The 70202-nt window shown below is 47.4% G+C and overlaps 2 protein-coding genes, 2 long non-coding RNA genes and 1 pseudogene across 6 annotated transcripts; all 5 read left to right on the top strand.

Moving 5' to 3' along the window:
* The first annotated feature begins 31726 nt into the window (after nucleotides 1-31726).
* Nucleotides 31727-36070, top strand: LOC111945628 (uncharacterized). The gene is made up of 10 exons (XM_086874241.1): nucleotides 31727-32103; nucleotides 32454-32522; nucleotides 32890-32961; nucleotides 33158-33235; nucleotides 33315-33416; nucleotides 33866-33976; nucleotides 35282-35353; nucleotides 35550-35627; nucleotides 35718-35795; nucleotides 35976-36070. Exons 1-10 carry the CDS (start codon nucleotides 32007-32009, stop codon nucleotides 36068-36070), a joined length of 852 nt encoding a protein of 283 aa, XP_086730367.1. The 5' UTR covers nucleotides 31727-32006.
* A 61-nt stretch (nucleotides 36071-36131) lies between these two features.
* Nucleotides 36132-38185, top strand: LOC147645785 (uncharacterized). 3 transcript variants are annotated; one of them, XR_015282156.1, is made up of 6 exons: nucleotides 36132-36186; nucleotides 36300-36359; nucleotides 36438-36539; nucleotides 36989-37096; nucleotides 37383-37454; nucleotides 38047-38185. It is a non-coding gene; the product is annotated as an uncharacterized LOC147645785 (long non-coding RNA). The 3 variants fall into 3 exon arrangements; XR_015282157.1 differs by having other exon boundaries at nucleotides 36288-36359; nucleotides 36450-36539; XR_015282155.1 differs by having other exon boundaries at nucleotides 36288-36359.
* A 780-nt stretch (nucleotides 38186-38965) lies between these two features.
* LOC147645784 (uncharacterized) lies at nucleotides 38966-40085 on the top strand. Its single transcript, XM_086874224.1, has 4 exons — nucleotides 38966-39031; nucleotides 39120-39191; nucleotides 39278-39376; nucleotides 39822-40085. The coding sequence occupies exons 1-4, from the start codon at nucleotides 38995-38997 to the stop codon at nucleotides 39959-39961; spliced, it is 348 nt and encodes a 115-aa protein (XP_086730350.1). The 5' UTR covers nucleotides 38966-38994; the 3' UTR covers nucleotides 39962-40085.
* Nucleotides 40086-40391: 306 nt separating this feature from the next.
* LOC147645783 (uncharacterized) lies at nucleotides 40392-41610 on the top strand. Its single transcript, XR_015282158.1, has 2 exons — nucleotides 40392-40548; nucleotides 41077-41610. It is a non-coding gene; the product is annotated as an uncharacterized LOC147645783 (long non-coding RNA).
* Nucleotides 41611-63147: 21537 nt separating this feature from the next.
* LOC147645782 (uncharacterized) lies at nucleotides 63148-65168 on the top strand (annotated as a pseudogene).
* Nucleotides 65169-70202: the final 5034 nt, after the last annotated feature.

Here is a 70202-nt window from a genome sequence, read left to right as displayed (position 1 = left end):
GCTCGTTTTATGGGCTACAGATAATAGGCGCGGGTGCCCGGAAGAATCGAAAGATATAGGAGATTTGTTGTGACAGAGAATAATTACAGGGAAAAGCAAGGACACTCTGTCTCTCGGTCCCACTTGGCAGATTGTAATTAATACCTTAAAAAACAGAAAAGTGAGATATGCTGAGGCTGTGAGCCCTGTAATTCTACCTGTGTCACAGCAGCCGTCTCTACCTCCCATTGCTGGGTGAGCATTCCTGTCTATGCCGTCCTTGGAGAGAGGGAGGGAGAGTCAGAGAGAAGAAAATAATGAGAAAGAAATTCCACAGCAAATGCTGAAACAACAAACAGAATCTGTTCAGCTACGGCAGGATGTGATACGTCCTGAACTATTTGCTTCACTTTTGGAGACACTTTTAACACTACAGTCTTATTTAAGCTCCAACTTTACTACCCTGGAAGAAGAGAAGCCAAATTTAGCTTGGTTTCTACCCAGACCAGGGGAACATGGGGGAAAGGACTGAGGTGTGTGCAGAGAACAAAGGCACCCCCAGGGCAGAGGCAGAGCAGAAAAAAAATCTCCAAGGCCATGCTGGACAATTACAGAAGCAGTTGAGCAGAAACAGGTGTCTCAGACAGGTGGCTTCAAAGAGAGACAAAACAGCCAAAAAATTGCTAACTTCGAAATTTATCACTGTAATTAAAAGTTGATAAGCTGCAATGGTCACCATTGTTACCACCTGGCCCTGAGAGGCTTTTCGTGTAACATTGCCTGTTTTTGTAAAATCATGCCCTTTTTCCTCTATCTGTGAACAACGAGAGAAATATTGAGAGAAAGAACTGCATTTGTTAAAGTTACCTTTGTGAGGTTTTTCTTTCCGTTTTTCTCTCTGCGAGAGTGTGTGGGGGATGACGGAGACTTTGCTCAAACCTTCTAGAGATAACAGCAGCAGAGAGCAGCAGCAGAGCGGGCAGTCCATGTACTTTTTTATTTTTTTTCTTTAAAAAATGGGGGGAATTGATGCCTTAGAAGCATTTGATTAATGTAATTCATTAACTTCAAGGGGAGAAATGCCTGTGTTTTTTGTTAACAGATTGAAAAAAGGTCACCTGTTCATCTGACCAGACTGTCTGCCTTTGAAAACATGAGATCCAGTAAACACAGACGTCACCACACAGCCTTAATACTCCAAACAAGATCAGAAGTGGAGCTGTCAGGACACACTTGTGTCTGAGCTCTACACAGACAGTTTGCCAACAGAAATTTCATGTTGTTATTATGATGTTGTGTCTCTACCGATTTTTTTCAGTTATTCTCTGTTTTAAGATTTAGAAGATGTGAAGAACAAGCTGAACATCGATGCCCTCAGTCAGTCACCGATCAGCTGCCAGTTGACATCACAGGAGCAGCGGATATTCCAAGACTGAATCACGTTAAATCATTGTTTGTGAGAAGAGTTTTATAGAAGATCTAGAAGAGTATAGAGACTCCATCTAACTGTATATAAAAGCAAATTGTAATTGTATTTTACCCTTTAAGCAAATTGCTTTCACGCTTAGATTGCATGAATACCAGAGCACATGTGTTAAAAGTAGTTAGATAATAGTTTAAGATAAAGAGTGTAGCTTGTGTGATAATTGTTATTTGTAGGTTATTGATAAGTTTAGAAAAGATATTAGTATAAAGTGTAAGTATTCCCCCTTCAAGAGTTAATGTGATCATAGTTAAAAGTTCATTTAACTTTAAAGCCTTAGCTGTGATTCTGCAGGCATGCTGTCATTTGCATGGAACAAACTGCTTATGGTAATTGTGCTGTGTATAGTCCTGACCAACTGTCTGCTAACTAACATCCACCCCAGCACTGGCAGTTGGGGTGCAGGAGGAGTTGTGCTTCTGTGCCAGTCACTTCTGAGGCAGCTTGAACTCCTTCATAGGCAGCCAAGATTTCCTTCTCTGTGGGAATGTAGTTGGCTTCGGACCCTCTGTAGCTTCGCCTCCAGAATCCCAGTGGTCGGCCTCGAGTCTCTTCAGGCACTTTCTGCCAAAGGCTCCAGGATTAGCCATTGTTCCTGGCTGCAGAGTAGAGCACGTTCTTCACGTCTGGTCCTGTCCTGACTGGGCCAAGGGCTACTGCATGAGTGATCTCCTGCTTGGTCTGAGCAAAGGCTTGCTGCTGTTCAGGGCCCCACTGGAAAGTGTTCTTTTTTCGGGTAACCATGTAGAGAGGGCTCACGATCTGGCTGTACTCAGGAATGTGCATCCTCCAAAAACCTATGGCACGTAGGAAAGCTTGTGTTTCCTTCTTGCTGGTGGGTGGAGACATTGCAGCGATCTTATTGACGACCTCAGTGGGAATCTGACACCATCCATCTTGCCACTTTACTCCCAGGAACTGGATCTCTCGAGCAGGTCTTTTGACTTTGTTCTTCTTGATGGCAAAGCCAGCTTGTAGCAGAATCTGGATGATCTTTTCTCCTTTCTCAAATACTTCCACTGCTGTGTTCCCCCACACAATGATGTCATCAATGTACTGCAGATGTTCTGGAGCCTCACCCTTTTCCAGGGCAGCCTGGATCAGTCCATGGCAGATAGTGGGGCTGTGCTTCCACCCCTGAGGCAGTCGGTTCCAAGTGTACTGCACTCCCCTCCACGTGAAGGCAAACTGAGGCCTGCATTCTGCTGCCAGGGGAATGGAGAAAAATGCATTGGCAATGTCAATAGTGGCGTACCACTTCACTGCTTTGGACTCCAGCTCCAGCATGTCCGGCACGGCAGCGCTCAGCGGTGGAGTCACTTCATTCAGTGCACAATAGTCCACAGTCAATCTCCATTCTCTGTCAGACTTGTGCACAGGCCAGATGGGGCTGTTGAAGGGGGAGTGGGTTTTGCTGACCACCCCTTGGCTCTCCAGCTCTCGGATCATCTTGTGGATGGGGATCACAGCATCTCGATTTGTCCTATACTGCCGGCGGTGCACGGTCGAGGTGGCAATTGGTACTCGCTGTTCTTCCACCTTCAGGAGTCCTACTGTAGATGGGTTCTCTGATAGTCCAGGCAAGGTGTTCAATTGCTTAATGTCCTCTGCCTCCACAGCAGCTATTCCAAAAGCCCACCTGAGTCCCTTTGGGTCTTTGTAATAGCCTAGACAAAGGAAGTCTATGCCCAGAATACACGGGGCCTCTGGGCCAGTCACAATGGGATGTTTCTGCCACTCTTCCCCAGTCAGGCTCACCTTGGCTTCCAACAGAGTCAACTGCTGCAATCCCCCCGTCACCCCAGCAATGGAAACAGGTTCTGTCCCCACATGTCCTGATGGCATTAGGGTACACTGTGTACCAGTATCAACTAAAGCTTCGTATTTTTGTGGCTCTGATATGCCAGGCCATCGGATCCACACCGTCCAAAAGACCCGGTTTTCCCGTGCCTCTTCCTGGCTAGAGGCAGGGCCCCTCCAGCACTGGTCATCCTCTCCTCCCTGGGCATACATGCTAGAGGTTCCTTCAAGGGGATCATCCTCTTTTATGTAATATCTGGCAGTTTGGTCACGGGACGTTGAGGCTACCTTCACTTTAGTGGAACCTTTCTGGTTAATGGTTCCCTCCCTGAGTTGACGCACTCGTGCTGCCAGGGCAGAAGTGGGTTTCCCATCTGTAAGAGACGGTCCGAAGATTCCCTCATCTGTCTCACAACCGTCTCAAGGACAGAGACTGAGACCCTGAATATCACAAGGGACTTGGTTTGGGGGTTTGGGCCTAGCTGAAATGGATGTTTGCTCAGTGATTGTTTGCAGGAGGTTGCACAGTACACTGCTCTCGTTCCTGCTGGTGAACAGAGGCTTGGTAACCTGCGCAACGGGTTTTCCACGACTCATGGCTCTCATTCCTGCTGGTGAGCAGAGGCTTGTGCCTGGTACCCTGTGCAATGGGTTTTCCACAACACCTTGTCCTTGTTCCTGCTGGTGAGCAAAGACTTGCAAGACATGGATCGCTCTGTACCCTACACCTGCTCCCTGCGCAATGGAATTCATCACAATGATCATCAATCTCATCTGGTTTTGGCCCTGCACCCCTCGCTTTGCAAAAGACTATAAAATTATACCCCAAACTTACCTTCCTTTGAGATCTCCCCAACGGACAGAACACTCTGCGTCGTTGGATGGCTGAGTGGACTTCGACGTTGGTAGCTATAATCCCCTTACTCTCTTTTCCTTATGCTTTGCTTTCTCTTTTCTTTCCCTCTATCGCATATTAGTGCTGATGAGCACTCAATAAACTGTGTTTTCTTGTTTAAGTTCTTGGTTTGCTGATAATCTTTTGTACTCTAAGACCGGCTAAAAGAACCACATCACGAATCCCACCTTGCGGATCGTGACATAAATTGGCGTCACGGACAGGATTCTGAGAGACAGAAGGGGTTGCAGGTTGTTGTGCAGTCTGTATCAGGGGAAGGACGTTTCGCTTCATCCGCACCTAGCCTGCCACGCTGGTGAGCAGTGTCTAGAAAGCAAGGGAGGCGACTCGAATTTCTCGCAAACTGCACACGCCCAGGTGAAAAGCACCCCTACACTCATTTGAGGGCTCTGTCTTCAGAATTTTACGCGGGATCTTTGAGTACAAAAGGTGGGACTTACTGGTTTTTTATATGCTGACTGCTTGGTGTAGCGGAGAGACAACCTGAATTTTAACATAAAGGGGTGCCTCCCAAGCAGATTTGGTCTCTCCACCCACAGCAGGGGGGAACACAGCATTGGCTGCGTCTGATGTAGTGTGACTGAGTTTTACCTCCCTGTAGTGGTTCTGTGTACTGTTCTGTGTTTTTGATGAATTTTGACTGCTTGGTGTAGTAAAGAGACAACTTGAATTTTAACATAAAGGGGTGCCTCCCAAGCAGATTTGGTCTCTTCATCCATACAGGGACGCGAAGGGTGATGTGGCAAAGGCCGCGTCTGTGTGTAACTTAAGTCTTACCTCCCTGTAGTGGTACTGAACCCTTCACACACACAAACATGAGTGAGCACTCTGAAAACTCTAGTATAAAAGATAAAGCTGCATTCATTGCTTTGTTAGCAAAACACAATGCTAAGCCCTCCCCAGATGGGGAAGAATGGGCTCAAAATAATTGGTTCAACCTGGAAAATGTCACTGATAGAATTTGCTCCCTGCAACATGAGGCAAAGTTCAAATTTGGCCGTAATAAAACCATAATTTGTTCTGTCTTGGGAGCTTGTCTTACGTCGGCTGTAGAGGCTCACACGAGACGAAGGCAGGAAGAGAATGTAATTATACAATCCCTACAAAATTTAGTTGAAAGTTTGCAAAATGAAATTAATTTCTTACGAACTGCTCTGAGTGAGGAGTGTGCCAAAAATTCACAGTCTGCTGATTCCTTTAAGGAGTCGTTGGAAAAAGAAACTCCTCAGATAAATCACATATATCCTCAAGCAGAATTACATTTGGAAAAAATTGTGGTGAAAACTGTTGCTCCCAAATAAGACCTTTGATTAAAACAGAATATAACTATATCAATGATGAAGATCTTGATCCACATATAACCACTAAAGAAATCCCGTACACTGCTACTGAATTGGCTAAGTTAAAAAAGGAGTACGGGCGTCTCCCTCACGAGTCAGAGACAGAATACGTATTTCGAGTGTCTCTCACAGGGGGAGATCAAATTCGATTATCTGAACAAGAAGCAAGCGGTTACTGGGGACATGGTGTTTTCTTAACAACAGGAGATAACCGCAACCCATGGTCCCTAACACAGCGAGCTGCATATTGGGCAGGGGGACTTAACCCCCTGGAAAGGGGAGATCCTGTAGTTCTAACCAGCTCCCCAGACCAAATTCTCAAAAACATTCATAAGGCAGCTTGTCTACAACTGATTCATGAAAGAAAATTAATTGTTGGTTATGAATCACCAATTTTGTTACCTGTGGAAGCTGAAATTATGACCCCTTTAATTTGTGGTCTTCCAGAATCACTGAAACCTACAGCAATTCTCCTCCAAACAACCGTAGATGATATCCTTGTGGGAGGAGATGAAAAGGAAGTAATAAAAAATAAAGATACTGAAAAGAGGTACACTACCTGGGAAAAGGGATTGTTGGTAGTTAATCCAGCTCTCATAAAAGTAGAAAAAATTACACAACAACAACCAATTGCATTAAAAGGCCCTTTTGAAATTACTAAGACAATCACTACTGGGACTCTCCACCCTGACGGGGTGGCCCAGAGGGCCTCAGTGAGAAAGTGGTATGCCCAGATTGAACATGACTCTAACATCTTCTCAATAACAGAAGGAGCTGTAAAAAATCAGGTGATACAAAAAACTGAGAGCTTAAGTAGCAGCCATGACAAACCTGACTTGATAATTAAAGAAACCCCTCCCAACATAAAAACAGAAAAGGGTAGGCTGATTTCTAGCCTACAATATTGGTGGAACTTGGGGGTGAAGAAAGGGGTACCGAAGGGTTTAATGGTTAACCTGCCGCTTGAAAAATTAAGTAAATTGGTCTCTCAGTGGCAGGACTCCAGCCCCATTGTACCAAGCGCTCCACATTGCCCTCAACTGATTCTGGGCAGTGGGCCAAAGCAACACCACTCACAGGTTCTGGACAGTGAGCAAAAACAATCAGCAAACTCTTGGTTCACTGATACCTCTGCCAAACCAGAGGGAGAGGTGTGGAGGTGCGGGGCAGTAGCCTTCCACCTTTCCTCTGCTGAACAAATCATTACTGAGGGAGAAAGCAGCACTCAGGCTGCAGAGCTGAGAGCTGTTTGGAGTGTTTTCCAGCGTGAGGCACAGAATACCTCTCCTGTCTGTATCTACACTAACTCCTATGCTGTGTTCAAGGGATATACTAAGTGGCTTCCTTTTTGGCAACAAAAGGACTGGGAAGTAAACAGAATTCCAGTATGGCAAAAGGAAAAGTGGCAAGAAATTCTACGCTTTCTGCTGGTAAGAGTGGGGATTATATCTTGGTTAGTCCAAACTGAAACTTTTAAAAGAACTACAGGAGAATATGCATGGGTAGCCTCCAATGCCCTGGGGATAGAGCATTGGATAAACACCCACTGGATAATTCCATCATTTTAATCTCCTGCCCCTATGTGGCAGACTCTGTTTTGTTTATTTTCTACAGAAGAACACCGAGGGACATGAAGATCAGATAAACCATGAACTTATAGATTTAAAATAAATGCTGTAACAAAGCCTATATTTAGTGTAATAATCACATACCATGGTGTGAATACCCCTTTTTGTGCTAAATGACAAAGCTAATGTTTTTTTTTCTGTTAACTCAAGGTGATGATGTTTCAATACGCTGCAGACTGAGTACCAGATCCCACACTGAGCCTGTACACAGTCAAGTTGCCGGATCTCGTGGCCAGGTTATATCTTGTGAAACTCGGAATCAAGATTGTTGGCTGAATTTAACGGCTGTACAATTGTCCTCCAAAGTCGTGTGTGGTAAAAACAATACCAAATATTGGGGAGAGCTTAATGTTCAGGTTGTACTACCTACCACACAGCCACCAATTAGATTGACTCCAAAAATTTCTGAAATTGGACCCTATGTAATCAGGAAAACTGGCCAACAACAAATGCTATTTAATCCAGCATGGTCTATCAAACAAGTCAAATTACTAATGCAAAACAATGTCTCAGAGATTCAGCCAGCTTGTTCACCTTTTTTGCAAACTTCCTTTGAGGGGTGGACAACCTGGTTGCGAAAGCGAAATTCTTTTCACAAACGGATGACAAGAGATATAACCGGTGTCGTGGGATCAGGACTAGGAATTTTGAATAGTATTGATTCAGAAGTACTGATGAATAAATTGGCTGTTGCAACTAAAGATTTGACCAAAATACAACAACCACTGAGGTCATCTTTAACTGCTTTGGGAACCCAACAGTGGTTGCTATCAAACATATTACCAAATTGGGAAAGGGTAAACGTAGATGATCACAAATTAATAATTGATGCACTCAGTGCTACCCAAAACAATGTTTCTCTGGCTCTTAGCTGTATTCAGGCCCAGTTGTGGATGCAGTCATTTGCTGCATCAATTATCAGAGAGGGTGAAGAAGGCACCTTTCCCACTGAGATTCGGGAAATAGTCTGGGACAATGCCAATGATTTTGAAAAGGAATTTCAATCTTGGTGGAATTTGGTGAATTTTACCTACGATCCCACCGCAAACACAGCCACAGCTTTTGTGTTGACAATACGTAATGCTTCAGTACATTCAATCTTTCCTATCATTGCATTGGGGCTGAATCATGATGGAGCTGTTCTCTATCCTTTAGAGCAGAGGGAATGGGCCCGTCAGATTGGTGGGAAATGGCAAACTGTTGGTTTAGAAAATTGTATTGTCCGGGAACAACAAGGGTTTATCTGTGAAAGTAATGCAATCAAAGCTCAAGACATTTGTTTAGACACGGAACAGAATATCTGTCATTTTGAAATCCATCCTAATGACACTTCTGAAAGAGTGCTTGTGTATGTAGGCAATGGATGTGTATGCTTGAGAACTGCTTGTGATAGTATGCTTGTAGAAAACATAGTAGTGGATACTAAGAATCATTCAAATTTTTGTGTATGCAATTTTACTGAGATTATAGGTTGTGACTTTTCTTATTTAGCTCCAGTTACTTCATATTATCTTTTGCAGTATAATTACACTTTGATTCATCGTTTAGTGCCTGCTCCAATTGGAATGAACTTTACTCTGGTAAGGCAATTGTTGTTTCACCAGGATTTAATCGAAATTTTGGAAAAGATCAAAAAGGATGGACAAAAGACCTTAGTTACGGTTCACCACAATGTGAAAGGAATACATCGTGTTCTGGAAAGAGTAAGGAAAGATGCTGAACACAAGTGGTGGGACACTCTTTTTGGGTGGTCACCAACTGCTACAGGTGTTTTGAACAAATTGTGTCATCCCATCATCGTCCTCTTGGTTTTAGTTTTACTTGGTTTTGTTCTATCAGCAATTTTGTACATCCTGAATTGGAGAATGATGAAGCGGTTGACACAATTGACTTCCATAATGGATGCACACAATATGATTGGTACTTTACATGTTGCTGATACCCCTAAGGTTATCAATACTCGATGAATTACGCAGGCACTACAATAAATAATTTGATATTGTGACTATGAGGTTAATCATTTTATCATGGTGTATTTTAGAATATAATTTAAGATAAGAAACCAATATGTAAGTCTTAGTTGAAATTATATATAATAGTTTTTCTTTGAAATCAATATATTGATTTTCTTATTGTTTTTGTTTTCTCTTTTTCCTTTTTCTGTCCCTTATCTTTTCCCTACTACCTGTCTCTGTTTTTTCTGGGATATACTACCAACTGTAACGAGTCCTGAAGACTTCAGAGAAGAATTCTGCAGCAGCACTACAACATCGTGCAGAAAGACCTCGACGATTGTGAGCCACGGGGTGGTGTAAGAGACGGTCCGAAGATTCCCTCATCTGTCTCACAACCGTCTCAAGGACAGAGACTGAGACCCTGAATATCACAAGGGACTTGGTTTGGGGGTTTGGGCCTAGCTGAAATGGATGTTTGCTCAATGATTGTTTGCAGGAGGTTGCACGGTGCACTGCTCTCGTTCCTGTTGGTGAGCAGAGGCTTGGTAACCTGCGCAACGGGTTTTCCACGACTCATGGCTCTCATTCCTGCTGGTGAGCAGAGGCTTGTGCCTGGTACCCTGTGCAATGGGTTTTCCACAACACCTTGTCCTTGTTCCTGCTGGTGAGCAAAGACTTGCAAGACATGGATCGCTCTGTACCCTACACCTGCTCCCTGCGCAATGGAATTCATCACAATGATCATCAATCTCATCTGGTTTTGGCCCTGCACCCCTCGCTTTGCAAAAGACTATAAAATTATACCCCAAACTTACCTTCCTTTGAGATCTCCCCAACGGACAGAACACTCTGCGTCGTTGGATGGCTGAGTGGACTTCGACGTTGGTAGCTATAATCCCCTTACTCTCTTTTCCTTATGCTTTGCTTTCTCTTTTCTTTCCCTCTATCGCATATTAGTGCTGATGAGCACTCAATAAACTGCGTTTTCTTGTTTAAGTTCTTGGTTTGCTGATAATCTTTTGTACTCTAAGACCAGCTAAAAGAACCACATCACGAATCCCACCTTGCGGATCGTGACACCATCCCACTTCCCATGTCTTCTCCAAGGTCATGTAGAAAGAACCACAGTTCAGTTCATGAGGTGTACCCTCCCTCTCTAGCTGGGGGACGCTGGGCTTGGAGTTTTGGGCTTGTGACCCGCACTGGTGCCATATGGGAACTGCTCTTCCTCATCTCTTCCCTCATTTCCCTCATCTCCTCTTTGAGTTCCTTAATCACAGCGGAAATCTTAGCCTGCTGCGGGCCATGGACCATACTGGCAAAATGTCTAAGCCTGGTCCCACCGTCTCTCGGCTGTTACCGGCATTAATCATTGCAATATAGGTGGTGTAGTCACGTGGCCCTAGATTTGCCAGACTCCACAACATCTGCACCTGACCTTGTCGGGGTCATTATCATGCAGTCCACCCCTCCCAAAGAGGACCTCTAATATCGCCACTTCTCTCAGCTGTTGGATCCCTTCCTCAATGGTTTTCCAGTCCCTTCTGTGATAGTGCTCTTCCATTCTCTCTCTGTGGACAAACCTCTCTCTTACACTCATCAAAAGCCACTCCCAGAGGGAAAGGGGCCCTTGCTCCCTGACGAATACCTGATTCACACCTGAGTCCTGGGTCAAGGGTCCCACATTCCTTGCCTCACCACCATCCAGCTGCACGCCTGTACCCATAAGGTCCCAGACCTGAAGTAACCAGGCTGTATAAGGCTCAAGCCCCCGCCTCAAAATGTCTTTTTGTAACTTACGGAGACTGTCATATGTCAGAGACTCAGTGATGATTTCAACTTCTGGCTCCCCTGTGGGTTGTGAGGGCCCTCCTTTCTTATCCTTATCAACAGGGTGCTGTGATTTCATCTTAGACTTCCTCGTTTCCACAGGGGCAACAGCTGCTGGCTGTGACTGCCCTTGTGGTTCAGCTGGAACCTGGACGGTTGTAACGTCTGTGGGTTCCACTGCTGCACCATCAGACTGTCCCTCTTCGAGGCAGGGGGAGGGTTTCCCAGCAGCTGAGGAAATGCACTCCTTTAGCATCTGGCCCATCTCATGCATCTGCTTCACCAGAACCCCCACCCACTCTGGGTGGTTCATTTCTGAGGTGGGCTGTGGGGCTGTGCCAGGCTCTGGAGCAGCACCCCCTGTCTCTGGGGCTGTGCCAGGCTCTGGGGCAGCACTCCCTGTCTCTGGGGCTGTGCCAGGCTCTGGAGCAACACTCCCTGTCTCTTTCCCTTTGTCTCTGAAGGCTAAGTAGAACAGGCCTATCAGTACCACCAGCCACTGTATGATGTCATTAGCATTCAGAGAAGATTTTAACCCTTTGAAAACTGGCGGGGTAGGCCCAAGGAACTGGGTGAAAGGTTGGGAGAAAATTTCCTCAGCTATCTTTTCCTCCCAGTAGGTACCATTATTAAAGTAACCCAAAAACCATCCAGTTAGTGTGTGACAGCTCTGAATCCATGAGCCCGCTGTCCAGAGGACGTTAAACATCCATGAATTCCTCACCTTATCAATCCACAAAACAAACTGGATAATAGCCATAGCCTTAGTTATAGGACCCATATTTAGGTAAGGTGCAGCAAATGGGAGAAGTATAGCTGTGACCACATGCCCCCCCAAACCTGGGTAAGCTAAACAACATGGTTCTACCTAACAAGGTTTCTAAATCCAGCATACAAAGGCGTTATAAATTTGTATTGTGATATTGGCTTTCGCAGATGAATATTATATATTAAATACTTTTTAGCTATGCTAACAAGTCTTAAGTTTAAAAGAATTTCCTAGGTACAAGGCAAGGAAACCCCAGAGGGCAAGGACAGTGGGGCCCAAGCTGTTATCAGAACAATAGAACCCAAACTGTTATCAGCGGAAGATATGAAGACCAGCTGCCCTCAGGGGAAGGATGAGGGGCCCAGGCTGTTATCAACAAGTGACCATCTGCAGCAAAAAGGAAACCAAACTCCAAAGTAATTCTGACCAGCTAGAATAACGATAACCAGCAAAAATCATGCTGACCAGCAGAAAATAACATGATCCAAGAAGGTGGAACCAGGGAGGGGACATGCTTGAATATGCATTAACCTCTCACAGCAAAGATGGGATAAAAAGGACACTCCTGAGATACCAGGTATAATAAATTAATCTATGAGTAAAAATTCGTAAAGGTATAATTAAAATATATATGTGATTGCGATGTCATAAAAATATAACATATAATGAGAATAAGTCCTCCGGATCTGGTCGTGATTCTCCTCCGAGAGGCAACAGATTGCAGCCAAGTACCCAGATAACAATCACAAGCAGGCACATCAGCCCCGAAAGAATGGGCAGGACACGGGCCATCGAACAAACAAAGGAACGGGCCCGGACGAGATATCGCCGAGCCCGAGCATCTCCGCCCTGCCCACCTGTGTTGGAGAAATGGAAAAATGGAAAAACTAGACAAAGGAAGAGGAGACAGCCAAGATAGCCATCGGCTCCAGGATGAGTCCCACCACTCCACCCTAATGGCCCGGACCAAAATGATATCAAAAAGACATCCTGGACCTCTTTACATATGAGGGGCCTCTGCCCAACGTCTATTGACCCTATTCTCCAGTGCCAGGAAATCCATTCTTCGAACAATCAAGAACCTCTTAACAAAGAGTGCCTGCTTGGAATTTGGCCTCAGGACACAAACTGCCTATAAAAACCCAGGCCAAGGGACTCTCAGGCGTGGATTTGGGAGCACCTATACCTTGCGTATAGACCCTGTCCACCCAGTGCTGCGCTGCTTATTTTATTGTGGTTTTTTCTCGTTGTTCGAATTTATTATTGTTTGATAATAAATTTTCTCTTTTATATAACCCGAAATTGCCTTTGCATTTATAACAGTTTGGTGCCGTGACTCGGATAGGAGAAATTGCAGGAGAATCTCGCTACCCAGGACGGGTACCCCCGCTGATTTTAGCGGCCTGGTGAGCCGAGAACCTCCGCAGCACATTCCTATATCCGAACCAAATTTAGGCTAAGGTAAAACCACAATAAAAAAGGATAAAGGATCCAGAGAGCTCGGGAAGGCGCACAGCCTTCGAGAAAGCCGCGGCTTGGTAGCTCGTAAAAAGTCATCTGTGCACGAAGACGCCCTTGCAAGAAAATAGCTGTAAGTATTGTGAGGTTGAGCTAGTGATTGGGCGATTGTGTGAGACGTGATCTGATCACGAAGCGAGTGCGGACTTCAAGGTCGCGGTTCCATCCTCCCGCGAGGGAATTGGCCGGCCGAGAAGGAAGCGATTTGGTGTGAGAAAGGTCTCTCTTTACACGGTTGTAAAAACCTAGGACGAAGGAGGTCCTGGGGGACTGATCACAGGAGGCTGAAAGGGGAAGAGGATGTCCTGTCGAGCTTGGGAATAAGTAAACCCTTTCAGTCAACGGGCCTAGGTAGAGGTCCAGCAGGAAAATCGAGTGCGGAATACAAGAGTCCCCAGTACAGCTAACTGAGTGGTGAGTATTGGCAAGAAACTTTGATTTTTCTGGCAAAAGGAAAAGAAGGAACACAACGCAGGAAAGGTAAGGAAATTTTTTTAATAATGGGACAAAGGAAAAGTAAAATACAGAAGAAAGAGAGCGAAAAGGGTCCCTCCGAACAAGTGAAGGGATCGTTGGACATCCCACCAGAAAGTCCCTTGGGGTGGATGTTAAAATACTGGGAAAATTGCCCTGAAAGGAAAAAGAGATCAAAAGCAAAAATGATCAAGTATTGTTCTGAGATCTGGGGAGGACAAGAACTAAGAAACCACCTCATTTGGCCCGTGTTGGGCACATTTGAGAGGTGGACTTGTAATGAGTTGCTCTCTCATATAGAGAGCAAAGTTCCCTCGGATCCCGAGGAGAAGGAATATGCCAGGCTCTGGCTAACCGCCAGAGTAGGGCTATTCCCGGTTAAACAAAAGCAGGGATCAAGGGCCGAAAACTGGGAACCCCTTGATCATTTGCCCCCTCCGTACCACGGACCGGCAGGGCCCCCTGCAGCGGACCAAGTGGTGCCATCGGCACCCGCAGGCTCCGCAGAACAACCAGCTGAGGTACTCACATCTCGAGCAAAGGAGTCTGTACCGGCAGTGATACCGGCAACACTCCCTTTGCCCCTGCCTGGGAAAAATCAAGCTGCTGCAATCTCCTCGGAGACACTGCAGGCACAAGGTTGGGGGACACGCTACCCACAGTTACCAGACTGGCTGTCCCAGTCGGGGCACTCATCTCTAAATGAGAGAGTCCCTCCGGGTAATCACGTAGCAGCAGAATACCCGCAGACAAGAGACCGAGCCCACACGAACCACAGTTCCCCTCCTGCGAGTAGAACCAGGTTAAAAGTAAAAACGGGAGGTGAAGAAAGGGGACAGATTGGGAATGGACACCATATGTTCCCTCTCAGAGGGGTACCAACAGCCCCAGGAGTTATCGGATTTGTAAATGTTCCCCTCAATTCAGGGGATGTGCGGGCGTTTAAAAAGGAAATGGGGCGATTGTTAGATGATCCATTTGGGGTGGCTGAGAGGTTGGATGAATTCTTGGGAAGTAGCATATATACCTACGAAAATCTCATGGCCATCCTGAGATCACTGTTTAGCCAAGAAGAAAGAGAAATGATGAAACAGGCAGGTATCAGAGACTGGGAACGGCGTAACCCACAGGGGACACCAGGTGACCAGAAGTGGCCCAGTATGAGCCCGAGTTGGAATGCCCAGACGGAGGAAGGTAGGAGGAGCATGATTGATCTGAGAAATCTAATCGTGCAAGGAATAAGAGAGGCAGTACCCCGCGGGCAGAATATTAGTAAAGCATTTAGGGAATGCCAGGGAAAGGAGGAGACACCTACCGAATGGTTAGAGAGATTGCGGTTGAGTTTGCAGATCTACTCTGGAACTGACCCTAGCTCTCTGGTGGGGGAAGTCCTGCTTAAAACCCAATTTGTGGCAAAATCATGGGAAGATATCAGGCGGAAATTGGAAAAGATAGATGGGTGGCAGGAGAAAAGTCTCCAAGAGCTTTTAAGAGAAGCTCAAAAGATTTACATGAGGAGAGAGGATGAAAAGCAGAAACACCAGGCTAAAATATTGGTGGCTGCAGTAAAGGAAGTACAAAAGAAAGATCAGATAAGCGGTAAGTTTAAAACTGTACCGAAAAGGCAAAAGAGGTTTTATCAAGGCGGTCCCACTCCCCGGAAGGATCTTCCGGAGTGCTACTACTGCAAAAAGGTAGGGCATATCCAGAGGGACTGCAGGCAGAAATTAAAAGATGAAAAGGTATTTCAAGAGGATTAGGGATGTCTTGGGCTTTTTCACATGGGGACAGAAACAGCAAAGGAGCCCTTGATAAAGTTGAAAGTGGGTCCCCACCGCCAGGAAATAAACTTCCTGGTTGATACGGGTGCTGAAAGAAGCACCTTGCAAAAGTTACCAAAGGGATGTGTGGCAAGCAAAGAAAAAGTTGTCGTAATTGGTGCTAAGGGAGATCCCTTCAAAGTCTCGGTAATAAAAGATGTAGAAATTGAATCACACAATAAGGTATGTTTGGGAAACTTGCTACTAGTAGAAGAAGCTGATTATAATTTATTAGGGAGAGATATGATTATTGCACTAGGTATAAATATTGCTGTAAGAAATTCCGAATTGGTAATAAAGATATTCAAGTTAACCCCAAAAGATGAAAGGGAAATTGACCCCAAAGTGTGGCACTCTAAAGGGGAGGTGGGAAAGCTGAATATTACCCCCATTAAAATTGAAATAGAGAATCCCGAAGAACCGATAAGGGTCAAACAATACCCAATCCCGATAGAAGGGAGAAGGGGTCTGAAAGTAGTAATTGATGACCTTCTCAAAGGAGGTACTCTCGAACCCTGTATGTCCCAACACAACACCCCCATCCTGTCAGTAAAGAAAGCGGATGGGAGCTTCCGATTGGTCCAGGATCTTAGAGCAGTAAATGCTAGGACCCGAACCAGATTCCCGGTAGTGGCGAATCCTTATACTTTGCTAAACAGACTCTCACCTGAGGATGTATGGTATAGTGTAATTGATTTAAAAGACGCCTTCTGGACCTGTCCTCTGGAGGAAAGGAGTAGAAATTTCTTCGCCTTTCAGTGGGAGGACCCGGACACAAACCGAAAGCAACAGCTGAGGTGGACGGTCCTCCCCCAGGGGTTTGTAGAATCCCCAAATCTGTTCAGACAGGCTCTGGAACAACTACTCACCCAATTCATTCCAGAGGAGGGGACAAAATTGTTACAATATGTAGATGACTTGTTAATTGCCGGAACGACGGAAGAAAAGGTGAAGAAAAGCACGATTTCTTTACTGAATTTCTTGGGACAGAAGGGGCTAAAAGTATCAAAATCCAAATTGCAATTCACAGAGCCCGAAGTAAAATACCTTGGTCATTGGATATCTCAAGGGAAAAAGAAATTAGACCCTGAGAGAGTGGCAGGGATTCTTGCACTCCCTGCCCCAAAAACAAAAAGACAGATAAGACAATTTTTGGGGCTCCTGAGATATTGCAGACAATGGATTGAAGGATTTAGTGAAAAGGTAAAATTTCTGTATGAAAGGTTAAACACTGATAGATTGAAATGGACGGTGCAGGATGAAGTTAAATTTCAAGAATTAAAGAATGCTCTCATAACTACCCCAGTATTAACTTTGCCAGACACTAATAAAGAGTTCCAGTTGTTTGTGGACGTGAGTGGACAAACAGCACAAGGAGTTTTGACCCAGGAATGGGCAGAAAGAAAAAGCCCATAGGATTTTTGTCAAAAATCCTAGATCCAGTTAGTCGGGGCTGGCCTACTTGCCTGCAAGCAATTGTGGCAGTAGCTCTGTTGGTTGGGGAAGCTAAAAAGATAACTTTTGGAGCCCCCTTGGTAGTTTACACCCCACACGATGTAAGAAATATCTTACAACAGAAAGCGGAGAAATGGTTAACCGATTCAAGGCTTCTGAAATATGAAGCCATGTTAATCAGTTCACCGGGTCTGGAACTAAAAACAACTACTGCACAGAATCCCACGCAGTTTTTGTTTGGAGAACCAACAGGAAAGCTAATTCATAATTGTATTGAGACAGTAGAACTGCAAACCAAGGTAAGACCGGACTTGCAGGATCAGGAACTGGAAGGAGGGGAGAAATGGTTCATTGACGGTTCCTCAAGGGTAGTTGAAGGAAAGCGAAAATCAGGATACGCCATCATAAACGGCATGACAGGGCAAACTATAGAATCGGGCCCACTGCAGGCAAGCTGGTCTGCACAGGCTTGTGAGCTGTATGCTCTCCTAAGAGCTCTTCAGGGTTTAAAAGGAAAAAGGGGGACCATTTACACGGATTCAAGGTATGCATTTGGAGTGGTTCATACTTTTGGAAAAATATGGGAAGAAAGGGGTTTGATTAACACGAAAGGGAAGGGATTAATACACGGAGAAATAATCAGGCAAATTTTGGAAGCAGTCAGAGAGCCACAAGAGATATCGGTTGTTCACGTGAAAGGACACCAAACTGGGTGGCAATTTCACACAAGAGGGAACAATTGGGCAGACAAAGAAGCAAAACAAGCGGCTTTGTTAACAGTAAGTATTCCTGAGATAGTCCCAAAGGAATCACCAGAGGTTTCCATGCTCCCCTCGGAAAAGGAGCTGGAAGAATTCAAAAGGGTAGGAGGCTACCTCGAAAAAGGTAAATGGTGGTTACCGGACGGGAGAGAGTTAGTCCCAAAGGGAATAGCCAAGGGAATACTCAGAAGGTTGCACGAACAGACACATTGGGGAACCAGGGCATTGGCAGAACAATTCTTAAAGTTTTTTTGGATGCAAAGGAATCTTTGAACTTGCCAAACAAGAGGTACAGGGGTGTGTGATATGCCAGAAGGTGAATCGGGCAAATTTTAAACAATCAACTTGGGGAAGCCGGCCGCTCTCATACCGGCCGTTTGAAAGAATCCAAGTAGATTTCACAGAACTACCAAAAATTGGTAGGAATAAATATGTGCTGGTAATTGTAGATAAGTTAACACATTGGGTAGAGGCTTTTCCCAGAGCAAAGGCTACCGTCCAAACGGTGTCAAAAATTTTACTAGAAGAAATAATTCCCAGATATGGGATAGTGGACCATATTGATTCAGATCAAGGCACGCATTTTACTTCGAAAATCATTAAACAATTATCAGAAGCATTAGGAATAAGGTGGCAATATCACACCCCCTGGCATCCTCAGAGTTCGGGGCAAGTGGAAAGAATGAATCAAACATTGAAATCACAGTTATCTAAACTGATGATTGAAACAAAGATGTCCTGGATCAAATGTTTTCCCCTGACATTGTTGAATATCAGAACCATGCCACATTCTGGAACAGGATTATCCCCCTTTGAAATGCTATCTGGAATGCCATATAAGCATGGAATGCCGGTAGCCCATCCTCAAGTAGAGGATGTGCGAATCCAACCGTATCTTATTTCTATCAATAAAAACTTACAGGAATTAAGAAGAAGAGGATTGATTCCCCAAAGCACAACATTGGGATTTCCAATCCATCAGATTCGACCGGGAGATAAAGTACTGATCAAGGTGTGGAAGGAGCTCCCCCTCAGTCCTCATTGGGAAGGTCCATTTCTCATCCTTCTGACTACAGATACCGCAATTCGAACTGCCGAGAAGGGGTGGACACACTCTTCTCGGGCAAAAAAGGTCACGGATTACAATTCTTCTGAGTGGAAGGTCACTACCCCTCCGGGAGAATTGAAAATCAAGTTTCGGCGTCACCACAAATGACAAGCAAAGGACAGATAAGTTGTATAAATTCCGATTGTTACTGTTTTCCATTTGTACACTTTGAGTGTGCTTATTGTAAGCAAATTTGGGTGGCTCATTGCTTAGGAGGGAACCAACCTAGGGGTTTGTGTAACCAGTGCCTAGAAAAGGAATTAGACCAGACCAATCGTTTCCTGATACTTGCTATCCGGGCGGGCTTGTTGGAACTAGACTCTCCTGAGTGGTTTCAATTTTTCCAAAAAGGACTGAGAGGGAAACTCGACTGCAAAGCAGAACCTCTAGTGATCGAGTGCCGCCAAACAGTAAACGTACCGTGTAGGATTGACCTGATCAAAGCATCTCGGTGGGCTACCTTTAAGAGAAGGTACGCCATCAGGACTTCAAGGGCCCCTGAAGACAGTCCCTGCTGCCGAGAAGATGGTTACCCCCGCCGTATGTTCCTATACGGGCGAAGGGCATGGCAGAGGGATGCAATGGTGGGGAATCCTGATGATCCTGAACCTAGCCATGTGCTTGGCCGAGGGAACGAGTCCCGAGGCGCCTCCGGGGGAGAGTCCCCCGGGGAAGTGTGAGCAGTGCTGGACAGCCACAGAAACCGAGCGATTGATCGACTGTCCTCCGGAACTGCACGCAGGGGTATGCTGGTCGAATGATTCCCAATTGAATCTGTGTAAATTAAAGGGAAAGGTTTGGTGCTCCAACCCAGGAGCAAGTATTATGGAAAAGCAATTTCGGACCTCGAAAGAACAAAAGATTCAAACGACCCACCTCCGAAACAAAAGAGAGAGAAGGGGAGTCCCTCCAATTTCGGTCTGTGGACAGTGTAACAAAACTGTCTGGATTGGGGGGAAGAGGCAATCAACTTTTATAGCTTATTTTCAAGTCAACCCTCTTTGCTACAATAAAGCAAACTTAAAACCGTGTACTATTGGGGGAAAAATGTATTGGGAAGGGAAAAATTTAAAACATGTAATGAAAACTTCTTTTAATAACGAACCTATAATATTAGATTTGTTAAAAAGCAATGATGATCGAGTATGTTTACAGTTCGACCAGGTATTCTGTTTTTCTAAAGATGAGGAAGGGTTAGACCCTGAAAGTAAAATAAAACAGCTAACACTGGAGCTAAAAAGACGAGAAATGGAAAATAAGAAAAGGAGATTAGAACAAGAGAGGCTAAACTCTCTCAGTGAGCAGTATGAACAGTTGGAAAAACAATATGATAATTGGGGGTTGCCCAGCCCCAACCAGAACCTATTTATAGATCTAATGCAAGAAATTGCCACCGAATTAGGTCTATCTAACTGTTGGATATGTGGTGGTTTAAAATCGGCCGAAAGATGGCCATGGAAGGGAGAGGAATTAACCCCAGAACAATTGCTAAAATGGACAGGACTAAAATTATCCAGAACTACTCGGAGACCCGAGGGATGGGTAATTGATAAAAGAATAATTGGAACTTTCTGCATTAGTCGGGAAGGGAGGGAATTTACCGATTTGGTAGGGTACACCCCGTGTGTGAATACTCTCACGGTAAATTCAGATAGCAAAACAAAGGTCTGGCAACCAGAACCACCCGAGGGTTATTGGAGCCACTCTCGGGAGAATAACTGCTAATGGGTAGACATAATTGGACTCTGTTGGAATAAAAATCCTGGGGCCAACCCCTTCCATGCATTTAAAGGCCTGAGGGAATATTGGGAGGATCCGGCGAAAACAAACCAAGGTTGGGAGGCACCGGACGGAATTTACTGGATATGCGGGAAAAAGGCATACAGTGAATTACCAAGGAAGTGGAAAGGATCCTGCACACTTGGGATAATTCGGCCCTTTTTCTTCACGTTACCTAAAGATGAAAGTAAGTCTTTAGGTGCTCCCCTCTTTGAAACGTTAGCACGACAAAAGAGGGAATTAAAGCGAGAACTACCGATGGCGGGAGGCAATCATAAGTGGAAAGGGGAGGAATGGCCTGCCGAGAGGATCATTCAATATTATGGGCCCGCCACATGGGCAAATGACGGCAGTTGGGGTTACCGAACTCCCATTTATCTCCTCAATCGGCTTATTAGGTTGCAGGCTGTAGTAGAAGTAGTCTCAAACCACACTTCAGAAGCCCTAGGACTCCTAGCAAAACAACATTCGCAGATGAGAGCCTTTGTATATCAAAATAGATTAGCTCTCGACTATTTGCTAGCCGAGGAGGGAGGAGTGTGTGGAAGATACAATGAATCCGAGTGTTGCATGGAAATAGATGACTACGGAGAAACTATAAAGGGACTAGTGGCTGAAATAAAAAAGGTGGCACATGTGCCGGTCCAGAAATGGAATTCCATTTTACAAGCCTCCTGGTGGGAGCAAATATTTGGACAGGGGGCTTGGTGGAAGAAACTAGTGTTCTTTATAGGGTGTTTGGTTGCCGGAATCATTTTTCTACCTTGTTTAATTCCTTGTCTGATCAGATTGATACATTCTGTAGTACAAGGAATGCAAATTGCCGTCCTCCCAATAGACCCGGAAAAAGCACAAGGGAAAACAGCTCCTCTTTCTAAACTAATGAAGTTAGAAGAGGAGACGGAAAATAAAAATGCACTTAAGGCCTTGGAAAAGTTTGAAAAGAAAACAAAATAGATTAGGAGAAATGCAAAATATTCCTCCTACAGTAACAGTTTAATAAAATACGAATTTTTAATGTGATAAATTATTAGGCGGGGGACTGTAATAAATTAATCTATGAGTAAAAATTTGTAAAGGTATAATTAAAATATATATGTGATTGCGATGTCATAAAAATATAACATATAATGGGAATAAGTCCTTCTCCGGATCTGGTCGTGATTCTCCTCCGAGAGGCGACAGATTGCAGCCAAGTACCCAGATAACAATCACAAGCAGGCACATCAGCCCCGAAAGAATGGACAGGACATGGGCCATCGAACAAACAAAGGAACGGGCCCGGACGAGATATCGCCGAGCCCGAGCATCTCCGCCCTGCCCACCTGTGTTGGAGAAAAATGGAAAAACTAGACAAAGGAAGAGGAGACAGCCGAGATAGCCATCGGCTCCAGGATGGGTCCCACCACTCCACCCTAATGGCCCGGACCAAAATGATATCAAAAAGACATCCTGGACCTCTTTACATATGAGGAGCCTCTACCCAACGTCTATTGACCCTATTCTCCAGTGCCAGGAAATCTATTCTTCGAACAATCAAGAACCTCTTAACAAAGGGTGCCTGCTTGGAATTTGGCCTCAGGACACAAACTGCCTATAAAAACCCAGGCCAAGGGACTCTCAGGCGTGGATTTGGGAGCACCTATACCTTGCCTATAGACCCTGTCCACCCAGCGCTGCGCTGCTTATTTTATTGTGTTTTTTTCTCGTTGTTCAAATTTATTATTGTTTGATAATAAATTTTCTCTTTTATATAACCCGAAATTGCCTTTGCATTTATAACAATAAGGTGAGGAATTCATGGATGTTTAACGTCCTCTGGACAGCGGGCTCATGGATTCAGAGCTGTCACACACTAACTGGATGGTTTTTGGGTTACTTTAATAATGGTACCTACTGGGAGGAAAAGATAGCTGAGGAAATTTTCTCCCAACCTTTCACCCAGTTCCTTGGGCCTACCCCGCCAGTTTTCAAAGGGTTAAAATCTTCTCTGAATGCTAATGACATCATACAGTGGCTGGTGGTACTGATAGGCCTGTTCTACTTAGTCTTCAGAGATAAAGGGAAAGAGACAGGGAGTGCTGCCCCAGAGCCTGGCACAGCCCCAGAGACAGGGGGTGCTGCTCCAGAGCCCGGCACAGCCCCACAGCCCACCTCAGAAATGAACCACCCAGAGTGGGTGGGGGTTCTGGTGAAGCAGATGCATGAGATGGGCCAGATGCTAAAGGAGTGCATTTCCTCAGCTGCTGGGAAACCCTCCCCCTGCCTCGAAGAGGGACAGTCTGATGGTGCAGCAGTGGAACCCACAGACGTTACAACCGTCCAGGTTCCAGCTGAACCACAAGGGCAGTCACAGCCAGCAGCTGTTGCCCCTGTGGAAACGAGGAAGTCTAAGATGAAATCACAGCACCCTGTTGATAAGGATAAGAAAGGAGGGCCCTCACAACCCACAGGGGAGCCAGAAGTTGAAATCATCACTGAGTCTCTGACATATGACAGTCTCCGTAAGTTACAAAAAGACATTTTGAGGCGGGGGCTTGAGCCTTATACAGCCTGGTTACTTCAGGTCTGGGACCTTATGGGTACAGGTGTGCAGCTGGATGGTGGTGAGGCAAGGAATGTGGGACCCTTGACCCAGGACTCAGGTGTGAATCAGGTATTTGTCAGGGAGCAAGGGCCCCTTTCCCTCTGGGAGTGGCTTTTGATGAGTGTAAGAGAGAGGTTTGTCCACAGAGAGAGAATGGAAGAGCACTATCACAGAAGGGACTGGAAAACCATTGAGGAAGGGATCCAACAGCTGAGAGAAGTGGCGATATTAGAGGTCCTCTTTGGGAGGGGTGGACAGCATGATAATGACCCCGGCAAAGTCAGGTGCACTGGGCAGATGTTGTGGAGTCTGGCAAATCTAGGGCCACGTGACTACACCACCTATATTGCAATGATTAATGCCGGTAACAGCCGAGAGACGGTGGGACCAGGCTTAGACATTTTGCCAGTATGGTCCATGGCCCGCAGCAGGCTAAGATTTCCGCTGTGATTAAGGAACTCAAAGAGGAGATGAGGGAAATGAGGGAAGAGATGAGGAAGAGCAGTTCCCATATGGCACCAGTGCGGGTCACAAGCCCAAAACTCCAAGCCCAGCGTCCCCCAGCTAGAGAGGGAGGGTACACCTCATGAACTGAACTGTGGTTCTTTCTACATGACCTTGGAGAAGACATGGGAAGTGGGATGGTGTCACGATCCGCAAGGTGGGATTCGTGATGTGGTTCTTTTAGCCGGTCTTAGAGTACAAAAGATTATCAGCAAACCAAGGACTTAAACAAGAAAACACAGTTTATTGAGTGCTCATAATATGCGATAGAGGGAAAGAAAAGAGAAAGCAAAGCATAAGGAAAAGAGAGTAAGGGGATTACAGCTACCAACGTCGAAGTCCACTCAGCCATCCAACGACGCAGAGTGTTCTGTCCGTTGGGGAGATCTCAAAGGAAGGTAAGTTTGGGGTATAATTTTATAGTCTTTTGCAAAGCGAGGGGTGCAGGGCCAAAACCAGATGAGATTGATGATCATTGTGATGAATTCCATTGCGCAGGGAGCAGGTGTAGGGTACAGAGCGATCCATGTCTTGCAAGTCTTTGCTCACCAGCAGGAACAAGGACAAGGTGTTGTGGAAAACCCGTTGCACAGGGTACCAGGCACAAGCCTCTGCTCACCAGCAGGAATGAGAGCCATGAGTCGTGGAAAACCCGTTGCGCAGGTTACCAAGCCTCTGCTCACCAGCAGGAACGAGAGCAGTGTACCGTGCAACGTCCTGCAAACAATCACTGAGCAAACATCCATTTCAGCTAGGCCCAAACCCCCAAACCAAGTCCCTTGTGATATTCAGGGTCTCAGTCTCTGTCCTTGAGACGGTTGTGAGACAGATGAGGGAATCTTCGGACCGTCTCTTACAGATGGGAAACCCACTTCTGCCCTGGCAGCACGAGTGTGTCAACTCAGGGAGGGAACCATTAACCAGAAAGGTTCCACTAAAGTGAAGGTAGCCTCAACGTCCCGTGACCAAACTGCCAGATATTGCAGAAAAGAAGATGATCCCCTTGAAGGAACCTCTAGCATGTATGCCCAGGGAGGAGAGGATGACCAGTGCTGGAGGGGCCCTGCCTCTAGCCAGGAAGAGGCACGGGAAAACCGGGTCTTTTGGACGGTGTGGATCCGATGGCCTGGCATATCAGAGCCACAAAAATACGAAGCTTTAGTTGATACTGGTGCACAGTGTACCCTAATGCCATCAGGACATGTGGGGACAGAACCTGTTTCCATTGCTGGGGTGACGGGGGGATTGCAGCAGTTGACTCTGTTGGAAGCCAAGGTGAGCCTGACTGGGGAAGAGTGGCAGAAACATCCCATTGTGACTGGCCCAGAGGCCCCGTGTATTCTGGGCATAGACTTCCTTTGTCTAGGCTATTACAAAGACCCAAAGGGACTCAGGTGGGCTTTTGGAATAGCTGCTGTGGAGGCAGAGGATATTAAGCAATTGAACACCTTGCCTGGACTATCAGAGAACCCATCTGCAGTAGGACTCCTGAAGGTGGAAGAACAGCGAGTACCAATTGCCACCTCGACTGTGCACCGCCGGCAGTATAGGACAAATCGAGATGCTGTGATCCCCATCCACAAGATGATCCGAGAGCTGGAGAGCCAAGGGGTGGTCAGCAAAACCCACTCCCCCTTCAACAGCCCCATCTGGCCTGTGCACAAGTCTGACAGAGAATGGAGATTGACTGTGGACTATCGTGCACTGAATGAAGTGACTCCACCGCTGAGCGCTGCCGTGCCGGACATGCTGGAGCTCCAGTATGAGCTGGAGTCCAAAGCAGTGAAGTGGTACGCCACTATTGACATTGCCAATGCATTTTTCTCCATTCCCCTGGCAGCAGAATGCAGGCCTCAGTTTGCCTTCACGTGGAGGGGAATGCAATACACTTGGAACCGACTGCCTCAGGGGTGGAGCACAGCCCCACCATCTGCCATGGACTGATCCAGGCTGCCCTGGAAAAGGGTGAGGCTCCAGAACATCTGCAGTACATTGATGACATCATTGTGTGGGGGAACACAGCAGTGGAAGTATTTGAGAAAGGAGAAAAGATCATCCAGATTCTGCTACAAGCTGGCTTTGCCATCAAGAAGAACAAAGTCAAAAGACCTGCTCGAGAGATCCAGTTCCTGGGAGTAAAGTGGCAAGACGGACGGCATCAGATTCCCACTGAGGTCGTCAATAAGATCGCTGCAATGTCTCCACCCACCAGCAAGAAGGAAACACAAGCTTTCTTACGTGCCATAGGTTTTTGGAGGATGCACATTCCTGAGTACAGCCAGATCGTGAGCCCTCTCTACATGGTTACCCGAAAAAAGAACACTTTCCAGTGGGGCCCTGAACAGCAGCAAGCCTTTGCTCAGATCAAACAGGAGATTGCCCATGCAGTAGCCCTTGGCCCAGTCAGGACAGGACCAGACGTGAAGAACGTGCTCTACTCTGCAGCCGGGAACAATGGCTTATCCTGGAGCCTTTGGCAGAAAGTGCCTGAGGAAACTCGAGGCCGACCACTGGGATTCTGGAGGCGAAGCTACAGAGGGTCCAAAGCCAACTACATTCCCACAGAGAAGGAAATCTTGGCTGCCTATGAAGGAGTTCAAGCTGCCTCAGAAGTGACTGGCCCAGAAGCACAACTCCTCCTGCACCCCGACTGCCAGTGCTGGGGTGGATGTTAGTTAGCAGACAGTTGGTCAGGACTACACACAGCACAATTACCATAAGCAGTTTGTTCCATGCAAATGACAGCATGCCTGCAGAATCACAGCTAAGGCTTTAAAGTTAAATGAACTTTTAACTATGCTCACATTAACTCTTGAAGGGCGAATACTTACACTTTATACTAATATCTTTTCTAAACTTATCAATAACCTACAAATAACAATTATCACACAAGCTACACTCTTTATCTTAAACTACTATCTAACTACTTTTAACACATGTGCTCTGGTATTCATGCAATCTAAGCGTGAAAGCAATTTGCTTAAAGGGTAAAATACAATTACAATTTGCTTTTATATACAGTTAGATGGAGTCTCTATACTCTTCTAGATCTTCTATAAAACTCTTCTCACAAACAATGATTTAACGTGATTCAGTCTTGGAATATCCACTGCTCCTGTGATGTCAACTGGCAGCTGATCGGTGACTGAGTGAGGGCATCGATGTTCAGCTTGTTCTTCACATCTTCTAAATCTTAAAACAGAGAATAACTGAAAAAAATCGGTAGAGACACAACATCATAATAACAACATGAAATTTCTGTTGGCAAACTGTCTGTGTAGTGCTCAGACACAACTGTGTCCTGACAGCTCCACTTCTGATCTTGTTTGGAGTATTAAGGCTGTGTGGTGACGTCTGTGTTTACTGGATCTCATGTTTTCAAAGGCAGACAGTCTGGTCAGATGAACAGGTGACCTTTTTTCAATCTGTTAACAAAACACAGGCATTTCTCCCCTTGAAGTTAATGAATTACATTAATCAAATGCTTCTAAGGCATCAATTCCCCCCATTTTTTAAAGAAAAAAAATAAAAAAGTACATGGACTGCCCGCTCTGCTGCTGCTCTCTGCTGCTGTTATCTCTAGAAGGTTTGAGCAAAGTCTCCGTCATCCCCCACACACTCTCGCAGAGAGGAAAACGGAAAGAAAAACCTCACAAAGGTAACTTCAACAAATGCAGTTCTTTCTCTCAATATTTCTCTCGTTGTTCACAGATAGAGGAAAAAGGGCACGATTTTACAAAAACAGGCAATGTTACACGAAAAGCCTCTCAGGGCCAGGTGGTAACAATGGTGACCATTGCAGCTTATCAACTTTTAATTACAGTGATAAATTTCGAAGTTAGCAATTTTTTGGCTGTTTTGTCTCTCTTTGAAGCCACCTGTCTGAGACACCTGTTTCTGCTCAACTGCTTCTGTAATTGTCCAGCATGGCCTTGGAGATTTTTTTTCTGCTCTGCCTCTGCCCTGGGGGTGCCTTTGTTCTCTGCACACACCTCAGTGCTTTCCCCCATGTCCCCCTGGTTTGGGTAGAAACCAAGCTAAATTTGGCTTCTCTTCTTCCAGGGTAGTAAAGTTGGAGCTTAAATAAGACTGTAGTGTTAAAAGTGTCTCCAAAAGTGAAGCAAATAGTTCAGGACGTATCACATCCTGCCGTAGCTGAACAGATTCTGTTTGTTGTTTCAGCATTTGCTGTGGAATTTCTTTCTCATTATTTTCTTCTCTCTGACTCTCCCTCCCTCTCTCCAAGGACGGCATAGACAGGAATGCTCACCCAGCAATGGGAGGTAGAGACGGCTGCTGTGACACAGGTAGAATTACAGGGCTCACAGCCTCAGCATATCTCACTTTACTGTTTTTTAAGGTATTAATTACAATCTGCCAAGTGGGACCGAGAGACAGAGTGTCCTTGCTTTTCCCTGTAATTATTCTCTGTCACAACAAATCTCCTGTATCTTTCGATTCTTCCGGGCACCCGCGCCTATTATCTGTAGCCCATAAAACGAGCTTGTCCAGGTCTTATCCCCTGACTGCTTTGCCTTGTTTAATGAGAATACTCAGAAGCAGCTTTTTCGCTGCTGCAAACTCAGTTTCCATGCTAACAGCACATGGCAGGGGGAAGGTCACGACCCCTCACTTACTCCTCCGCCTTCGGTCTCCCCCAGAGACCTGCCTCCTTTTTCCACATCTCACCGCGCCGTGTCTCACCGCGCTCAGGTCGCCTATTCGGTACCGATCCACGTCCGCGGCTTCCAGCGCCCAGATTCACTCCACCGGCTCCACCACTGAATCCCCTCAGCCCATGAGAGGTTCCTGTTCAGAGCGCCAGATATTGAGAGACTATTCACAAGTCTTCACAGAAGTAAAAGTGAATGCCATTTATTTCTATCTTTAGCACCTTTTATAGTGTTTGCCAGGACCTGAGGTCTAAGCAAGTTACTATTGGCTAATACACATTGGTTTACATTTTTTCTCTTAGACACAAGGATATTGTTTTTCTTCATTCTCTCTGCTTCAGGGAAGTTTCAAGGACATTAGCCTTTAATATCACGACTTATGCCAAAGGCTGGTTTGTGCAGACAGGCCTTTACTAAAATATCATGCCCACCTTCTGTTAAAATATTCTCTACACCAGTGTCTCCATCTGCCTGCACTGTGCAGCCACGGAGAAGAGCAGAGAGGGAAGGGGCCAGGCTCAGGGCTGTGCCCCGGGGCTGTGCCTTGCATGGCTCCTCTGCTGGCCTCAGGGAGCCTGAGCTGCTCCTGCTGCCACTACCAAGCCCTGGCTCTGCCTGAGGCTCGGTTCAGAGCTGCTGGCAGCACAAGGGAGACCATTCTCCCCTGACTGCCATGCAAGGGGCTCCTTCCATCCCAGTGTGGGGCCACTGCAGGCACGTGGTCCCCCTGCCCCTGCTCCTGAGGGGAAGGCAGAGATGAGGGAGTGCCTTGGAGGGCAGCAGTCACCCAGGTGTACTCCATGCCCCACTGGACTGAAGGAGAATCTTGAGCACTCTCCAGGACCTGTCCTGTCCTGCCTTTCTTTGCAGCTGAACCTGTTAATGAAGGTGATCTGGCTTATCAGCCCACGTCCTGAACTGTGCCCCTGGGATCCAGGAACGATTCTCTGGGAGATGGTGAGGGTAGGTCAAGGCTTTTCCCACTGGGAGAGCTGCCATCTCAGAGCCCCAAGGTCAGCTCCAAGCAACGGGACTCGTGCACCAACATCCCTCTCTCTGCAGCTGCTCCCAGAGCTGGCCCTGAGTGCCCAGAGGCCCAAGGCACAGGAGCAGCCTCGAGTGGGAGCCCTGCCATGAGCCCAGGGCCATGCTCCCAACTGGGCAGGGCCTGCACTGGCTCCTGACAGGGCCTGGCTCTGTCCCCTTGGGCTGGGGGAGCTGTCACAGAGCAGGGAGGGTCAGGGGTGCCTCTGGCTGCTCAGGGATGGCTTTGGCCCGTGTCCCTGGAAGGAGCCACTGCCCAAGTGGCTGCACTGTCCCCGGGCTCTGCTCCCGTCCTTCTGGGCTCTGTTGGGGGGCACAGCCTGTGCCAAGGGGCAGCAAGGTGCCTGTAGGCCCCAGCTCAGGGGCAAACAGAGAACGTCCTGGCCGTATCCAGCGTGCTGCCAGCTCAGCAGCAGAGCACAGCACGGGCTAACACTGCCCATTGCTCCCACAGATGGAGCCAGCACCACAACTCATGTTCCTGATTCCCAGAAGGTCATTGAAAGGGCTTTCTGTCAGGGAACACGCTGCTAACTAGAGATAATGGCCATGGTGGGAGGTGGAGAGCTTGTCTTCATGTTGTGCTGCTTTGGAATCTGGTGTTCCTGGAGGAGAAAATGGTGAGGGTTTTGTTCATCTTCCCCTCAGATAACTTCTTATGGAAGTCTATTGTAGACAGGAAACATTTCCAAGGAGGCTGCTGTGGACTTGTGGGGAGTCAGTGGTTATCCAAATAACTCTACTGAGAGTTCTGCTGCTTCCCAGGCCTTTCTTTGGCCTCTTCACTGCTGGGCCTTGTCCTGGGGAGCCCGCTTGTGCTGCAGCCAATGCTGGCTCCCACAGGGGCTGCCTGGCCAAGAGCAGCCCCAGGAGCAGCGGGCAGAGGCAAAGCAAGGTGGGCAGGAGGAAGAGTGGGAACGAGATTGCCCTTGAAAGGCAGAGGCGCTCTGGGGCCTGCTCCTGGCCAGGGACCCTGCCCAGAGCCATCCCCTGCTCGCTGGGCTCCTGAGGGGCAGCTCTGCAGCTGGGCCAAGCTGTGCCAGCAGCTGCAGCCGTGCTGGGGAGCCTTGGCCGCTCTGGGCCCTGCTGTGCAGGAGGGGCCCTGTGTGCTAGTGGCAGCTGAGGGCCTCAGCCACCTCCTCTCTCCACAGGAGCACTTCTGGACAGCATTTGAAGGACAGTGGCTGCACTAAACACCCAGACAGCTTGAGCAGCTCCTCTTCAGTAATGAGGGCCTGGGCAGCTCTCGCAAGAGCTTTGAGAAGAGGACCCCAGAGCAGCCATCCCAGAACAGGAGGAATCCTCCTATAACCCTGTAGATCCCACGGTCAACTCTTCTCCCCATGGGTATCCCCAAGGTCCCTTCATTCCCTTTTTTGATCTCCCTCTGCCCCAGCCTAGCCCATTCCTTAGTTCTTGTAGAGACCCCAAGACCAGCCCAGCACCCTCCAGCCCCACCTGAGACCAACATGGCCCTTCCTCTGTCCCTGAGCCCCTCTGGCCCTGCCCTGTAAACAACACTGAAGGTGAGCCCATCTGCCAGTGTAGGTGATGGCTCCTTCTTCTCTTCAAATAAAGAGATGGAGCTGTTAGCCCAGTGTCCACCAGCCTTGACTGAGATCCATGTCCAGGAGCTGCCGGGGCTGACCACAGTGTGGGCAGGCAGGAGCCAGGCAGGGGCTGCTGTGACCAGCGGTGGGGCCCTGAGGGGCTGGGGGAGTCCAAGCTGAGCGTCCCTGGGCTGAGGGCACATTTCCTTCAGTGGCATCACCTGGGCCTGCACCTCCTCCACTGGAGAGCCCAGGAAAAGAGGGAACCATCAAGAGCAACACCAGGGACACAGCCTGACTGTGGACGTGATTTTCTGAACCTGAGAGAATTTCATGCTCTCGGGAGCTGATTGTTCCCAAGAGAAAGTCTTTTGAGGAGTTTTTCACTCTCAAGGACTGTTTATGAAAATAAGCTTTTGTTCCCTAAAACAAGACACATATTTTCTGAGACTGTTTTCTCTTGTCCCACCAATGAGATGAGGGAGGTATTGTCCCTTCTACCAGTGTCAGAACACCTGTGTGTGATCGGAACCCTCGTTCTATAGTTCGTGTCCTCTAGCGACACCTGACCAGCAATGTCAGCAGACAAAACCAAGGTTTTGCTTAGCAATGGCCCTTTGATGAATTAAAAGATTTACTATCAGGGCACCCAGATGGGAGAACACTCGAGGGGTACAGCCAAGGCTGTGAGGTCACAGCAGGCTCTGGGGTTACACAGGTTGAGGTCACGACAGGCTCTGAGGTCACAGAGGTGGCAGAGCCCCGTGGTTGCACAGCACCACAAGGACGGAGGAGTCAGTCCTTGACTGCGACTGTTGCAGCAGCGGCTACAGCAGCAGCGGCGACGGCAGCAGCGGCTACGGCAGCAGCGGCGACGGCAGCAGCGGCGGTGGCAGCAGCGGCGGTGGCAGCAGCGGCGGTGGCAGCAGCGGCTGTGGCAGCAGCGGCGGTGGCAGCGGTGCTGACACTGGGACAGCGTTGTGAGGACAGTGGTGACAGCAAGAGTTGGAGGACTGGCAGAGGGCAAGGCACCATGGCCTTTCCTCTGCGCCTCTTCCTCCTGCTCCTCCTGGCAGTGGCCCTGCCTGACAGGGCTGCCCAGGCTGCTCCCTGGCGAGCACAGGGAGCAGGTGAGCCCACGGCCTGGTTCCCCTTTCTCGGGACAGCACTCCCTTCTCCCTGGGAAGCGTTGGGAATGGTTTTCTCCCGGGCATAAGGGAGGGTTTCCTCTGTGGGAGGGAGAGAGTCCCCAGGGGCCCTGGGCTGCTCCTGCCACACTGCCAGGGATGTTGCAAAGGGACTGCAAAGAGGGTGTTGAGAGTGACCACAGCTCCGCAGGACCCTCTGCAGCTTTGGCCATGTCCATTGACATCTGGCTGCCAAGGCCTTACCCAAACCCCTTGTAGTGCCCAGTCCCCTAAGGCAGAAGGGGATCCCAGAATGCACCATGGACATGGTTCTGATCTGTGCTCCAATCTAGATTGGAATCATCACATGGATTACGTGGAAGTAATGAATGATGGCTTGAAATTCTTGGAGGATGTTGGAGGCAAGTTTTCAATTCCCCTTTTTACTTACAGAACAATCAATGTCAGGGTGGCAAGAGCTCAGCCATGTGCCACTTCCCTTAACATAATCTCAGGGGTGATGCGTTTTTTAAACCTTGCCCCACTGGAGCCCTGAGTGATCCCACAGGATTGCTGTCAGTGGCAGGAAGGAGCATTTAGCTGTCAATCTTCATCCCATGTGCAATGCCAGTGTCTCCTTCCGTGTGCTCTGTGCAGCCATGGAGAGGAGCAGAGAGGGAAGGGGCCAGGCCCAGGGCTGTGCCTTGTGTGGCTCCTTTGCAGGCCCCAGGGACCCTGAGGATCTCCTACAGAGCCACAGCATCTGTTCTGTCCTGCCTTTCTTTGCAGCCAAGCCTCTTGGTGCAGGCGATGCAGCTCCTCAACCCACACCCAGGACTGAGTCTCAGGGAGGTGGTGAGGGTAGGTCAAGGCCTTTCCCCCAGGGAGAGCGGCCAGCTCAGAGCCCAGAGCTCGGCCAGGGCGGCATCGCTGCAGGTGCCAGGACAGAGCTGTGCACGTGTGTGCCCTCGGCCTGCGCGATCCCCTCACAGCTCCTGCGGCTCAGTGCTGCCTGTGCAGATCAGCAGAGATGAGAGAAGCTTCTGTGGCTGTTTAGTTACAGGTGTGTGGGCAGGGAGCGCTTTGCCAGCTCCTGGGTTGGTTACTGCAGACAAGCCCGGCTCCCATCGCAGGGGTAAGTGGTGTGTCCCTGCCGACCCCACAGCCTGAGCAATGGTTTTGTGGAATCCATTCCTGGGAAATTTTTCTCTAAGGTCCTCCAACAGGAAGGAACAAAGCTACTGGACACAAGAAACCTCGTGAACCATCTAATACCATGCAGCAAATGCTGAAGGAAATGCTGCAGGGAGCACAAGGTGGGTCCATGTCCCTCAGCCTCCTCCTGAGACTCAGCAGCCGGGGGCTTTCTCTGCACATCTGGACACGCCGTGCCCGGCACAGCAGGAAGGGATCCATGGCAGCCTCACTTCCCCACTGCTGCTTTCACAGCCTGCAGGGCTGTTTCCCAGCCTGGCCTGGCTGCAGCTTCTCCCCAGCCTCTGCAGGAAGGCATTTGGCATCAGCTGACAGGGAGCCCAAACTGCAGCACAGGCCATGCAGTTTCCCAGTCCTCTGCAATTTCCCAGTCTCAGGGTTGACAAGAAATGGCAGCTGTTTTGAGAAGGAAGGGTCCTGACCAATCCCAAAAGTTAATATGATTTCATGATCCTTTTCCATGTCCTTGGCAAGCATTGACCCAAAAGATACCACCTCCAGTCTGTGGAATGGTTCCATCTGATCCAGCTGTACAATGTTCTTTCTCCAGAGAAGAATCAAAAAGCTGTGCTGAAGGCGGCGTTTCCTGGAGGAAGCAGTGGCTCATGGGCAGCCTCTGCTGCTGCAGGAAGGGAGGCCATGCCAGGCACAGTCCCAGGAGGTAATTGCTGTGCCTTTGGGTATCACATTGGGCCGGAGCTTCTCTGGCTCTATCACTTCGGCCTGCTCCAGGAGTGGGTCACAGCCCAGGAGCAGGAAGACCCGAGGTGCCACTAGAGCACTTGCTCTACAGCTTTTTGACTGTCAGTCTCTACTCTGAGGAGGCAAGAATGAGAGGGAGATCTTTTGGATGGGGTAATAGTGGATTTATTGCTCTGGGGAATCTTGGGGGTAAAAGACAGAAAATGTGAGTATGCAACAGCTGAAATAGGGAGGCAGTTCAAAGGGAGGGTACAAAACATCAGCTAATCAGAGATACCGTGGGGTGGGGTAAAAGGCAGGGTTCACAAAATCCTCATCCAATGAGGGAGGTGGATGAAAAAATGAGGTCACATGGACTAATCTAGTGTTGAAGTTCAGGGGATTTCTGAAGTGGAATTCCAGGCATGTGGTGGGCCTAAGGCAGATTGACAGGAGACTCAGGGTACATTGACAACGTGGGGTGGGAGGGCAGCATTTGGACCAAACCAGCAACTTCCGCCATAACACAAAACACCATTAACAAGAAACACACTGCAACATCTGGGCTGAGCCCTGCTGAGGCTTGAGCTGCCATCGCTGCTGCTTGGCAGTGCCTGCCCTTCAGGGATGTTTCATAGAGCATGAAAAGGGTGTTGAGAGTGACCAGGAGCCAGCCCAGAGCTCCCCAGGCCCCTCTGCAGCTTTGGCCATGCCCATTGTAATGTGGCTCTCATGGCCTTACCCAAACCCCTTGCAGTGGCCAGTTCCCTAAGGAAGAAAGGGGATACCAGCAGATCATGGAAATAGTTATGATCTGAGATTCCTTCTAGATTGGGATCGTGACATGGATTAACTAGAAGTGCTGGTAAATGGTGGTTTGAAGACCTTGCCAGATGCTGGAGGCAAGTTCTCAATGTCCCCTTCAGCACAGAATAATCAGTGTCATTGTGACAAGGGTTCACTCATGTGTCATTTCCCTTAAGAGTTTGAAGGTTGATGGATTCTGGAAACCATTCTATGCTCCCTTTGGGAGCCCTGACTGATCCCACAGGATTGCTGTCAGTGGGAGGAAGGAGCATTTAGCTGTCAATCTCCTTCCCATGTGCAATGCCAGTGTCTCCTTCCATGTGCTTTGTGCAGCCACGGAGAGGAGCAGGGAGGGAAGGGGCCAGGCCCAGGGCTGTGCCCCAGGGCTGCGCTCTGCATGGCTCCTTTGCAGGCCCCAGGGAGCCTGAGGATCTCCTACAGGGCCACAGGAGTTATTCTGTCCTACATTTCCTTGCAGCCGAGCCCCTTGGTGAAGGTGATCTTGCTTCACAACCCACACCCAGGACTGAGCGTCAGGGAGGTGGTGAGGGTAGGTCAAGGCCTTTCCCCCAGGGAGAGCGGCCAGCTCAGAGCCCAGAGCTCAGCCAGGGCAGCATCGCTGCAGGTGCCAGGACAGAGCCGTGCACGTGTGTGCCCTTGGCCTGTGTGATCCCCTCACCTCTCCTGCAGCTCAGTGCTGCCTGTGCAGATCAGCAGAGATGAGAGAAGCTTCTGTGGCTGTTTAGTTACAGGTGTGTGGGCAGGGAGCGCTTTGCCAGCTCCTGGGTTGCTTACTGCAGACAAGCCCGGCTCCCATCGCAGGGGTAAGTGGTGCGTTCCTCCTGACCCCACAGCCTGAGCAATGGTTTTGTGGAATCCATTCCTGGAAATTTTTCTCTAAGGTCCTCCAACAGGAAAGAACAAAGCTACTGGACACAAAAAACCCCATGAGCCATCCAATACCATGAAGGAAATGCTGCAGGGAGGACAAGGTGGGTCCATGTCCCTCAGCCTTCTCCTGAGACTCAGCAGCTGGGGGTTTTCTCTGCACATCTGGACACTGGATCTGAGTGATCCCACAGCATCGCTGTCAGTGGGAGGAAGGAGCATTTAGCTGTCTTCTTAGTCTTCTTCCCATGTGCAATGCCAGTGTGTCCATGTGCTCTGTACAGCCACGGAGAAGAGCAGAGAGGGAAGGGGCCAGGCCCAGGGGTGTGCCCCGGGCCTGTACCTTGCACGGTTCCTTTGCTGGCCCCAGGGAGCCTGAGGATCTCCTACAGAGCCACAGGAGCTGTTCTGTCCTACTTTTCCTTGCAGCTAAGCCCCTTGGTGATCTAGCTTCCCTACTCACATCCAGGACTGAGCCTCACGGAGATGGCGAGGGTAGGTCAAGGCCTTTCCCCCTGGGAATGCTGCCAGCTCAGAGCCCAAAAGTCATCCTGCTAGCAGAGATGACAGAAGCTTCTGTGGCTGCTGAGTTACAGGTGTGTCTGCAGGGAGGATTTTCCCAGACACTTTTCAGGATGCTGCACACAAGCCTAGCTCCCATCACAGGGGTGAGTAGTGTGTCCCTGCTGACACCACTGGATGAGCAATGATTTTGTGGAATCCATTCCTGGAAATTTTTCTCTAAGGTCCTCCAACAGGAAGGAACAAAGCTACTGGATACAAGAAACCTCGTGAACCATCTAATACCATGCAGCAAATGCTGAAGGAAATGCAGCAGGGAGGACAAGGTGGGTCCATGTCCCTCATCCTTCTCCTGAGACTCAGCAGCCAGGGGCTTTCTCTGCACATCTCGTCACGCCGTCCCCAGCACAGCAGGAAGGGATCCATGGCAGCCTCACTGCCCTGCTGCTGCTTTCACGGCCTGCAGGGCTGTTTCCCAGCCTGGCCTGGCTGCAGCTTCTCCCCAGCCTCTGCAGGAAGGCATTTGGCATCAGCTGACAGGGAGCCCAAAGTGCACCTCAGCTATGCATACCCTGAGATCCCCTGCAATTCCCCATCTTAGGGTACACCAGGAATGCTGGGTGTTTAGAGAAGGAAGGGTCCTGACCAGTCCCAAAAGTTGATATAATTTCCTAATCCTTATCTATGTCTTTGACCAGCATTCATTCCTGAAAATGCCACCTCCCATCTGTGACACAGTTCCATCTGATCCGGTTGTAAAACTTTCTTTTTCCAGAGAAGGACCAGAAAGCTGTGCTGAAGGCGGTGTTTCCCAGAGAAAACAGTGGCTCATGGTCAGCGTCTGCTGCAGGAAGGGAGGCCATGCCAGGCACAGTCTCAGAGGGTAATTGCTGTGTCCCTGGGCCTGAGCCCTGCTGAGGCTTGACCTGTACATCTCTGCTGCTTGGCAGTGCCTGCCCTTCAGGGATGTTTCATAGAGCATGGAAAGGGTGTTGAGAGTGACCAGGAGGCAGCCCAGAGTTCCCCAGACCCCTCTGCAGCTTTGGCCATGTCCATTGACGATGTGGCTCCCACAGCCTTACCCAAACCCCTTGCAGTGCCCAGTTCCCTAAGTCTGAAGCGGATGCAAGCACACCATGGAAATGGTTCTGATCTGTGCTCCCTTCTAGATTGGGATCGTGACATGGAGTACATGGAAATGCTGGTCAGTGGTGGTTTGAAGACTTTGCCAGATACTGGAGGCAAGTTTTCAGTGTCTCTTTCTGCACAGAATAATCAGTGTCAATGTGGCAAGAGCTCACTCATGTGCCATTTCCCTTAAGAGTCTGAAGACTGATGGATTGTGGAAACCTCACCTTGCTCCCTTCTGGAGCCCTGAGTGATCCTACACATCACTGTCAGTGGGAGGAAGGAGCATTTAGCTGTCAATCTCCTTCCCATGTGCAATGCCAGTGTCTCCTTCCATGTGCTCTGTGCAGCCATGGAGAAGAGCAAGAGGGAAGGGGCCAGGGCTGTGCCCCAGGGCTGTGCCTTGTGTGGCTCCTTTGCCAGCCCCAGGGAACCTGAGCTGCTCCCGTTGTCGCTGTCAAGCCCTGGCCCTGCCTGGGGTTCAGTTCAGAGCTTCTGGCAGCTCCAGGGTGTTCTTTCTCCCCTGACTGCCATGCAAGGGGCTCCTTCCATCCCTGTGTGGGGCCACTGCAGGAACGTGGTCCCCCCTGCCCCTGCTCCTGAGGGGAAGGCAGAGATGAGGGAGTGCCTTGGAGGGCAGCAGTCATCCAGGTGCACTCCCAGCCCCTCAGGATTGAAGGAGAAATGGAATTGCTTTCCATTCAGGTCCTCCTGCATGGACGAACCAAGACATAGAAGACGGGAAATCCCTGGAGGCATCCCGACTTCTGGACAAGATGTTGAGTGATCTGGAGACACACCGTGGTGGGTGTAATTCCCTCAGCAGCCGGGGCCTTTCTCTGCACATCTGGACACGCCGTGCCCAGCACAGCAGGAAGGGATCCAAAGCAGCCTCACTGCCCCGCTGCTGCTTTCACGGCCTGCAGGGCTGTTTCCCAGCCTGGCCTGGCTGTTCTCCCCAGCCTCTGCAGGAAGGCATTTGGCATCAGCTGACAGGGAGCCCAAACAGCAGCACTGGCCATGCACACCCTGACACCCCCTGCAATTTCCCGGTCTCAGGGTAATTCAGGTGTAGGGGCTGTTTGGAGGAGGAAAGGTCCTGGCTAATCCCAAACTTTGATATGATTTCCTAATCTTTATCCATGATTTTGACCATTATTGCCTCATGATGATGCCACCTCCCTGGAAGGAGAACAGTTCTGTCACATCCAGCTGTGCCTCTTCCTTTCTCCAGAGATGAAGAAAATGGCTTTGCTGAAGGCGGTGTTTCCCGAAGGAAACAGGGGACCATGGGCAGCCTCTGGTGAAGGGAGGGAGGTCATGCCAGGCACAGTCTCAGAGAGCAATTGCTGTGCCCCTGGGCCTGAGCCCTGCTGAGGCTTGAGCTGCCATCTCTGCTGCTTGGCAGTGCCTGCCCTTCAGGGATGTTTCACAAAAAGGGTGTTGAGAGTGACCAGGAGCCAGCCCAGAGCTCCCTAGAGCCCTCTGCAGCTTTGGCCATGTCCATTGACATCTGGCTCCCACAGCATTACCCAAACCCCTTGCCGTGCCCAGATCCCAAAGGCAGAAGTCGATCTCAGCACACATTGGAATGGTTCTGATCTGTGCTCCCTTCTAGGTGAGGGTGCTGAGACAGCTTCTCCAGCAGCTGGGATGGAAGATGGCTTGGAACCATTAGGAGGTTCTGCAGGTAAGTTCTCAACTTCTGCTCAGAGCATAATCATTGACAACCTGTCAAGAAACAGGTGACAGAAGCTTCTGTGGCTGTTGAGTTACAGGTGTGTCTGCAGAGAGGACTTTCCCAGCTACTTTCCTGATTCCTGAACGCAAGCTCGGCTCCCATCGCAGGGGTGAGTAGTGTGTCCCTGCTGAGCCCACAGGCTGAGCCCTGGTTTGTTGGACACATTCATGTGAAATGGAAATACTTTCTGTTAAGGTCCTCCTAGAGGGAGGAACAAGCCTACAGAAGATATCAAGTCCCTGGAGACATCGAAACACATGGATGTGAGGCTGAGTGATCGGGACAGACGTCATGGTGGGTGCATTTCCCTCAGCAGCTGGGGCCTTTCTCTGCACATCTGGACATGGTGGCACAGGAAGAAGGGATCCATGTCAGCCTGGCTGCCCTGCTGCTGCTTTCATGGCCTGCGGGGCTGTTTCCCCAGCCTGGCCTGGCTGCAGCTTCTCCCCAGCCTCTGCAGGAAGGCATTTGGCATCAGCTGTCAGGGAGCTCAAGCTGCACCTTGGCCATGCACACTCTGAAATCCCCTGCAATTTCCCAGTCTCAGGGTAGATCAAGAGGGGCAGCTTCAGGAGGAGGGAGAGTCTTGTGTGTGCCCAAAGAGCCGTGGACTTTTCCTGATCAAGCAATCATGACCAAGACATGGATATGTCTTTGACAAGTATTACTCCCTGAAGAAGCCACCTCCCCGATGGGCAGTAGATCCATCTGATTCAGCTGTGCCTCTTCCTTTCTCCAGAGATGGACCAGAAGTCTTTGCAGAAGGCAGAACTTCCTGCAGAATGCAACAGCTTCATTCCAGATGCCTCTGCAGAAAGGGAGGAGATAGCAGACAGTGGCACAGAAGGTATATTGCTGTGCCAGGTTCAGCCAGGCTGAGCAGTCCTGCTGGGGCCCCTCCGTACGAGACGCATCCCGAAACACCCTGGGAGCGGCTGCATTGGGTGTCCATGGTGGGGAAAGGGCAGAGGAGGAGGCCAAGGCTCCAGTGTGTCCTGACAGGGCCTGGCTCTGTCCCCTTGGGCTAGGGGAGCTGTCAAGTGGAAGGGAGGGTCAGGGGTGGCTGTGGCTGCTCAGGGATGGCTTTGGCCCGTGTCCCTGGAAGGAGCCACTGCCCAAGTGGCTGCGCTGTCCCCGGGGTTCTGCTCCCGGCCTTCTGGGCTTTGTTGGGGGGCACAGCCTGTGCCAAGGGATGGTAAGGTAGACAGAGAATGTCCTGGCTGTATCCAGCGTGCTGCCAGCTCAGCAGTGGAGCACAGCTTGGGCTCAAGGCTGCTCATAGCTCTCACAGATGTTATCACTACAACAGGAATCAATATTAAGGATTCAGCGCCCATCTCTGGAATTGTCCGCCCGCAGGATGTTCGGAAAACCTGCGTCGTAGACTCAGTTGTGACAGTTATCACTGTGCAACTTGCATTTATATGCTGTTTTTTTGGGATCCGGAAAGTCTACAAGATCAGACGGTAATTTGTTGATTTTTTTCCAGAGTTTTCTTAAAACTCTGCACACAGCACTGGGAGCCTGATGCATAGTCATGCTGCTGTGCACTTGTTTGTAGTCAATGGTAGTCCACAGAATTCTGCTGAGAGTTCTGCTGCTGCCCGGGCCTTTCATTGGCCTCCGAATTGCTGGGCCTTGTCCTGAGGAGCCCACTTGTGCTGCAGCCAATGCTGGCTCCCACAGGGGCTGCCTGGCCAAGAGCAGCCCCAGGAGCAGCGGGCAGAGGCAAAGCAAGGTGGGCAGGAGGAAGAGTGGGAACGAGATTGCCCTTGAAAGGCAGAGGTGCTCTGGGGCCTGCTCCTGGCCAGGGACCCTGCCCAGAGCCATCCCCTGCTCACTGGGGCCTTGAGGGGCAGCTCTCCAGCTGGGCCAAGCTGTGCCAGCAGCTCCAGCTGTGCTGGGGAGCCTTGGCCGCTCTGGGCCCTGCTGTTCAGGAGGGGCCCTGTGTGCTAGTGGCAGCTGGAGGCCTCAGCCACCTCTTCTCTCCACAGGAACACCTCTGCAACTCCAGCATCCTGGCGAAGAATGTGCCACTCTCCCTCATCCACAGGAAGCTCGGAGACTGTCTGGTTTTACTGTGCGCCTACACGGTCTCAGAAGCAGGATTTGCCCTGTAAAGAAGAGCACCAGCACTCCCGGCCTCCTCCACAGTCCCCCAGCCCGGCTGTGATGCCCATTTCCCCTGAGATCCCCCCACCTCCTCCCCTCCCAAGCCGGCCGCCCTGGTCCAGCTAGGACTGAAAGTGGGCCAGCCACGGTAGGCCTTGGGCCACCAAGAGCTTAGGGCATCTGCTCTTTGCTATATATAACACTTGTTGCCTATGGGTAACAACCAGAGGCAGTTTTCTTACTGTTTTTCGTTCAAGAGGAAGGGCTGAATATTCTTCCCATGCCCACCTCATCCTTTGCTCTTTTGATTTTTATGCTGCTAGGTGCTAGCTTTATCTCTTCATAGAGCTTTATAAATTTGCATGTTTTCCCCACCTACTAGGCCAAAAAAAAGAAATAAAAAATTTTTCAATTTATATTTCATTTTTAGTGTGATTGGGCCACTCAAATTTGGAGCAACTCCTTTTCCATTTCCCTTTTCCGTCCTACCTACAAAAAGTTCATCTGTACATGCAAATCAACAGAATTACTGAGATTTGCCTCAAAGCCCAGAGGAGAATCTGGCACAAAATATTCTCCCTGTGTACTGCCCAGCAAGGAACATTCAGAGAAAAATACAGTGGCAGCTGAGGCTCGTGGAACTCCCAGAATCCTGAGCCTGAAGAGGAGGCAAACACAACCTGGCAGTGGCTGAGGAGACTTCTCCTCACAGACTCCTCTGCATGTGTGTCCCTTCAGGAGGGGAAAGCTTTTAAACCTTAGCCTTACCTTCCTCCTGTGCTAAAATGTAAGGCTTCTCCTTACATTTACAGAGAAAATACTGGGCTACAAACAATTCTCCATTCCTCACCAAAGCTACTCAGGTACTTGACTTCAACAGCAAAACCAAATGTGGTCAGAAATTTCCCATCAAAGCCCATTTGCAGAGAAACCTCACCATATGTTAGCAAATATTTATTAGCACCAGTGCACGCAAGAGATTGCTCCTTTTTTGTCCCAGAGAGAATATTAGAATCATTTGTTCTTGACAGGACTCCTTGGACAGCCCCCAGAGCCGCCTCCTCACCACGCCTTGCCTGGGCTGTTCATGCAGTCTGGTAGCACCACCTGACTTTGCCACCCTGTCCAGACCTTGGGCACGGCTGGTGCCACAATCCCCTCTGGTGCCACAATCCCCTCTGGTGCCACAGTCCCCTCTGGTGCCACAGTCCCCTCTGGTGCCACAGTCCCCTCCTGCCTCGTGGCGTGTCCCTGCTGCTGGAGGAACCCTGCTCGTGCTGCTGCCTATTCAACCAGGCCGGTGTGCTACTTCCCAGACAAAGAGAAACTAAAGTCACTGCTTTGGGCAGCGCACTGGAACAAGTTTAACGCTTCCTCATCTCTATCACAGACCTCTTAAAACCCACATAGCAACAGCATAAAGTCACCTCATCTACAGAGGTGAGGAGGCCTGAGTGAGCAGAAGGTCAGCTTTCAAGCACACTAGGTTTTTAATTTAGTGGACTCACTCAGTCATTCACAAGCCTTACTTGTCAAACTGGACTGTGTCATGCTCTTGTCTTGTTCGTGTTAGAGAGGAGTCAGGGAGAAATTAGTTAAGAAACCAGAAACACTGGGGGCGCTTAGGCTTGGCTGACAAACGGAGCATGGCGGCACCAGCCTACTTTGCCTGCATCCCTTTTCCTGCTGGATAAAAGTGGACACGGCTCCACTGAGGGCACATGGAAATGGTTCTGATCTGTGATTCCTTCTAGATTGGGATTGTGACATGGAGTACATGGAAATGCTGGTCAGTGGTGGTTTGAAGACTTTGCCAAATACTGGAGGCAAGTTTTCAGTGTCTCTTTCTGCACAGAATAATCAGTGTCAATGTGGCAAGAGCTCACTCATGTGCCATTTCCCTTAAGAGTCTGAAGATTGATGGATTGTGGAAACCTCACCCTGCTCCCATCTGGAGCCCTGAGTGATCCCACAGCATCGCTGTCAGTGGGAGGAAGGAGCATTTAGCTGTCAATCTCCTTCTCATGTGCAATGCCAGTGTCTCCTTCCATGTGCTCTGTGCAGCCACAGAGAAGAGCAAGAGGGAAGGGGCCAGGCCCAGGGCTGTGCCCTTGGCCTGTGCCTTGCATGGCTCCTTTGCCAGCTCTGGGAAGCCTGAGAATCTCCTACAGAGCCACGGGAGCTGCTTCTGGCCTGCCTTTCTTTGCAGCCAAGCCTCTTGGAGAATGTGAAGCAGCTTTCCAACGCACATTTTGGACTGAGCCTCTTAGAGATGGTGTGGATAGGTCAAGGTCTTTCCCCTGGAAAAGCTGCCAGCTCATAGCCCAAAAATCATGCAGCTGGCAGAGATGAGAGAAGCTTCTGTGGCTGTTGAGTTACAGGAGTGTCCGCAGGGAAGACTTTGCCAGTTCTTGGGTGGGTTGCTGCACGCATGCCCAGCTCCTGTCGTAGGGGCGAGTAGTGTGTCCCTGCTGATCCCACAGGCTGACCACTGGTTTTGTGGGATCCGTCCTGGGAAATGGATCTGTTTTTCTCTAAGATCCTCCAACAGGAAAGAACAAAGTCACAGGACACAAGAAACCCCATGAGCCATCCAAAATCATGCAAAAAATGCTGAAGAAAATGCTGCAGGGAGAAGAAGATGGGTCCATGTCTGTTGGGAAGGATGAGAATTTAACAGAAAAGTTTCATGGATGTGAATGCTTAGCAGAAGGTTCTCTAGAAATGAAAGCAAGCTTTGATATATAAAAAGATGGTTTTAGGGATAGTTGTTACTGAACCAGCTGAAAGAACAAAGGTTTAGTCAAGTTGGAAGGTTTAGAGCAAAAGTTTAGTCAGTTAGAAGGAAGTTTTATGGCTAAAAGTCCAATAGGTTAAATGATTTTCAAACAAAGCATGTTTGTTACCAAGGAAAAATGCATAGGCAGACAGAAAGATGATTTTTACCAAAGCAAAAGAGATTTCTCTGCTGCAAAACAGGTGTCAAAGTTTAACATGTAAGTGCTAACTCAGATGATTAGTTTGTCATTAACACAGTATGGTAATTCTAGCAGTTTTGATGGGATATATGTAAATGTAAAGGTATTGTGTGTGATGCTGATTGGTTGTTATGCAATAATATGCACAGGAAAAGAAAGAGATATAATGCATTGTAACCAGAACCGAGGGGGCTTGCAGAGGACACATGGCCTGCCTATAGCCAGCAGCTGTAGGCTGACCCACGACCCCCTGCTGCAACCTAATCTATGGAATAAACAGCATTATAAAGAAAAGCCATCTGAAGTGCCTGTCTCTCCACCAGCTCTTACACATGTCCCTCAGCTTTCTCCTGAGACTCAGCAGCCGGGGGCTTTCTCTGCACATCTGGACACAAAATGGGCACTGATCCATGGCAGCCTGTCTGCCCCGCTGCTGCTTTCACGGCCTGCAGGGCTGTTTCCCAGCCTGACCTGGCTGCAGCTTCTCCCCAGCCTCTGCAGGAAGGCATTTGGCAGCAGCTGATAGGGAGCCCCAAGTGCACCATGGCCATGCACACCCTGAGATCCCCCAGTAAATTCCCAGTCTCAGGGTAGACTGAAATGATGGCTGTTTTGAGAAGGGAGGGTCCTGACCAATCCCAAAAGTTGGTATGATTTCCTGATCTTTATCCATGACTTTGACAAGCATTCCCTCCTGAAGATGCCACCTCTCATCTGTAGAATGGTTTCATCTGATCCAGATGTAAATATTTCTTTCACCAGTGATGGAACAAAAAGCTGTGCTGAAGGCGGTGCTTCCCAAAGGAAACAGTGGTTCACTGGCAGCCTCTGCTGCAGGAAGGGAGGCCATGCCAGGCACAGTCCCAGAGGGTAATTGTTGTGCCTCTGGGCCTGAGCCCTGCTGAGGCTTGAGCTGCCATTTCTGCTGCTTGGCAGGGCCTTCCCTTCAAGGATATAGCACAGAGCATGGAAAGGGTGTTGAGAGTGACCAGGAGCCAGCCCAGAGTTCCCCAGGCCCCTCTGCAGCTTTGGCCATGTCCATTGACATGTGGCTACCACGGTCTTACCCAGCCCCTTGCAATATCCACATCCCAAAGGCAGAAGGGGATCCCAGTGCACCATGGCACCAAACTAGCAGGGGATCTGAGATACTGTTCTCACCCTTCTGAAAACAATCTGACACAAAAATAAACAGAAAATAAATGATGATATCTATGATAATGGGGCTCAGCATGTTTAGCTGTAATCTATCCACTGTGTGTAAGTTCTGTTTTCCTTGTTAAGTCACATCATCTGAGGTAAGGCTGTTCTTCTGTCCAAAGAAAAAACACTGCAGTGGAAAAGGAGGCCAGATTGGAAAATATTAAAAGCGAGAGCTAAAAATAATATGTTGTTTAGTTGGTTTGCTGTTTCCTCATGGCTTTTTGGCTGTCTTTGAAAGCAGCTCCTTGGATGTTAATGCAAGCAAGAAGTCCTTTGTAAAGGGCTGTCTTCGCAAAACACCTGCCACTTCTGTGATGCAAGACAGAAACAGCTTCCCTTGGGCTACAGCTGGAAGGCTTGAAAATGTGTTCCAGAAACTCGTGATATGACAGAGTCTGATTAACACAATTTAATGTCATCAAGCGCAAGATGTAAGTTACCTGATAAAATAGCCCGAGTATTTCCATGGCAAGCAGCAGGAAAGGGCTGTGCATTGGAATGACAGGAAACAGCCCCAGAGTGCATGATGGACAAGTTTCCCAGCCAAAGCAGACCAGAAGCACTGGGAGCACAAAGGGACACACCCAGGGGCAATAAGGGGAGTCAAGAAGGAGTCTTGACAACAGGGGATGGACGGATCGTGTTGGTGTGTTGGAACAGAATTGGTTAAAGGGGAGTGTGGAGAGATATGGTTGAGGCAAGGAGCAGCAGGACCATGTGTGGAGGTGTGGGAGCACAGGCTGGGGGCCTGTGGGGCTGCCAGGACTCAGCACCAGGCAGTGCCTGACCACACCAGCCCCGGGCAGGGGTGCCAGTGGCCACCGGCCCCGTGAGGCCGCCTGTGGTGCTGCCAGCTGTGCGCACCGGGAGCGCCGGAGTGGGAAGGAGCTGCTTGGACAATGTGGCAGGACAGAGACTAGCTCTGGTATACAGTGTGTGGTAAATAGAGTGAGCACAAGGAGGAAAGGTGAAGATGCTGGCAGAATTTTTCCAGCCCAAGAGGGAAAAAGCGCAGGGTCCAAGAGGTCTCCCAGGACAGAGGGGATGGGGTCGGCCACAAGGAAGTGGCAGAGGCGTTCTCTCCCCGGCAGGGGACACCCAACCCAAACAGCAGTTGGGAAAGAATCAGTGTGCTGTCCTGCATGGTAGAGGGACACTGGGAATGGCAATGTCGGCAGAAACAGCTGGACCCTCAGGAAGAGTAAGTCCAGAGGATAATGGAAATGGATTGCTAAGAGTGTCAAGGGCTCCCATTGTACCAGAGATCCACCAACCTGGAGCCTTTGGTGACTTTTAAAGTGGGTCTGGATCGAGAGGAGGTGTGTGTCCTAGTAAACACAGGCGCCTCTCGATCCACCTTAATTTTTATCCCTGAAAGGGGAAAAATTGTCAGAAGGATTTTTTGATTGTTCAAGAGAGTTGTGAAAATTGTGGTTTCTTCTGTAGGTTCCGAAGTTTGAATGCATCTTTCTGTGAGAGAATTGTAGAAATTGTAGTAAATGAATGTGAGGATTTAATTCATTTGTCTACATGGGGTTTTGTGCAGAGCTGAAAGGCTCCTGTTTGGAGGGGACTACATCCCTCTGCTTTTTGTGTGTTTTGTTGTAAAAAGCCAGAATTGGCAGGTTTTAGTTATGAAGCCAATTCTGCCACTCTTACCTTGTGGGGAACCCCCCACCAGTCTGTGGTCTGTTGTGGAGAGCTAAAATGGGCAAGTTCTAATCCTGAAGCTGATTCTGCAGCTGCAGCCTTGTGGGGATGGTGTTGTCCTATGCAGACCTAGGTATTTCTCATGCAGCTTTCTCTGTGGGGGCTAGAGGAAAACTTCAAGGGAAAGTATTTTATTATCTTTCCTTAATAAAGGTTCATAATGTTAAAAGTTATAAAATGTTAATTTTATATGTTATTAAAAAAAAAAGGAGAGGGATTGAGAGGAATAACTGATTTGTCTTTACAAACAAGCTGTGGGTCTGCTGGTAGATAAAACTAGCACTGAGAGATAAAAGAATCAATGGGAAAGATTCCAGTGATTGATGAATGGAAAAAAGATATTTGCCTTTACAAACAAACTGTAGGTTTGCTGATAAATGAAATTGGATACTGAGACATGAAAGAGACAATGGGGAAACACCATAAATTCCTAAGAATTAAAAATTAAGAGGGAAGGTTATGCATTAGAGGGGAATCTTAGGTATCAGGTGATTTACCAAAATATGGATATGATCTAGTATCAATATCCAACTGAGATGGACAACAACTCTCTAATTGTTTTAATTAGAAAGGGTACGTTTAATCAGCACTGTACCAGTGCTGGGTCATCCCTAATATGCACGCAGCCCTGAGTACAGGTGGTTACAAAAAGTATTTAATACTTTTTGATTTACAAAAGTATTGAATACAAATACATATTCATAACTCAGTTACCACCCACTCTCCATTTCTCATGTTAATGAGGAAAAAGGCAATTAAGCATGCGTGGTTTGTTCTTTGAAATAAGTCGGTGGTCTTTTTATGAGTAGTGGTCCTGGAAGGGAGAAAGGAATGCATCTTGACCTTCCTACCTTTCAGGGTAAGATGACAAAAGGGCCAGATGGGCGTCTGTCTGGGCTCTTAGTTTCTTGTTTTAGTGAGCCTTGCTGATTTACTATTGTCTTTATCAGGTTTTCTATTTTCTTTCTTAAGCCCAACTGTGTCAGCATCTCCATCTTCTAGCCTTGATAAGGCCTCCCCATTTGCCCGTGGTTTTAGCATGGTCTCTCTGTTTGTTTTAGTTAGAAATTCCAGGAATGTCAGATCTTAATTAAAACCCCGACTTTTCCAAAATCTAAAACTTTTGAAGCTTTGTGCTTCATTTCCCCCTTCTTCTTTGACATGAGTAAATTCTTTAACTCAGTATACAGTCTTCATCTATCAAGGCTACCTTCTTTCAGCTCGAAGCCATACACTCTTGATAGCAATGTCAAAGCTGCTACTCTTCACAACGTTTTCCAGTTCCAGACAAACATTACAACAGATAAAATTAAACTAACACTTACTAGAATAAGCAAACCAATGACAGGGTGAATTAGGGTGTTAAGTATACCAGTCCCCGTTGGGGACTATCCAAAAAGCACATTCCACCAACAATGAGACAACTGTCTTTCAAATCTCTTGAAAACTTCTCTGATTGTCTCGGTATAGTTATGTATGGTGATCAAAGTTCTTCTACCTGCACCTTTGATTTCTCTTAGGATTTCATTCAACTCATGGTGCTTAAGCAACTGAGCAACTAGGGTTACATTCATCCCTATAGGCACAGCCGATATTTCCTGTACAGTTGCTAAATTTGCTTTTATGTACTGCTGTGATATCATGGGTGCTTGATAAGAAAAGTCACAGCCTTCAATTTTAACAAAGTTACAAACACATAAATTAAGCACTGTGTTTCAGTCACTATTTGATTGTCTATCATTATGGTGGGACATACTGTCCTGAGACAAACAAAACCTTGCCCTATATATACAAGCAAAGTTTGGTTCACCGAATGCATTTCAAAGTGGCAGATGCTCTGGTCCGTGTCTAAACAAGTGTCTTTGTCATCTTGTAAAATCCTTTCACATATATATCTTAACTGCTTTCTCATAGAACAAGGTTCTAAATTGATGGTTCGCCACTTTCCTTCAACTTCTCGTGCTCACGTTCTGTGCTCCAAAGGGTATAACACAGCTTTTTCATGATTTAACCCTAGAGCTACCACTGGATGTATTAAGCTTCCTGACACATCATGCATGGGTGCACCATGGCACCAGAGAATGTCCTGGCCGTATCCAGGGTGCTGCCAGCTCAGCAGTGGAGCACAGCTTGGGGTCAACGCTGCCCATTGCTCTCACATGTTGTAGTTAGCTCATTTAATTTTGGTAAAAATATGTTAAAATTTGTTGGTATGTTCTTGTTTCCCCCTGTTGAGTGTAATGTTTTAGTCCCAGTTGTCTCTCATATAAATCCCTCCCTGTGTTCTTCAATGTTCCCTGTCAATCGCCTTTACCCTGCCCCATCTCCCCATCCGTCATTATAAGCCCCACCTCTCCTTCCAGCTCCTTCTATGCACCTCATCCCTTCCTCGATGTGTTATTGGCTGTTGTGTTACGTTCCTGCCTTCTTTGTATCCCCATTGATCCCCGATATTGTAACCTCCTCTCCTTACCCCTCCCTCTGTGAATTCTGATTGGACCCTGAACTGTGCCCACTCTTAGATAAAACCCAGTGCACAGAGGTGCTCTGGGAGCTCTTTGGTGGTGTTTTGTCCCAGCCCAGACCCCGTGCTTATCCCCTCTCCCTAATAAACCTGTTCCTGGGAAGTATCAGCGAGAGGGTCTCCTCCATCCTTCTGCCATCACCCACAGAGCGACGCCTGATCTTGCAGAGCCCAGCAGGAGTCGGTGCTCTGAAGGTTCTGCAGTGGGATTGCCTTTCCCCTGCAGTTCCCCACTCCTGGCGACTGCCCGTGCCGGAGTGGCACCGTAGAGCTAGCCCAGAGCTCCGGTGTGGCCAAGAGCAGCGTCACTCACAGATGTTATCACTACAACAGGAGTCGATACTAAGGATCCAGCGCGCATCTCTGGAATTGTCCGCCCGCGGGACGTGCACAAAACCTGCGTGATAGAGTCAGTTCTAACAGTCATCACTGTGCAACTTATATTTATATGCTGTTATTTTGGGATCCGGAAACAGTACAAGATCAGATGGTAATTTGTTGATTTTTCTCCAGAGTTTTCTTAAAACTCTACACACAGCACTGGGAGCCTGACGCATAGTCATGCTGCTGTGCACTTGTTTGTAGTCAATGGTAGTCCACAGAATTCTGCTGAGAGTTCTGCTGCTGCCCAGGCCTTTCATTGGCCTCCGAATTGCTGGGCCTTGTCCTGAGGAGCCCACTTGTGCTGCAGCCAATGCTGGCTCCCACAGGGGCTGCCTGGCCAAGAGCAGCCCCAGGAGCAGCAGGCAGAGGCAAAGCAAGGTGGGCAGGAGGAAGAGTGGGAACAAGATTGGCCTTGAAAGGCAGAGGTGCTCTGGGGCCTGCTCCTGGCCAGGGACCCTGCCCAGAGCCATCCCCTGCTCGCTGGGCTCCTGAGGGGCAGCTCTCCAGCTGGGCCAAGCTGTGCCAGCAGCTGCAGCTGTGCTGGGGAGCCTTGGCCGCTCTGGGCCCTGCTGTGCAGGAGGGTCTCTGTGTGCCAGCGGCAGCTGGGGGCCTCAGCCAGCTCTTCTTTCCCTTGCATTCTCCTCTTCCTGTGCATTTTTAGAACATCAGCTGAACAGCTCAGGCAGTGAGAAATGGACCTGTCATCCCTCGCTTCATCTCTGTCCCACATCTGCAATTCTGCGGCTGCACACCGACTTGAGGGACTCACACCTCCAAAGCGAGACCCTCTGCCCCTGACCTCCCTTGCCTTGCTGTCTGGACAGGACTGCATGTGGACACACCCTGTCCTCCACAGCAGGCCTTGGCCCATGTTTTATATTCAAATTTAGAGACGAAAATCTTAGCCCAGTGTCCGGCTGGTACCACCAGCAAAGGCCACATGGCACCAGCCCTGGCTGATCTCCATGTCCTGGAGCAGCCGGGGCTGACCACAGTGTGGGCAGGCAGGAGCCAGGCAGGGGCTGCCGTGACCAGCGGCAGGGCCTCAAGGGGCTGGGGGAGTCCAAGCTGAACGTCCCTGGGCTGAGGGCACATTTCACCTGGGCCTGCACCTCATGAGGCACACAGGGCAAATTTTGGCTCTCTCCTGAGGTGTGCAGGGTTCCCACATGAGGTGTGCAGTAGGGTTTAATTGAGAGGGTTTTTTACTCTTCTCAGCACAGCAAAGGGGACACTCTTGGCTGAGGTTTTACAAAGCTGGGAGGAATCCTCTTACGAGCCCTTGGGCCTGGCCTGTGGGCACAGTGGGCAGGTGAAGCCCATTCCTTGAGGCCAGTCTGGGCTGCTCAGGCCGGGCTGGGCCAGGTGAGGGCCCTGGCAGGGAATGGCTGCAGCTGTGGGGTCTGATGAGGCTGCCGAGCTTCGGCCTGGCCCTGTGCTGCAGCCAAACACACATTTACAGCCATGGCCATTCTCTGGGGCACAGGAAGCACCCAGGGGTATAACTGGGGCAGTGGCTTCTCACCCTGAAGGGAGGCTGGCTCTCTTGGTTCCGAGGGCACAGCTTCGATCCCAGTTACCTTTGTGAACCTGCTGGGGAAGTGTTGAGGGGGCAGAGAATTCCAACCCTTCTCACTGTGAAACGCAGCTGATGCTGTGGTGTTTTTAAATTTTTTGCCCTCTAAATTTGTGTCCTGGCAGAGGGTTAAGTTTGCTTGCTCTCAGTAAGGCCCTTCTCTTCTTGCTGCTCAGTGGGGCTGCAATGCAGCCAGGGTTGAAGGAGGATCTGCGGCTGCTTGGGCCATGGTTGAGGGATACCTTGTGGGACATCCTGTTTTTGGCTGTGACTTGTGGTGGTACTTATGCAGGCCTTTGTTATAAATGAAATTGAATTTAGACAACTATTGAATTAACTACAGTTCAATTAAAAATGAATACAATTTAGTGAATTGAATAGCAATTTGGTATAAAAGAATACCATTTAGTAGAATAATACAATTTATGTATGTAATTTGACAGTAATTAGGTGTGATTAAAACAGAAGCAAAACCGACTGGGGTATGGAGAGGGCTTCTCATCCTACCTCACATACAAAACAAAGCAATTCAAACTAAACTTACTACTAACTGTATGCTTATAAATATTCATTAATAATTCCCGTAAGTTTCCTCCTACTTCCAGTTCATAAATTTTACATATTCTTCATGGCACATGAAGCACTTGTTGCTAGGGGGTCTCCAGTCTTCTTTTGGTGGTCTTTGGATGAAGGCTTACACTCATCCTCATTTTCCAGGATAACCTTATAGGTTGCAGTGTGCGTACTAAGCGTTGTGCTATGTAAATAAGCATTATATTCCATTAATTAGTCTTACATTTTATAATTCCAGGCCCTATGCTTAAAGTCGCTCCAGCTTTGTCCATCTCAAAGTCGATTTTGTCTTGGCACATTACTTACCTTAAACTACATCCTGTATCCTGTTTTTACCATGAAACATCTGTAAAGGGGTCCATCTGCCTTGTAACACTAAATCCTTTTATTTTTTTTATAATAATAACAACTTTTTAAATAGTTAAAATTTAATTAGCACAAACCATCTCCATTTATCACACCTTTTACAGTAAGTGGCTTCAGTTTGTTCATCTTGTCACCAATGCTGGGAATCAATCTCTTTACTAATACTCACTGTAGTATTAAGAGGCAGACATTACTTTCTTGAAGTACTGCATGCGCAGGCCATTGGCATCACAGGCACAAGGCACAGGAGCAGCCCTGAGCGGGAGCCCTGCCACAAGCCCAGGGCCACAGCCAGCCCTGGCTGCCAACTGGGCAGGGCCTGCACTGGCTCCTGACAGGGCCTGGCTCTGTCCCCTTGGGCTGGGAGAGCCGTCATGGTGTTATAGATAAGTTGACTTTCGTAGGTGGAGTTTGGAATTTTTAATAATATAATTAATAAAGGTTAAAAAGTTATTGTTGTAGTGCATCTAGAAATCTTGGTACCTCCCAAGGGTAAAACTCACCTTTGGTTTGTGTAATGTTAGTTCCTACCTGAAAACCTTCTTTCCCTCCCCCCCCTTCCCATTGGCTGTGACCTCCCTGCATCCCCTAATCACCCCTGCCCCCTGGTATAAGAGATAAGATCCAGAGCATTTCGCTCTCTCTCTTGCCCCGGATGGACGACAGACAATAAACCCGGGATTATTCCAGCAAGTTTGAGCCTCCTGTGTCTAGATACTTTGAGTCTGTGTTGTATCCACTCCAGGACCCCCTCCGCCGCCTGTGCCCAGAGACCAGCAGGCACCACGGGGGGTGGGACAGAGGGGTCCCAGCAGGGAGCTGGATAGCGACAAGTTATGAATTTCTAACGCTATAATTAATGTAATGAGTATTGAAGTTAAATGTGCTGATTTACGGGTATGTAACCACTAGATGGGAGTGTAGAAAGGATCAAATAGATTTAACAGGAGAAACCTAGAATATTGCCTCATGGAGAAAAAGGGATGACAACAATACCCTAAAGTGTGACTGGAGAATGAGCAAACCAATCTGAAATGATTGGTCAGAACTGCACGGCAGTGTGGACCAACCAGTGGACAGAAAAGAGACCAGCCAGCACGAGGATTGAGAAATGCACCAATCCAGCAGACTGGAAGACTTTGAAGCCCCCCGGGTGCTCAGCACCTGGTCCTCCTGTGGAATTTGAAGTCCTAAGGAGCACCCCAGGTGTCACTCCATTTATTGTTACTCTGGCTTGTCACGCTGGCCCTGGGCTTATCTTGGGGCCTCATATCCAATTGTTCATTGTTCCCAATAAACATGCTTACCTTTAGGAAGTTACCAGCCTCGTTTATTTTTAACAGGGGACAGCATTTACTGTAACACGCGAGGTTCATGTTGAAAGGGTCTGAACTCCGAGAGCTTTTTGGTGTTTTTTTCTGTGAAATTTGAGATATTGTGGTTGAGTGCTTTAGTATAGTGTGTTTGTAAGTGTTTCCCGTGAGAATAATAAGATGGTGGCGTTAGTCTGCATGGAAGAGAAGCTTTGTTTGTGTGTAAGTGACTTGAATTTGTTTTGCAAGCTGTGGTGTATTTTTGAGGCAACACTGCTATCCTGTGTCAAAAGTTGTAAGTGCAGTGCATACTGAGTGAAGCAGTAGAAGTAGTCTGTTTGGAGGAGTTGATTAGTCTGTGAGAGCTGAGACGTGAATGTTTTTGAATTAGATCGAGGACAGACAAAGGATAGGACTACTTTGGGAAGGAGGAGTAGAAGCCCTTGATAAGAGCTTAGTTGTGATACCTGGGCACTGTGAGGCCCTGAGTCAGCATAATCTGAAGCCACCCTTGCAAGAATAAGGGTAGCTTTGGTCTGAGAACTCAGTCTGGCCAGACAAATAGAAGGAATCTCTTTGCCTGAGTGGTTTGGGCTCGACTTGTGGGAGTTTGTGAATTCAGTAAGCTGGTGGATAGATAGGGGAAATGAGAGAATATATTTAGAAGGTTTCTATCGGACATCTGCTGGAGGACTTGTGTCTTTGGATTGGGAAAAGCAGGCTGTGGAGAAGTTAGAAAATCAAGAAGGAGTGAATGGAATAGCTTGTATTTTCCTGCAGCTTTTGGTGCATCTAGAGGTTGGCACAGTACATTGGTGCTGTTGCAGTGTAAAATTTGTGCAGGATGTTACTATTGTTCTTCAGTAGAGAGGGTGTACCCAGTGTTGACAGATGGAGTTGATTTAGAGCCAAAGATTTTGAAGCTGGTGTATGGAATGTCACATTCAGTACCTGAGCGGAGGGCTGTGCGGGAAAAAAGACTGAGAAAGAACTGTACAGATCTGTGAAGCTAGGTTTGGTTGGAAGTGAGACAGAAAGCAAAGGAGGAGACAATGGGGATCAGAATAAAGTGCTGATTCTTGTTAAGGAAATGAGGAGTGATGGGAAGTAACCAGAGTAAAGAGATCCCTAAAACTAGTCCTTGAGGGTGTATTTTGGCACATTGGAAGGAGCTCGCAGAGTATGGGGGTACAGAGAATAAAAGGGCCCTTGTTTAGTTCTCTCCTCAGTGGTGGCCACTTTACAAGCTTGAAGGGGGCGTCAGGTGGCCCTCAGATGGAACTTTACATTAGGAACTTTACATTTTGCAGCTTATGTTATTTTTGAGACAGGAGCGGAAACGGGAGGAGGTGACGTTTGTTGACGTGTTTTTCTGCATCTGGAACCACCCTGAGTGGCAGAGAAACCTTGGGCTTAGGGCCCCTTTGGACCCCTTGGTATTGGCCCAGGGAAAAGACAATAGGGCTAAGCTAAAATGTTACTGCAGTACATGCTCCATAAATCAACGCTGTACACACCCTGACAAGGTGTACCCAGCCAACTCACTGGAGCAAGAGTTGGGAGATCTCTTTGACCCACCTCCTAGAAGGCAGGGGGGGCTGAGGGGAGAAGCAAATTTGGGACAGATATTCACCTCAACACCCAGCTCCAGCTCTTACTCCACCTCCTGACATTTCTGTCCAAACTCCAGCTTATGTTCCATCCCCCACTCCTAAAGCAATTTCCATTTCAACTCCAGCTCCAGCTTTAAGCACAGCTGAATCAACTCCAATTTCTATTTTAAGTTCAGCTTCAGCTTCTACTTTCTCCTCTACTTCAATTACTCCACTTACTCCTTAATCTCTCCCTGCTGCCTAGCAGTGACAGTGAGGAAGAGGAGCCCTCTCCAATGGGTCCTACAACAACCCAGACTCAGAAACAAACCAAAGAAATTATACAAACACCTTTGAGGGAGGCAGCAAATCCTGAAGGGAAAACAATGCTAGTTAAGATCCTTTTTTCTACAATGGATTTAGAGGTCTGGGAAAAGATTGCTAAATGTTATTGAAGTGGCCCAATAAGTGTGGCAAAGAGGTTGAAGTTTATTATTAAACAGCATCGACCTGACTGGTTAGATCTCCAGCTGTTGTTGGATGCCTTAACAGAGAGAGAAAAACAATGGCTTTTGAAGGTAGCTGGGGGTTTAGCAGAAGATGCTTGCAGAATAACACAGAGCAGAATTAATGAAATTTCTCCACTCCAGGATCCACAGTGGAATTGTAATAATGATGATATGAGAAAATTAGAAGATTATCAGTATTTTATAGTAAAGAGGTTGGAAAGATCAATTCCTAGAACAATAAGCTGGTTGGGCCTATATGCAATTAAACAAGGTCCCTCTGAAACACCTTCTGAATTTTTAGAACATTTACGAGATGCAATGCGTTGCCCTACGACTTTAGGTTCAGAGTCTGAGGAAAGGGCACAACAACTAGTGGGTTTATTTTTAGGACAATCTACAAGGGACATCAGATAAAAACTTCAGAAGCCAACAGCATGGGATTTGGAGACTTTACTAGAAGAGGCATGGAGAGTTTCAGCAATCGCAAAGAAGAGTGTAAAGAAGGGATGAGAAAATTAGTAGCAGTAGTAAAAGAAGAACAAGGGAGGCATGGACAAGGATTGCAAAAGCAAGAACCCCAAGGCTAGGGAGAAATCAATGTGCATACTGCAAGAAAATTGGACACTGAAAAAGCCAGTGTCCAGAACAAAGAAAAGGTGATGATCAAAGAATTAGAGATGGAAAAGGGGAGGCAGTGCTTGCTCATGTTAAGGAAGACTGAGGTGGGCCAGAGGTTCTGACCCTAGGAGACCCTCTGGTTATAATGAAACTAGGGAACAAAGAAAAAGAGAGAGTTTTTGATAGACACAGGGGCAACATATTTGGTGTTAAATAAAGCTTTAATACCCATAACAGATGATTATGTTATGGTAAAGGGAGCCACTGGCCAATCTGAACGAGCCTATTTTTGCAGGCCATTGAAATATAAACTTGGGAAACAATGGGGAATTTGCAGGTTTTTATATATGCCCAGTGTACCATCAGCACTTTTGGGTAGAGATCTGGGAAGGAACTATTAGAGGCAAAAAAAATATTTAAAAATGGGGAGATTACTTTAAAGGTTAAGGTTCAACAATATGTGAAATTGCTAAGCTTGCTGTTGATGGCTAATGAGGCTAAAGTTGAAAGTGAAGGTGAGATTTATAGAAAAAGAGTGGATCCGGTATTTCCTGGGGTTTGGGCTTGAAAACATACCAGGGAGAGCAAAGAATGCACTCCCAGTGCAAGTGAAACTTAAGGAAGGAAAACAGCCAGTTCAAGTTAGACAATATCCCTTAAAGAAAGAAGACAGAGAAGGAATTAGTCCTGTAATTGTAAATATTTTACAAATAAAGTTATTAAGAGAATGTCAGTGGGAGTTCAATACTCCTATACTACCTGTTTAAAAGCCTGAGGGGTCATACTGAACAGTACAAAATTTAGGAGCTGTTAATAGGATAACTGAGGATTTGTACCCAGTGGTTGCCAACCCCGACACTTTGTGAACTTGTTTAACACCTGAACTATCATGGTTTACTCTCCTAGATTTAAAGGATGCTTTCTTTTTGCATTCCTCTCCATGAGGCCAGACAGAAAATTTTTGCATTTGAATGGGAAAGTCCCAAAACTGGACACAAGACTCAGCTCATGTGGTGCGTACTCCCACAGGGCTACAAGAACTTGCCCACAATATTTGGAGAACAATTAGCAAAAGATCTGGAATCCTGGGAAGCTCCATCAAGAGAAGGACAGATATTACAGAATTTGGATGAGCTCCTGATAGCTCCCAAAACTCAAGGGCATGTGTGGCGTGGACGGTAAGCCTGCTAAACTTTTTGGGTCTGCAGGGGTACTGAGTATCCCAGAAGAAAGCCCAGATGGTGAAGCAAACAGTTATTTATTTGGGCTATGAGGTTAGTACTGGCCAAAGAACCTTAGGAACCATAAGGAAACAATATGCCAGACCCCAAAAGCCCAGAATGTAAAAGAACTGAGAACCTTTTTGGGCATGACGGGGTGGTGTAGACTGTGGATTTACAATTATGGGCTGTTAGTTAGACCCCTAGATGCCGTGATTACAGAAGGAAACAGAAACCTCCAATGGACAAAAGAAGCAACATGAGCCTTTGACCAACTAAAGAAGGCCTTCATGTCAGCTCCAGTCCTGGGACTGCCAGATGTGAGTAAACCATTCCTTTTGTTCTCTCAGGAAAAGCAGGGGATTGCCTTGGGAATACTAGCACAAGACCTGGGCCTGTATTGCAGGGCAGTCACCTACCTCTCCAAGCGGCTGGATGCAGCAGCTAAAGGGTGGCCGGGGCGTCTCAGAGCCGTTGCAGCAGTGGCAGTAAACGTCCAAGAAGCACGCAAGTTCACCCTAGGCCAGAAGAGGACTGTGCTAATGTCCCATGCAGTGTCAATGGTCCTGGAGGTAAAAGGTGGACACTGGCTTTCCCTGCTGAGATTCCTGAAATATCAAGCCATTATGGTAGAACAAGATGATGCAGAAATTGCAGTAACTCATATTGTGAACCCAGCTTCCTTTCCTCAGTGGTAGCATGGGAGAACTCTTGATCCATGATTGCCTGGAGACCATCCAAGCCACCTACTCCGGTCACCCAGATCTCAAGGACACTGAGACCTGGTTTACTGATGGAAGCAGTTATGTCATCAGTGGAAAAAGACACCCGGGGTAAGCGGTTACCACGAGCCAAGATGTAAGAGAGTCTGGACCATTACCAACCAACACCTCAGCATAGAAAGCTGAAATAATTGCCTTAACCCGGGCTTTAGAGCTGGCAAAAGGAAAGCAAATTAATATTCACACAGACTCGAGGTATGCTTTTGAGGAAGTTCATGTACATGGAGCCATCTGGAAAGAAAGAGGACTGTTGAAGTCACAAGGAAAAAGTATTAAATATGCACAAGAGATAATAAAACTGTTGGAGGCAGTCCAGTTACCCGAAAAGGTAGCCATCATGCATATCAAGGCACACCAACAAGTGAGCTCTGAATTGGAAGAAGGAAATGAGCTGCTGGGCAGAAAGGCAAAAGAAGCAGCTAAAGGTGAGGTGATTGTTGAGACAGTTGAGTCCGCTTTAATTCCAGATGGTTAAATTTCCACTGAAGGTAAGCCAAGGCATAGTAAAAAAGACAAAAGATTTATTGAGAAAGAAAATGGAAGTTATAACCAAGAGGAGTGGGCTATTACAGATGAAGGGAAAGGAAGGCTTGTGATCCCCCCTTACATGTTATGGTCATTAGTGAAAGCAGAACATGAGAAAACACATTGGGAAATAGATACTCTGTACAATTTTTTGAAAGACAGAATTATAGCCAGGAACTTGCAAAGTACAGTAATTCATGTGACTCACCAATGCAGCCTTTGCCTCCAAACTAATCCCAAAAATATTCCTAAACCAAGGCTTGGGCAAACCGCGAAAGGATATGGACCTGGGCAGCAATGGCAAATGGATTTTTCAGAATTACCCAGGAAAGGTGGGTACTGATACTTACTGCTGTGCACCTTTTCAGGGTGGCCAGAAGCTTTCCTTACCAGAACTGCCAAAGCACGAGAGGTAACCAAAGCATTGTTACAAGAAATAATACCACGCTTTGGAGTCCCAGTTACAATGTCCTCAGATAGGGGGCCACATTTCCTTTCAAAAATTGTGCAGCAAATTAGCCACCATTTAGGCATAGACTGGGAACTTCATACTCCGTATCATCCTCAGTCAAGCAGCCAAGTGAAGAAAATGAACTATTTGATTACGCAGCAAATTATAAGATTGGCACAAGAGGCAAAGCTACCTTGGCCTCAGGCTCTTCCATTAGCATTATTATGAATTTGGACTAAGCCAAGAGTAAAAGAAAAACTAAGCCCTTTTGAAATATTCTATGGAAGGCCATATGGAATTCAAGAAGGAACAACATCCACTCAAGTAGGGGAAGAAACCCTACACAGATATATGATAGCCCTAAACAAGCAACTTAGAGAAATCGAGAAACATGTGGCTGGGACTCAAAGCAGAGGATTAGATGGACCAGTACATGATGTGCAGCCTGGGGATTATGTATATGTTAAGCCTTTTGCAGAAAAAGCTTTGGAACCACAGTGGGAAAGACCATTCCAAGTGTTCCTCACCACCTTTACTGCAATCAAGATCAAGGAACAAAGCACCTGGATCCATCACTCCTGAGTGAAGAAGGCTCCTGAAGGACGCTGGAAAGTTATACTGGGTGATAACGAACTGAAACTAAAGCTTTCTCGGGAAAATACATAAGAGTGTGGGTGGAATAGTAAGTATAATATAGCAACTCTCTGAAAAAGAGAAGAGTTTGTAGTTGTAAGGGATAACCAAGTAATTACAGCCTGGAGATTTGTGACATTTACATTCATCGCTATAGCCACAGCTAATGCAGCACCACTTGTATATAATGTGTCTGGTATACATGAGTGCAAAAGAAAAGCTTATGATTTTGACTCCCGTGAGTGTCTGAATCAGATGCTAAAAGTTACAACTGTGTGGGAAGGAAGAAATGTTTGGGGATTGTGCAAATGCGTTTGTCCAAGATGGATTCCATGAATCTCATCAGAAACATGAAACCTATTTGAATTGGCCCTGAATACTGTGACAAATGCTTAACTAACTCTTCTGAGTTTAGGCTCAAAATAGAAGGACGTGCAATTAAAGACCTGAAGATTAATTTTAATATAACTCAAGTTTGTACTGCTCCCCTAAAAGATGAAGTTATGATAACCACCTCGACCAGTGCTAACATTAAAAGAACCACAATGGATGACTCAAGACACTTTATAATCCCCATAATTACCAAAATTGGGCCATATGTTCCATATGCTGTTAAGAAGACAGGCACTCAAAAACCACTGGTTAATCCAAATTGGTCATTCAAACGGGTAGAGATGGCAATGCAGGTCTGATATTCGGCCCGAGTGTGCTCCATTTTTAAGGACCTCTTTTCTGGATGTGACCACCTGGCTGCAGCAGCATAAACCTTGTATGTCCAAACAGAAGAGAGACCTTACTGAATTACTGGGGATGGGACTGGGGGTTCTAAACACCATGGATTTGGAAGTATTAATGGACAAATTGACAGTAATTGACAGTGATATAGTTAAACTGAAACAACCTTTACAATCTTCCTTATCAGCATTAGGTGCCAGACAGTGGAAGTTGTCTAAAGTATTACCAGAAAGAGAAAATACAGAAGGGCAGGACAGAATGTGGGCACAGAAAGTTAAAGGAATGTGGCTGGACCATTAATTTCGAACCCTGTTCAATGAGGGAGCAATTGGGGTTTATATGTGAGGGCAATGTAAGTAATAATAAAAGATACTTGTTTGGATAGGGAGCAAAGGATTTGTCCCTTTGAAATGCATCCCATTAATCAAACAACTCTGCTTGTATATACAGGACAAGGTTGTGTCTGTGTTAGTACAGCACGCCCCACTATAGTGGTAGATGAGATCATTGTGAATGAAAGTCAGTTTAACTTGTGCATTTGTAACTTTGTCAAAACTGAAGGATGTGATTTTTCCTATCAGGCACCCGCCGTATTGCTTCAACATATAAAGGCAAACTTGACTACCGTGCAAGAAATCACCTATGCCTATAGGGATGAACTTAACTTTAGCTGCACAATTATTGAAACACAATGAATTGAAATAAATTCTTAAAGAAATTAAAAATGAAGAGAAGAAAACTTTGATTACGATGCATCATGACAAAGAGATTATATAGAGAGTATTTTAAAAGTTAGATGAAGGCCCACCCCAGTATTGGTAGGATGTGCTTTTTGGGTGGTCACTAACTGCAATCAATCTGCTAAATACCTTGGTTCACTCAATTATTGTTTTGCTTATTTTGGTTAGTGTAAGTTTGATTCTGTCTGTTATAATACTTGTATGAAATTGGAGAATGCTGAAGCGAGTAGCAAAGCTTTAACTTCAATATCAAGAGCATATGGTATGGTCTTAAAGTATGCCTACCACACAGCTTTGCTAGATGAAGAAGAATCTGTATATTAGTAAAAGAATTTACTAACTTGAAAAAGGAGTGGGGAAATGAATCATGATTTTTGGAGAGTTAAGATTTTAGCTAAGAGTTACAAGCAACTTAGACTGATCAAGATGTAAATCAGATAAGCAAATGGTAGGTTAATGATTATTAGATGCTTAAGCCAGAGCTAATTGTTACATTGTTTGCTATTATGAGCTGGTTTCTAAACGAAAGTGGAGTAAGTGAACTGTTTTAAGAACAGATTGAAACCAGTGAGAACAATGACCAGCACCTGGACTCTGTACCAATCAATCACCAAACAGGGGGCCTTGGATCGTGCCAAAGGGTCACAGAGACCTGACGAAGATTTTCCTGACTTCATCCTTTGAAGACTACTGACCCAATTTGAGACCACCGACCCAAATCAAGAGAAGAATTGCACACATGTGCAGGACTAATAGATTCATTTTAATACTGAATGGGGACAGGAGGTGCTGGGATTAGGCATATGTATTGTATGTAAGAGCTTGGGAAATAAATGTCCTGGGTTGATTATGATGTTAAATTGTATCCCCAGTCATCCACCTAGCCCAGACACAGGTTTTGTATCCTTAAAATTTCATCTAAGAGTAAAAGTGAGTGTAGAAGAAGCACCGAGTCTGTTATCAGAGACTGTACTTGCTCCCCCCGCATCGGGAGTTTTGACTACAGCACAGACAGACAACAAGAGACAGATCGCCTTGGCTTTCCAACTAGCCAGAGCAGAGAGGTCTTCCTGGACTGTTTTCTTTCCCTTTTTCTGAAACGAATCGAACCTGCTCTGGACTGGGGACTCGGGTGAGCACCGGGAGCTTGCACCCGTGGACTACCGGGAGCCCAGCCTGGGCAGCGGCATTTTCCAGTGCCAGAGGGACTGATAACAGAGCGAACACCCACAGGAAAGAGACCCTCTGAATTGTGTCATCTTTTCAGAGTAGCGAGAGGTTTTGTAATCTGATACTGTTCTTGTGCTGGGTAGTGCTGTGCCTGTCAAATAAACAGGTTTTTTCCACTTCTCTCAGAGAAATCTCTTCCTGAACCAGTTGGGGGTGGGAGAAAGGGGCCACGTGGGTTTGCTTCCCGGAGGGGGGGCCCATTGGAAGTTTTCTCTCAAATTTGCCCTAAACCAGGGCAAATACATTCATTGGCGCCCATCGCGGGGCACGAGAGAGTAGAAAAACCCTGTACTGATTGTACTGAAGTGGCAATTACTTTGTATTGGGATAAGATAAAGCAGTCCCTAGCCATCCAGCCATGCTGTTTGAATTAATAATGTCTTTTGGGGTGCAGGCCTTCATGTGTTTCTGGTTGCTAGGCTTTTTTGAGGTTTTAATACCTTTATGGTCCCTTGGTTTATTTTCTTATCCGCAACTAGCCCTGGTATTGTCCACATAGCTTTTACAGTAGAGGGGCACGGATTAGAATAGCTGTTGGGCTGGGCCTAGTGATTATGATTTCTAAGAAGTTTATTCAGGTGCTGGAGTCTGTTCCAAATATAAAGGATTCATGGGTATGGTTATGCACCCGGTTTGTTAGAGGAGGAGCAGGGGATGAGGTTTTTCAACCTTTCCTTTCCTTCTTCTCCTCTGAATCTGTTACATCACTATTGGAGAGTGTTCAGTTTCCCCTGAATGTTAAAGAGACCATCTTTCTGGCATTTAATCTGGCAAGTTTCCTCTAAACAGTCTTCGGCCTCTCTAGAATGAGGGCTGAGATTTCTAGAGAGACTGATGAGACCCCTGAACCAGGCGTGGAAAATCCTGAGTGGTGTGGAGAATGGGAGGATATGGGCCAAATCCTGAAGGAATTTTGTGACCCTATAGTTAAGGACTTTGCACACAAACAAATTCAGAATCCAGCTGAGCTGGGGAAATACCTGAAAGAGAATGATGATTCCAAGGAATAAAAGATCATTGCAGTAAGCTGGGACCTAGCACATGCTTATCGTACATTGCTGGATACTGTAGGGCAGCAAACAGGAGAAAGGGGACAGGGAGATAAATCAACAGTTACCCCAATTACTCAGGCTGCAGCCAACCTCCCAGTTACAAAGCTGGTAGCTAAACCAGACAGCAAGCCTCAACCCATGGCTGTTGCTACTAGCACGAGAAGTGGAAAGTGCACAGACAAAACAGATCGACCAGTGGATGATGATGATGCAGGAGAAGGACCCTCAACGCCTCCTGACATAAAATCAAGAGACAAAGCAACTGGCACAAGATCAGAGGCTAATATTGAGTCCTTTTCCCTGAAAGACCTTCATGGCCTAAGGAAGGACTACACTTGAAGACCTGATGAATCTATAATTAGTTGGTTAGTCCGTCTGTGGGACGCCGCAGGTGAAGCTACAGTTCTGGATGGCACTGAAGCGAGGCATCTGGGATCCCTGTCACATGATCCAGTTATCGACCAGGGGATGATGAGGGGGGCTAACCCTCGCAGTCTCTGGGCACGAGTCCTGGAAAGTGTAGCCCAAAGATACCTGTGTGTAGATAATCTTTACATGCAGCAAACACAGTGGAAAACCATCGAACAAGGGATCCAACGCCTGAGAGAAATGGCAGTGGCAGAGATTGTCTTTTCAGATGACATACCAACTAAGAATCCAGACTTGGTGCCATGTACATCTGTGATGTGGCAAAAATTGGTACGACTTGGGCCACAAGAATATGCATCTGCTTTAGCAATGATGAAACGGGATGAAAGGGAGGAGACCGTGCTGGATATGGCGAAGAAGCTTCGAGCATACGCAGATGCCGTGCATGGCCCCACACATGCAAGAATCGCAGCTGTGGAAACATGTCTGCAGAAATTAGAAGATAAGATAGAGGAGAACCACAAGAAATTTAGAGATGAGATTAAAGAGGACCTTCTCCAAATCTCAGCAGTACAGATCAGAGGTGCTGTCACTCAACACAGGGGTTCCCCAGATCGGGAGAGAAGGTATATCCCACGAGCTGAGCTGTGGTTCTTCCTGCGTGATTGCGGAGAAAACATGAGGAGATGGGATGGGAAATCTACTGCAGCTCTGGCACAACGTGTGCGTGAATTGAAGGAGGAGAAGAGTCACAAAGGAAGTTCCACCAAAAGGGAAGCAGCTCGAGTTGCCCATAGCCGAACTGCCAGGTATGATGATGATGACATGTCTGATCCCCTTGAAGGAACATCCAAGACATATACCCAAGGAAAGAAGGATAACCACGCTTAGAGGGGCCCTACCTCTAGCCAGGTAGAGGCATGGGAAAATTGTGTTTTTCGGACTGTGTGGATTCCTTAGCCTGGCACATCAGAACCACAAAAACATGAGGCTTTAGTTGATACTGGTGCGCAGTGCACATTAATCCCATCAAGACATGTGGGGGCAGAACCTGTTTCTATTGCTGGCATGACAGGGGAATTGCAGGATTTTACCTTGGTGGAAGCAGATGTGAGCCTGACTGGGAGTGAGTGGAAGAAACACCCTATTGTGACAGACTCAGAGGCCCCATGCATTTTGGGCATAGACTACCTCCGAAATGGGTATTTCAAAGACACAAAAGGACTCAGCTGGGCATTTGGGATAGCAGCTGTGGAGACAGAGGGTGTCCAGCAACTGAACACCTTGCCTGGACTGTCTGAGAATCCATCTGCAGTAGGACTCCTGAAGGTGGAAGAACAGCAAGTACCAATTGCCACCTCAACAGTGCACCGCTGGCAGTATAGGACAAATCGAGATGCTGTGATCCCCATCCACAAGATGATCCGAGAGCTAGAGAGCCAAGGGGTGGTCAGCAAAACCCACTCCCCCTTCAACAGCCCCATCTGGCCTGTGCACAAGTCTGACAGAGAATGGAGATTGACTGTGGACTATCGTGCACTGAATGAAGTGACTCCACCGCTGAGCGCTGCCGTGCCGGACATGCTGGAGCTCCAGTATGAGCTGGAGTCCAAGGCAGTGAAGTGGTTCGCCACTATTGACATTGCCAATGCATTTTTCTCCATTCCCCTGGCAGCAGAATGCAGGCCAGAGAGTATTAGGACCAACATAATTTTAAGTTATTTATAAGTTGTGTTGCCCGTCTTTAACTTTTTGTTTGGATGGGGGCACCTCAGAGTTTTAGTGAAGGTCTGATTAAGGAAGTGGGGGATGGGAAAGTGTGTAAGTAAGGAAACAAGCTCCAAAGGAAGGCATAAGAGAAAACTAAAGAATATTCCCCCTAGCAGCCCCCTGGGGCAAATGTTAGATCGATGGGAAGCACAAGAGGCTACGAAGAGTCTAGACAAAATCAGAATGATATACTATTGCATGGAAGTCTGGTCCAAGTTGAAACTACAAGGGGAGTGGCCATGGTGTGGAACCAAGGACCCATGGATGTGCTCCCAACTAAATCAGCATTTGAAGGCTCAAGAAGACATTGATTTAGAACAACTGTCCTACACAGCTTGTTGGCAGAGGGACGCGACAAAGGGTGGTGAGACTGTAAGAATTTGTAAATTATGAGAAAAAAAAGAAGAGAGTAAAAGGGAAAGGAAACAAGAGAAAAGAGTTAATAGCAATTGGGACCCCCTTGATTACTTACCAACCCCTTCTCCTGTTTACCCAGCAGCACCCCAGGCCTTTCCCCTAGATCCCCCAGCTTTACCTTTCCGTGAACACCCCCATAATATCTTCTGTTGAGACCCCAGTTCTTTCCCCTCCAAAACCCTTACCCATCCCTTCTCCAACAGCTGTAATCTCCTTACCACCTCCAACTACCACCTCTCCCTCAATTTACCCAAATCCTCCACCCACCTCGCTTTCAATCATTCCTTTAACCCCATTGCCATTCTCCTCAGCCCCACCCCCTGTGACCTCTCTGACTAACTCGGTCCCTTCTCCTTCCCCCACTATTGTTCCTTTGCCTCCTCCCAGCTGGGAGTTGGGTTCATCCATGTCTAACCCTGGCCCCTCCTCTAGCATCCATCAAACCCTTTTATCTCCCACTCTTGATCAAAATATAAACCTTACTGTTGAAAGACCCCCGAGCTGTTCACCAGTCTTCACAGAAGTAATTGTGAATGCCATTTATTTCTATTATTAACACACCTTTTATAGGGTTCTACAGGGTCTGCGGGCAGAGCAAGCTACTATTGGCTAACACACACAGGTTTACATTCTTATCCTTGTACACAAGGATATTGTTTTGCTTTACTCTCTCTTCTGCAGGCAAGTTTCAAGGATTTTAGCCCTTAATATCACGACTTATTTCAAAGGCTGGTTTGTGCATACAGGCCTTTACTAATATATAAAATATAGCAACACCTTACAGAAGGGCCCTACTGTAATACTAGATCTAAGGCATGTAAGGTAGAGAGACTCTTTCCCTTGAGGGAGGTTCTGATGGGTGGAGTGGCTGGAGGAATTGGTTTTGTGAAGGCCCCACTGACGGCCTCTGAAGTCTGGGGTTTTAAAAAAGAGTTGGGGAATCTTGTAGAAGACCCCATAGGTATATCCAATCAGGTAGATCAATTCTTAGGTCCCTACATCTATACGTGGGGTGAGTTAAATTCTATCCTAAATATCTTATTTAATCTAGAAGAAGTCAGAATGATTTGGATGGCAGGGATAAGCGTATGGGAAAGATAAAATAGATTGGGACCTCCAGGTGACCATAAGTTGCCACTAGTTGGCCCTGGGTGGAATCCAAATCAAGAGGAAGGGAGGAAGAATATGGAGGATTACCATTCTCTGATGATAAAAGGGATAAGAGAATCCGTCCCTCAAGGTAGCCATATGAAGCTACCCTTCGATGGCGCGCAAGTAAAGGATGAAACCCCAGCAGCCTGGTTAAATAGATTAAGAAGGAATTTCCAATTGTATTCAAACATTGACCCTGACAGTCTTGAAGGCCAAGTCCTTTTGAAGGTACAACTTGTTACAAGATTGTGGCCTTATATAAAGAGGAAACTAGAAAAAACAGAAGATTGGCAGGAAAAAGGAATGAATGAATTGTTGAAGGAGGCTTTGAAAGTGTATCTGAGAAGGGAAGAAGAAAAAGCTAAAACAAAGGCAAGAGTTATGGTAGCCGTGGCTAGGGAGAGCATAGGAGCAGGCAAAAACCAGCCAAGTGGAGATGAACTGAGGCCCCCACCTGGGGAGGATAAAAGTAAACCTGTGCCACCTTGGGTTAAAACCAGGAAGCCTGGAGAGAACAGGAGGTGCTATTATTGTGAGAAAACTTGAAAAAGGATTGTTGGAAGCTCACACTCACTTCACAATGAAGCCATAGCTCAAGAGCAAGATACTCTAGAAAGGGTCCTGAGAGGGGATGGTAGTGACGATTAGGGGTGTCAGGGGCTTTATACTTTAGGGGACCCAATCAACCACCAAGAAGAGCCCCCGGTAAACTCTGAAGTGGGTTCCCAATGTGAAGAATTTTAATTCTCCTTTAATTCTCCTGTTGACACAGGAGCAGATTGATCAAGTATAGATTCCCAAAGGGAGTTATTATTGGGAAATGGGTCTGTGATATACTGGGGCAGAGGGAAGACCATTTAAAGCTTCAGAAGTAGAAAATGTTGAAGTAAAAGGGAACTCCACACAGTGTTTTACAGACTTTGTGTATTTACCAGTTTTAGAATGCAATTTATTAGGAAGGGACTTACAAGTCCAGCTAGGGGTGGGAATTATTCCAAAGAACGGTAGAATGGTGGTTCCAATCATGAGGCTGACTACCAAAGACGTAGGAGAGATAAATCTAGAAGAATGGGCAGGAGAAGGAAACTATGGCTATCTAGATTTGATGAGTTCGGCGGAAGAAATGCAGCACTCAATATGAATGATCAGCAAGTCTCATTTACTGGTAACTCTAAAACCACTTATATAGCATCAATAATTAGGCTCATACCTAGTGCAAAAGCAAGCTTGTTATTGGATATTTTCATTTAAGGTCAACTCCACTTAATTCCACATTCCTGTGATCACTCATCTATGCTGAATTCACATTCTTCTGATCACAGCATCCTGTTCTCAGTTAACAGTTATCACTAAGGTCTTCCTGACTTTGCAACATCTCACACTAACCGAACTCTACTGTCTAATTCTTTCCCAGCTAACTGCTGCATGGGAACATGACCTTTGATAGCTAGCCATTCCTCTATATAGATATCCCACCAATTAAAATAAAAATGCAAGAAAAGGCCCCTGCCATTTGGGTCAGGCAATACCCAATATCCCTAGAAGCCAGGAAGGGAATAGCCCTGGTGATGGAACGTCTACTAGCAGAAGGTATCCTGGAACCATGCATGTCACCTCACAACACCCCCATACTAGCAGTTAAAAAGGCAGAAGGCAAATACAGGCTGGTCCAGGACCTGAGAGAAGTAAACAAAAGAGCTATTGTTAGGCACCCTGTAGTATCCAATCCTTATACTCTCCTAAGTCAAATCCCGATAAGCATGCATGGTTTACAGACTTTGATCTGAAGGATGCATTTTGCGCATAACCATTAGCTGAGGAGTGCTGAAATTGGTTTGCATTTGAATGGGATTACCCCGATAAAAGGAGAAAGCAACAATTGAGATGGACAAGCCTACCCCAGGGGTTTACAGAATCCCCACATCTCTTTGGGCGGGCATTGGAAGAACTATTAGAACAATTCATTCTTGAAAATGAAATACAAATCCTACAACATGTGGATGATTTGCTAATATCTGGAAAAGAGAAAAGTGGGGTAAGGGAGACAAGTATCCAGCTTCTCAATTTCCTTGGGACCAAAGGCTTGAAAGTGTCCCAGGACAAACTGCAATTTGTAGAAACCAAAATCACTTACCTAGGGCACATAATTGGGGAAGGATACAAAAAGCTGAGCCCTGAAAGAATATCTGGCATCTTATCTATTCCACTCAAAACCAAAAGAGATGTAAGGAAACTCTTAGGTCTTTTTGGGTATGGTAAATCGTGGCTGGACCAGTACACCCAGAGTGTGAGGTTTCTCCATAATAAGCTAGTGGATCCTGAACCCATAGAATGCACAGCTGAAGATGAGAAGCAACTGAGTGATCTAAAAGAGAAGTTATCTTCAGCACCAATTTTAAGCCTACCTGACCTTAAGAAAGAATTATATCTGTTTATAAATACAGAGGAAGGAGCCACTTATGGAGTATTGACTCAAGAGTGGGGAGGGTGCCAAAAGCCAGTAGCTTACCTGTCAGAACTATTACATCCAGTAGCTCGAGGGTGGCCAACCTGCCTAAAAGCAATAGAAGCGGCAGCTACTCTGAT

This window comes from Cyanistes caeruleus, unplaced genomic scaffold, assembly GCF_971803275.1.
Source record: "Cyanistes caeruleus unplaced genomic scaffold, bCyaCae1.hap1.1 HAP1_SCAFFOLD_172, whole genome shotgun sequence".
Lineage (NCBI taxonomy): Eukaryota > Metazoa > Chordata > Aves > Passeriformes > Paridae > Cyanistes > Cyanistes caeruleus.
This window is presented reverse-complemented; position numbering and strand designations above follow the sequence as displayed.

What these genes read in the sequence shown, in the direction of transcription:
- LOC111945628 (XM_086874241.1), top strand. Translation starts at nt 32,007, where the DNA reads ATGGCCTTTCCTCTGCGCCTCTTCCTCCTGCTCCTCCTGGCAGTGGCC. An exon ending in GCCCGGCTCCCATCGCAGGG is followed by an intron (nt 33,236 to 33,314) that starts GTAAGTGGTGTG and finishes TTTTTCTCTAAG; the next exon opens with GTCCTCCAACAGGAAGGAAC. An exon ending in AATGCTGCAGGGAGCACAAG is followed by an intron (nt 33,417 to 33,865) that starts GTGGGTCCATGT and finishes TTCTTTCTCCAG; the next exon opens with AGAAGAATCAAAAAGCTGTG.
- LOC147645784 (XM_086874224.1), top strand. Translation starts at nt 38,995, where the DNA reads ATGGAAGATGGCTTGGAACCATTAGGAGGTTCTGCAG. An exon ending in GCTCGGCTCCCATCGCAGGG is followed by an intron (nt 39,192 to 39,277) that starts GTGAGTAGTGTG and finishes CTTTCTGTTAAG; the next exon opens with GTCCTCCTAGAGGGAGGAAC. An exon ending in TGATCGGGACAGACGTCATG is followed by an intron (nt 39,377 to 39,821) that starts GTGGGTGCATTT and finishes TCCTTTCTCCAG; the next exon opens with AGATGGACCAGAAGTCTTTG.